The sequence below is a fragment of the Rhyacophila brunnea genome, unplaced genomic scaffold, assembly GCF_057557595.1.
Source record: "Rhyacophila brunnea isolate RB1 unplaced genomic scaffold, BYU_Rbru_1.0 scaffold_17, whole genome shotgun sequence".
In the NCBI taxonomy this organism is placed as follows: Eukaryota; Metazoa; Arthropoda; class Insecta; order Trichoptera; family Rhyacophilidae; genus Rhyacophila; species Rhyacophila brunnea.
The window spans coordinates 11,471,001-11,543,089 of record NW_028232827.1 but is presented as its reverse complement, the minus strand read 5'-3'; the positions used below and the strand labels follow the sequence as shown (position 1 = coordinate 11,543,089).

Here is a 72,089-nt window from a genome sequence, read left to right as displayed (position 1 = left end):
ACGCCGACTTGATATCAACCAAGGCCAACTTTGAGGCATTTGAAAAAATTGCTGCGTTATATGGAGGACGGAATAATTCCAATCCCTCCTCAGATTCATCATTTTCAACTCTTGGCTCCTCTGTTTCAGCAGAGTTTCAGTACAGGGGTATAAAAGACACTTCCTGTCATTAAAGATAAATGACGGCAAAGCAAGTCAAGATTCTTTTTTATTTTCTAAAACTCTGTCTTTAAGCACCAAGGTGCATGGTTACTACATTAGTGACGTGCAGTTTCGTTTCGGGACAAGGAAGTGTGGCAATAAAATCTTTTAATTCTGACACGTTTATGTCGTATGGAAGGCGGCCGTGCACAAATAGCGACTGCATATACATGGCGGTTGGAGATGGGTTAACTCAAATCTTGTACTTTAATACGAGTTCAATTTCGCAATCAAATTTATATTTTATTTTTTTAGTTGAAAAATAAACTTACAAAAAAAAAACTTCATAAAATGTACATTTTTTGTATCCGATTTTTATTAGTACAACGTATTGTTGTTTAATTTAATAAAACGCATTTTTTTGTAGTACTTATTCCACTTTTAATCAATAAATTAGGACTGGTTTCGTCCACCTCAAAGGGATAGTTTCAACTGAAGTACTACAAAAAAAAAATGGGTTTTATTAATTTAAACAACAATACAATGCAGTTCCACCACGAATTGACAGTTAACAAAATAGAAGAAATTAGTACAACGTATTTTATGAATATTTTAGAAGGTGACAAACCTAATTTTGAAAAATGCATAATTTTAATGTACCTACCTACATATTTTGTTTATAATTATTAAAAATATCGTTTTTTTCTAGAAAATATAAATATATAATACTTATATTGGAACTCTTTTATTTTTAATGATCTCAGGTTTAGTATTGTAACAACATCAGAGTTCGATTCGATATCAATTAAAAAAATCAAATCGGTTATGAAAAATATTTTGAAAAGTTTTAACGAATTTTTTAAAGGTAAAAATAAAAACAAAAATAAAAATTCGTGTTTGTGCATATAGAGCAGTTTTGTCTTGATTTTCATTGAAAGAAGAATGGTAAAAGTAGCAGAGGTCGACGCCGTATTTTGTAGCTCAAGAACCTCCGAGATTTACGAGTGTATCCCCACTGATCTGTTCTAGGTAATAGAATATGATAGAACAAAGATCATCCTGACAGTTGCCGATCTCTGTTAGGGGATGACACTATTAGAATATGTAAAAAATCGGTGTGTGTACTTATGTACGCGCAATAGAAGTTATACTTCTTTGGCGTGACAAAACAAAACAAAACTTGTGATAAACTAGATTCTTTGACTAGCTCTCAATTATCTTGTTAAATTACACACTCAAGAAAAAGGACCGCTTATTGGAAGGCCGTTGGTTTATTTCTATACACATTGACTTGTATTACTAAATTATATAATGGTTTCTCGTTGTTTTTATTTTTAAAGTACCAACTGTCACTCTGATTTAATAGTTTGTTTACGTAAGGAATTGCAAATGGCCGACAATAATAAATTCGCTGCCTAGGAAATGGAACAATTCTAAACTATAATATTATACTGTTTAATCGTCACGATTGCAGTATCATACTGTAGCGTAAAGGTAGTGCGTTCGGCTGATAACCGAACAATCGGTGGTTCGAATCGAATCGAGTGCCTTTTTTGCGAAAAAATAAATAATGTGTTACATGTCACCCGCCAAAAATACACTCTGATCTGATTTTCTAAACGCGTCAAAAGAAGTATAACTTCAAAAACCTAATTTTGTAACATCAGAACTTTTAACAGATCAACGAAAGTATTATGAAAAGAGTCTGCATTCAAAATAAGTCGAGAAACACTGGCTTAGCTCATCTTCTACACAAATCCATTGAATCACAGGCAATAATAATTCGCGTTGAATTATTAGCCTATTCGTATAACAACTACTAATCACCCCACACCAAATTTGCCGAAAGCCGCCAAATAAAAAAATGGCTACCAATGAAACAACAATGACTATAATAAAACTAAAAAAAAAACATTATTATATCCAACATAATCACATATGATTGGATTCAATTAGCATTCTTGGAAGGTCGAAGTCTGTGCTACATGAACTCGGATACAACCGCCAGCGCCATGACAAGAATAATGTGATTAAAAGTAAAAAAAAAAAACTACTTAAGTATATATATCACGATTTTTTCATGTCACGTATTTATCGAAAGGTGTGAGAACCTGCTCATCTTTTATTTTACCTTTGTCATACTACCAATTTATATACAGGGCCGAATTTATATTTGAAGGGTTCATTATTATCAGATGCGCGACAAATCGAGATTGGACATGATTTTCATCAACAATCATCTCTACTTGCTTCTATCCATAGTGGCCGCATTCCAGGTTGGTACCCAAAGAATATGACATAGACCATTGCCGACTCAAGTAGAAAGCCGATACATTCACAATGACTGGTCCTACTTTTTCCGCACCTCCCGTTGTTGTCTATGGATGACCTGTCATTATTCTATAGAGTGCTCATACTAACGCATCTGTCGTATTCACACAGGGAATGGTTTGATTTGAATAGATAAGTAACATGATAAATAATACACTAGCATTAACACACCTTCTACAAAAATGTAATGCATAGATCAATGTTACATATTTTTTGGAAATCGATATTACCACCGGTTTTTGTGCGAAGGACTAGTCTGACTTTGACAACTGATTGTATATTGTTTATATTTTTTTTTTTTTTGAATTATTAATAACCATGTCCTTGCTTTTTCGTACAAGGTGGTTGTTAGTAATTTTGAACAATCACAAACACCCAGACTTTGAGAAAAACAGCTAAATATTGTGTTTCTGACTGGGAATCGAACCCAGGAACTCTCGGGTTGAAGGCAAGCGCCCTACGCACTGCACCACGAGGGCCGCCTTATTTATAATTTATTAATATATTTGATTTGAGAATTTTTTTATAATTCAATTTGAAACAAGAAAGGGCGAATCAATATGTCAAGCAATCTGGGATCTGATTTTGACAGCTGAAAAATGGACCACTCGTTGCATGTGCAAAAAGTTATGCTCAGGCTTTATTAATATAAAGATGGCGGTGCATAGACTCATCCAAACCAACTCACCCAGCACAACAATACGTCTTAATTGAGCGTACCACGAGATCCTACATTTTGTGTGAAGCATCTCAGGAGCAGATACCTAAGATTAAGGTCTCCACGCACTCAAGTGTGCGTTGATCGAGTATATAGATATTTTCTAATAAAAAGTGCGCATGGGAGAGTTATTAAATATAGTATCAGGGATCTCGAGCAACCGGGACTCGAGTGGATTGAGGAGAGCGTTTATTTACTGATAAATAAATACAATGACAGGTGGGAGTTAACCGTGCAAAGTAACACGCGGTAAGGTCTGCTCAGTCCGAGGCATTCTAATAGTGAATACTACCGTCCGAGGCGTATTGGTAGAGTGCCATCAACTGTAACTCGCTATTTATTCAAATGAATATTCGATAAATTACGGCAAACTATTATTTATGTAGATCACAATTGGATAATATTCTGACTGTCGCCTTACTGCTAGCTCACAGCGTTTTGCTGACAAGGCTTGGGGTTGTCGACCGTCACCGACGTATGTCACACATACTGACACACTGACGTAGGTGAGAATTGGGTATTTTGCTGATTATCGCGTTGTTATAATCACGGAGCATTTGCTGACATAGACTGGAGTTGTTGACCCCCACATCCATATAAAAAATGAAACTTATTAGTTGAACGTCATACCAAATTAAAATACCAAATAACTACAAATGGTGATCCCGACTGAAAGTGATGAAAAACTACAAAACTCCCCTTCAAATGGATCGCCAAATTATTATGTAATGAATTCAATTATGAACGTCAGATTCCAATCAGTTCCAACACCTTTGTAGCGTGTAATAATTATATCTACTGAGGCTACAAGGTGTTGACTACAGTAGCAACAGGTCGTGTCTTTTATCATAATTGAGTAGCCGAAGTTACGCCAAATTTCAGTCGTCCATGATGTGTTTATTGACCCCCATTTTTTATTCTATCTCTTGCCTGTCAATGGAATGTTTAGAGTAAACCAATTATTTGAAGAGATAACAAATTTTTTAATAAAGTTATTTTATATTTTTCTTCCATTACAACTTACATCATATATATTTTTTTATTATTATTAAATATTGAAAATACACAAGACTCTAAAAATGTTAGATAAGTACTTTATTATAGAAACAACATAATTATTAAAAACTCGGAAACATACTAGAATAAAAAATGAAAATCTAGAATAAAAAGTTGGATTGAATGAGACTCGAACTCACGTCTTTCACTTACCGGATGAGTGCTTTCGCCTCTAAGCTATCGATCCGTATATTCATGCAAATTGTTGTTTATTATGTTTTAACTGAGGTATTTCAAATTACAGCGATCAGGAGGCAATTATTTTCTAATACGTATGTTTCAAAATAGAGATTTTTTATAATATAAAGTTTATTTATACCATATAAATAGTACACCATTACCATAGAAATAGTAAGCTTATGAAAATCTCTGTATTTTACGGAGATAAAACATAACATCGTAAGTTATTGCAATCTAACTAATTATAGGTACCTAAAATTGGTGTCATCACTCTAAAATGAATAAAGAAGTTAGACCTCAAATTGAAAAATAATTAACAAATGGTTATCTCATACTTTTGTATGGTTACCCGAGTGACCCTTTTTTTTCAGGCAAATTGTTTTATTTGAAGACAGCATGCTGGAAAATCCCTTAACTAATAAGTACTCTATGTCTACGTTAATATCTATATCTGCCCATCTCTAATATAAACTCTAATTTTCGTAAATACTGGTTAAGATTTCGTATAATTTTGTGCACTATTGAGGAGATTTATGGAAGACTAATGTTTGCTTTCTAATTGTCTTCTAACATTTCCTTTGACGCAAAAACTTTAGTAATGAGTCAAGTGATATAAACAGAAGTATACCTCAACAGATAGAAAACCATTCTCAACTCCCTAGCTTTTTGTGTATAGGTAAATCGTTCTACAGTGGCAATTTGCAATTTCTAGATGTATTGGCATCATTCGCTATAATGCAATACAACTGCGAATCACTATTGTCTCACCCACGGCACCACTATTATATAAAGCCACCTCCTCAATAATGATCTATGTTACATTTGGGAATTTTGAGATAATCAAATAAAACTATTTTGTTGAGAAGAAATTATTTATAATTAAAAGGCCTCGCCTGAATTCCTCGACGAACCAGCCAATCATCCAGAGACTGAAGATAAAGGAACGGCTCTCGACGATATGTCTGAGAAGAATTCTGCAGTTTTTTGGACATATTGTCAGGCGCGGACCGGACAACCTGGAGAGACTGGTAGTTTTGTGTAGCCTCCAGGGAAGGCAAAGCAGAGGAAGAGCGATGCTGCGCGATGGAGCGACCAAGTGAAAGAGCTGACTGGGGGCACCATCCATTCTGCCCTGAGAGAAGCGGAAGATCGAGAAGGATGGAAAGTCTTGGTCGCTCAAAGGATGGCGAAATTTAAATGTGGTCACGATCCTCATCCACGAGTGCACGACCAAGAAGAGAGAATTCCTTAATCACTTATTTTTATTCCTCTTCCAATTTTCCAAGTCTTTTTGCATCCGCAGAGTTAACAAAAATTCTCGTGTCATCCTCCATTTTGACAGATGCATAGATCATTATTGTAGGGAGGCCAATATAACGGATCAAAAAAAGTGACATAATGTTGCTAGATCAAAAAAATAAATATGCCAATAACAGAGGCAATGTGATATAGATCACTGTTGCATATTTAGTTAAAAACTATCAAAATGTAACATAGATCATTATTGAGGGGTAGGCTTCATAATTATTATGATATATCTATAGCAAAACAGCGACTGCATTCCTTTTTTGAATTTTAATACTAATTCACTATATCACATACTGACCCGAACGACATACGAATTTTTTTCCCCACCAAAAATCGTCCGATTTCTGTTACTATTTTAAATAAAAGGATTCCCATGGCTCACACGTATCGAATGCAAAGGGACATTAAATATAATTGGGCTGAATATATTTTTTTCTACGTATATTTTAGACAGTGATTATGGGCAATCTCAGTGAATTTTAAGTAACAGACAGATAATACAAGGTCATATTAGGATATATTTAAGGTTTTAAAACTTTTGATAATATAGGTGGAAAATAAAAATCACTCTAAGATTTCTAAACTTTCTGACAAAGTGAACTCTCCTGCGCTTCAAAGTAAGCTATTGTAATTCATGTTATTATTTTTTCGAAGAGTTTAATAATTATTAATTGAAATTATAGTGTTTCGCTGGAGATTATTATGTAAACAAAAATTGCTTTAAGACTACATTGTTTGCACAAATTAAAAATTTTATCAGCAAAGTAAAACGAAGGCATGTGAGTTGCTGACCCCTGAGTGTCAAATGAATAGTGGGGGGTGCGCGCAAGTTACACACACAATGGCCATAAATTACGCGATAAATCGCCCGCCACATTGCTAGACCGAGCTGGCCGCTAAGCTTTCCCCGGCGGCCACCCATCCGACTGTTATTATTACTTTATGGCCATAAACGTCCTGATTGTCTGTGGTATCTGACATGTCAGTAGCTGTTGGATTGTCGGTGTAACAGGTTGACAGAATAAAAACCACGCATTGACAGCTTTATTTAAGCTGGATCGCATACACGAACTCGTTTTTACTACAATACGTCGAATTTGTCAATGACATTCACAAAACACAATATGGACGTAATTAAATGTATTTAGGCGTTCATGCAACAATTTTTGATTGAAATTCATCTGCTGTTGCATGCAATGAATTTGGAAGCACACAACATGAATGTCGCATGTGTGCAGTTCAAAAAATCGCCGCTACCACGCTACAATATAGACTTTATACTATTTTACACCACACCATTCACTTTTAAACCTAGTACACACGATCACCGCGCCACCCCAGGACCTGTCAGTTTCAGATTACGCTAGAGAAAAAATGTCAAATAGCGGCGATCTTAATGAATTTATATTTCAGGTTACGAAATATTCTCCCAATCATTGGAACACCGTGCATTTGTATATTCATAATTGACAATTATTAATGTACCCAATATATCCGCCTTATTATTTTATTACAGGGGATCGCGTCGTGGCTGTGCGCGCAGGAGAGGCTTGCAACATTTAGGGCAGTTATGATTTATGGCTATCTTGGCGTCGAATCGAATTTTAGTGAGAATTACAACAAATATTCCGTGAGTCTTCACGCACGTCGGTCTTTGATGACGGACATGATCACAAAGAGGAGCTTTCTACGTCTTGGCGCCACTACACTAAATGTCAACCAAGAGAGCGATTTTTGAGCTCTTATTGCATAAACCATCTGAATCCGTCGCCAAGGACGGCACTCATTTACTCTTTAGTAATGTGTGGGACGTATATATACAATTTGAATCTCGAGAGAAACGACGCATGTGTGTGTCTGCCTTGTACTAACGTAAATGGTAAGCATATTTGTCTTAAGGCCTACCCTTTTATACCACTATAAGGGTTGACTATTAAAAATTTGGGGTATAAAGAATATGAAAAATTATTGATGAAATTTGTAGAAAAGGTATTTGTATCAGAAATTAAACAAAATTAAATAAAGCATGTCATGTAAGTAGGAGAAGAACACAATATCAGATTGCAGACACACGGAATTGCAAGCGACGTCACACATCACGTCATCATTGAATAAAATAATTCTAATTAGTGATTCTAATCGGATACAATTGGAATCAAATAATATCCTGCGTCGTTGTACGTCTACGCATGTCGACTACAATACCGTGTATCTGCAGCTTTATAAGAAACATAATAAAAAGCCATCAAACGACTAACTGAGAAATGAAATTCTCTTGCTTGCTATTATGACATTTAAATTGCAATAGAATGTAACAAAATTGGCTTTTTTGGCCACCACAGCTCTTCCCTTTCAGTACACATTTCAAGACTCCAGATAATGTAGTTATTATTATATGATTCATAGCGACAACATAATATATGTAGGTAGGTAATCAACCACATATATTTTACAAATGTAAAGTGAAAATCACACAATAAAATCATTCCAGAAATCCAATCAAATCATCGATTTCATAAGATTACCTGAAGATTATATTTTCAGGCTCTATAATAAAATCGAATGTATTTGCAATTATTATTAAAAGTCCACAAACTACACACAGTGTACACACTCGCCGTTGGTGTATCGCAGTGTTTTGAATAAATCAGCGAATCCAATTTAATTGTGCATGGCAGGATTTTCTAGCGCACCTCTTAAGTTACTTCGGCGAAATATAAAAGGAAATGATCGAGTAACCGCTTTATCATTTTAATAGCTTTGTACAAGGAAATAATATTTTATTTCCATCATATTCACAGCTTTCAGATTTCATTAAATATAGTAATTTTAATATCAAGCTTTTTTATTTGTTACCTCCTACAGGGACTATTGTATATTTAAAACGTCAATTGATATTAATATAATATTTATATATTTAGAAATTATTAACGGTATCAAAAATAGTAACAACAAATACCAACACAAGCTCAGCGAACCGATTGAACGTGTGACGTATTTAGATTATGATTTCTCAAAGTGAACTTAGCTGTTTCTCTATGGATGCTGGAAGAATTTGAAGGAAAGGGGGGTATTAACAATTCCACGGACGACAAGAGCAGTAAGAAAAAAGGGTTGTATACCCTTTATAAAGACGCCGGACATGACATTCGGCGAGTAGACGCCCTAAAACCCGCTGGATAGACGAGCTCATAAAGTTCGGTGGATGTACGTGGCAGCAAAGAACTAGGGACGGAGAAGAGTGGAGAGAGTTAGGGGAGGCCTTCATCCAGCAGTCAATCAACCCCGGCTAATGATGATGGTGATAAGGATCAGTGACGTCCCGTGGGGGTAGGCAGATTGAGCGTCACTTGGGGGCGGCAGTTACTCGAAGGGTGGCAAATCGAGGAAAATCGTTTGGAATATAATAGAAATAGCTACATAAACTTCGTAATAACGAAAATATCTTTCCATTAAAAAAATCAGCTCAATGGTTTTGTCGGGTTTGCGATACCTAGTTTACTTCCGTTGCCCTTCGATGTCTTTATTTGTCTGATATTTTGTTAGTAATATATCCATACAACACATTTCTTAGATATTGGACTCATGAAAGGATGATAAAAATAATGTACTTATAAAAAAATGTGGCGGCATTTTGGCGCTGTTTAGAGGCGGCATTTTATCTAGGGACGTCACTGATGGTGATAAAGAGCTGCAGAATTATAATTTATTTTAGAAGAAGAATAAATAAAAGGCACACGGAAAATTAATATTGCAATCCAAAACGGCTGATTTTGGTTTTGGTTGCAAAAGCAGATAGGTACAAATATTTTATTTTTGATTATGAATATTTTTTTATTGAATTTTCATCGTAATGCGTTAATAAAAATTCTAATAACTATCCGTCATAATAAAACTCTGTTAGTTAGCTTCCGTTTTGTGGAATTCCATTTGCTTCACTTATAATATAATATTAGGATCAAAAATTAGTTTAGTAGAGACCGGGACGCGCCAAGTGTGGTTGCCGCCCTCAGGAATAAACAAAAATGACGGACACAAAATAGTTGAAATAATCATTTAATTATATATATTACTAGGCGGTTCTCATGGTGCGGTGTGTATGTCGCTGGCCTTTCATCCGGGAGTTCTCGGTTCGATCCGGTGAGGACACAATATATATATGTGATTAATTAATATAACGTTTTGAATTATAATGCAAAACATCCTAAATCGATAAATATATATCGATGGAGTATGGTAGCACAATTATTTAAGTACTTATAAAAGAATATTTAAAGTGTGAAAGAAAATTGTTTAATTTGATGTTCATTTTATGTACTTAATTAAATCACATTTTTTTAAAAATAATGTCATCAAAAATATTTTTTCTGACTTTTGCCACCCCCTGAATCCTGTCACCCTTGTGTTTCGAATCTCCTAACACCCTAGCTTGGCACCCCCCCCCCCCCACCCTGAATAGAGATTAGTCACTACTATAATTCCACCGGCATGTAAATAAAATTGTATTACTTATAAAGCATCACCAAATTTCTATAAGATGATTAATAGAAGGTAAATATATAATGTTCACAAAAGGATTATTCAGTTATGTGAGTCGTAAATGGTATTAAATGAGCTGTAATTGCATTATAATTGAAAGGGTATTCTATGCGAATGATATTTTAAATAGCCATCTAAGAGTATCGATTTAAAACTTCGTGAACTCAACACTTGTTCGTTGCTCACGATTTATGGTAATATTTCAATGAAAAAATTGGCCACCAATTCATACAATCGGCCATCAGCTTGAAACAGTTTCTGCAAAAGGGAGACGTGAATTTTTCTAATATGAAAAATAATATGATATAATATGTATAACATAATATTATTAAAGTTTTATACATATTATAAACATACGTATTATAATTATAGTAAATACTGTGGGCAAATATAGTATATTTGGCAAGATTTCCTATTAACTAATGAAAAATTTAATTGGTATAGTGGAAATTTTAAATTTTGTTTTTAATATTTCGTAAAAGTGAAATAATACATAGGTACTTGTTATAAAATAATTTGTAAATATATTAACACGTAAACAGGCCGATTTTTTGTTAGATGGTAATTCGTAGATATATACTGACAAAAAAAATGAATAAAAATATATCTGATATTATGAATTGTATAATTTTTCTGAACCAATAATACCATCACAAGCCTGCAGTCAGGTACAATCACTTCGATGTAATTGCATAATATTATGCTGCTGTGGTGCATTTGAATTTTTTTGTAGTAGTTTGTTTATCTTGCCCACTCCACATGCAAATATAACTAAGCTCGGACAAAAAACTAAATGAATATTTATCATAAGCGGATAGAGAAACTATATTTAAAAAATCAGACATTCAGGGCACTCAAGTTGTTCCATAGGTTTTAATATTCGTAGAAATCAATAAATAAACAAAAAATACGTTTTAAAAATGGCATTTTCTGAGATAAGAGAAGAAATTCTCACACAAACGTAGACTGTATAAAAGTATTATAACAGTTCATAGATGGACGGTTCAATTGTTTATTATTTGGTTTTTAAAAATCTTGTATAATATGAGTCAATATAAAAAAATAATGCGTTTTGAATTTGGAATAGCTACATACTTATAAATATTGGAAAATATCCCTAACACATTTAATACATTTTATGACATGCCTTCGAGCATCATTTCCCATACAGTTCGGTTTGAACAGATACAGCCGGCCGTGGGAATAAATAATTTGTCGTAATCTGTGTAGCTCAATAATTGTTATATAGTTTATTAGTGATCCAATAAACCAAAATGACACCGCCAAATAGCGTATTTTCATTCTATACTAACCCGTCTTCTTAAAATATTTGCTAACCGCCTTGGAAAAGAGATAACCCCACTTCAACCTCTCCTGTCCAGTTTAGAAGAATCAGTATTCTTTAAATTAAGTACTAATAGTACTAATGATACTGATAATACAGTTCACAAGAGTCAAGTAATAATATGGCAAGTAATGTAAGCCATTCAAGTCAGAAATAATCATACCCTGAAGTCGAATTGGCCATCTTCAGAAAACTCGTGACGTTATGGGTTGATGATATTGATTGACGTTTTCTCTAAACTGAATGAAACTTAATTTCGTGCGATTTTTATAATTGCAATATTACACCGGAATACCTGATTTTATTTTTATGGACGACGATGAATCAAAGTCACAATAATTGTCGCTATCCATTAAGCTAATACAGCATAAAAATACAAACACATTGTTAGAAATAGTTGTCGCATAATCAGTAGTATTTTCATGTTTTAAATAGATAAATGGATGGCTGAAAGTTTCCCAGAAAAGACATTGAGCCATCCATCAAGCTGATCAGGATTTATCCAAACCCAGATAGAGGATATTATAATATATAGTATCCCTACATATGCATACTATACTTACCTACATGAAAAATCTGAATAGTAACTCGCAATCGATATAATTATGTTACTTATAAATATAGCAGCAATTCACGGCACCTATTTCTCTAAGCTCATTGTTCCTGTGTATAAGTAACTCCAGAAATCCTTTGTTGTTTAGTCCAGTTGTAATAGGTACTAACAATAAAGTCTTATGACGTATGTAATTTCCATCAGTCAACCATTTTTATCACTGTGGAAAATAGTTCATACCGTATATTATGAGTGATTACATGGAACTAATCTTCACTAAGTACATACATTTCTTCATTCGAGATTACTAGTTGTTGAATCAATTACCTTCACGAATATATACTCTGAGATAATCTTAAAATGGTGACACATAATGACCAAAAACCATAATCTAATTATTAGAAGCTTTTCTGTCAATATTGCCTGATAGATTTTACAGATTTTACAACTAACTAACTTTTGATTTGAACTCAATTTGACTCATGAAACAAAACTGGGTTTAATAAACCAAATCATAGATAGAAAAATATTTGAATAGGAAAATTCCTAATAAAATGTACATAACAAAAAAGGAGAAGTATATAGGTTACTTTCAATTAATACCCCATGTGTACAGGCAGTGCTCGTGGTGGACAATTAATAGTTAAATCATTTATTAAAGATACGTCATTTACTTGAAAACAATGGTGTCTCGATTGAATAAATTTAGAAAGTTAGACGTTGATTGAAAACAAATATTTGATAATAATACCTACCAACTTACCTATTCATGATTTTAAATGGTTCCTGCGCATCTATTCTATACAAAAGGCAGTTATCGGCTGCTGTCGGTGGCTATCAAGAATAGTTTGTATTGAGGCGGATAATTGTCACAATAATTTAACCGTCTGAACAGAAATGGCTATGTTTTAACAACACATTTACTGGCTGTGTTAACTTTTAGAGCGAGACAGTTTTGACAGTTAAAATGGCTAACTTATTGTAATAAGTATAATACCTCAATACATAAATACGATAAACCAACCTCGATAGCCGCCGATAGCAGCCTTGTGTATAAAATCAATGCGCTGAACTTACTATGCTAGTATGATTTTCTTTACACATTATTAAAATCCAAATACTTACATAAGTACTTACTTCATCCAGTTACGCATCAGTATTGGAGTATAGGGTAAGTAAGAGGTTGCGGCATTATTCTCGGTGCATCGCTAAATCTCACACCTTCCGCCATGCGCACCGACCTGCAACACGTTTGTAATGCGGTCGTACCAATGTATCCCTAAGGTTCGGTGGAGACATCGATCCTCAAAGCTCAAAAGCCGAGAGCTTTGAGCTTAGTAAGGTGCCACGTCTCACAGCCATATAGAAGCATATTATAGGTATAGGCAACACGCACGCGTTGAACAAACGATATCGGCTCCTCAAGGAATACAGCCTTGACCTCCATGCGACTCCAAGTTGGCTGAATGCAGACGTAGCCACACACATAATATATACCGTAATTAATATAACCTGTTTTTAAAATCGTTTAATTGACCGCGTCATCGTACAATTGATTATTGAAAATTTTATTCGGATCTTTTATGCCAGAATACACAGAGATAATAAGAAGTGCGTTACCCTCTGGTCGTAGTATGGGATAAAGTTAAACATGTGTTGGAGAATATTTTTTTTCAATATTTTACGTCTGTATAAACGCAAAGCGTAATACTAGTCATCATGGCCCCCACATCTCGAAGCGGGCCCACCTACCTATCTCTAATTAGTAATTATAAAGGCAGTGTGATGTTCTACAGTAGCGTTTTCCAGATGGTGTACGCGGTAAAATTAATGTGTATAATATTTTAATACATCCATTTGAACTATGGAGGTGTCGAGTACCTATCGATACACAATTTTAAATTGTATCGGACAACCACATAATTTTAAATAATAACATTATCGAAGAAAAATATCGCCGCAAGTGACTTTTTTACTATTAGAGCAAATTTGTGATGTGTGTTTATCTCACTTATCTGGTCGACTCGCCACGCCGGGCCCCCAGGCTAGAGTCCTGTCGATGTATCTATAGCCTAAGATCCTGTCAGCCTTGTGGGGGCCATGCTAGTCATATTTGAGAACACTGAAGAGGCTCTGTATGTCTCATATTAATAGTTTGCCTCTCATCAAGACGTCAAACACCAAAAGTTTTGGTAAAAGTCATGGTCTATGAATACTGGTTTTCATATTTATATCTTATAAATCTGTTCTGTATTTTATGCATTTTTTTGAATATTTGCGTGATGGTCTCGGCCAATTTTTAGTCGTACCATTTATGTAAATAAGTAACACATCTTAATTGTTTTAACCATTGAACAAACATATAATGGGAAGTGGGGTTTCTTCTGTGTGAGGCTGAAACAACGTTTAATTATCGAGTGTGTAGACATATGGGATACTATTAGACATATAGGTACGTAATAGTTACATACACCTGTATTATTATATTATACATTACAACTTGATACGTAAACGAAACGCGCATTCATTATCGGTACCTAATATTTGAGCACATTCTGGAAGCTTAGTATTTCTTGGATATTTTATAGCCTGACCGTCTGAGATAATCGGTTTTGAAATAAATCGAAGATATCGAAATACTATTAGGTACTTAGAAATTAATTCGTGTATCTTATTTTTATTTCTTTTACACTATTTATGTACTTACTTATAATAAAATTTATGAAATTGTGTTATATTCAATATTTTACTTAGAGTTAAAAATGATTTTCTCAATTTTATGCTATTTCTATAAATTCAATTTTTATTCATTATGCTGACATATTGTGACAAAATCTATGATGCATAAAAAAAGCAGAATTATTTACACACATTGCTATTAACATCTTAATTCCATAAAAACGCGGCTTTAAAACTTAAAAAAGATTTACACTGCAGCCACAAAAATCATAAAGCAAATCTCGCTTCAAATACACGCTATATGGCGACTAACTTAATATTATTATATTCATTAATCTGTTCTGTTGTAACCATCTTCCTGTTGGATATACATTTTAGTCGCATCTGTCCATGTAATATTATTGCCACACATCAATCTAGCCTCTTTGTTCGTCGGGCTTCAATAATTATTATTTTTTGCCAGTAAACAAACGTGCGCATTAATATTAAGTCTTAGTATTAAATTTGAATACCGATGAAGCCGTTCACAGAGATGGATGGGGTCAAGAACTTGCCTGTCTTTAAAATGTTAAGAAACTTAAAATTACTGTCTATTGAAGTAATATAATAGATATCCGTCTTGTCAATAGTGTGAAACATATTCAGTTTTTTTTGTTCGAAAGAAGATTAGCATGTTCCAACTTTTAACGTGATGTGATAATTATTGTAATATGACAAAAGAAACCTCACATAATGGCGTTGTAATATTAACATAATAGTCATATAATCGATGTTTTTACTAACCGTACGAGGAGCGTTCATTACTTTATCTACCTCAGCAAGAAAGTGATGACAGATCAAAACGATTTTTAGGCGTTTTTTTTAATATAATCCCTGACGGTTTAAAACACTTTGTTCATGTCTCATACAATAACGTTAATCCTTTTAAATAAAATGGGTGATAGTTGTGCGGAAGTTTTGGTCATAATTGAGTTGGTGAAACTAGTCAACACAGATATTCAACAAGCTATTTTCATGCGATCTTCCCATTTGGAGTAAGACACCGCAAATTTGTGGCGACTAGGTCTGACGGTCCGATGAGATCTACATTTAAGTAGACATCTTAAGACATTCCCATTTTTTTTTTAAAATATTATTTTTAAAATATAACAAATCCACAAATAAACCCACCTAATATATACATATATTATGGAAACTTTGCTGGCTGCAATAACTTATCACTATTCAATTTTTAAACATATTTTTGTATTCAAAATGTAATTGTTAACTGTAACTTAATAAATAAAATAAAAATAAATATACACACGTATACATACATAGAGTATAGAATAGAGCACAGTTGCAGAGCCTACCTATCTTGAATGATCAACTCAGCTTTCCAGACAGCCCATTGCTATATCCTATATTATGATGGTTTAAATACGAGCTATATGTTTAATGGTATTGATACGCAACATTTATATGTATGTATCTGGATGTAGGTGTATATTAGGTGGGTTTATTTGTAGAGTTGTTATATTTAAAAAAAAATATTATTTGTTTAACTAATAACTTTTAAAGACTGAATGATATCATATATATATTATATATCTCATTAGTTAACTCCATTAATCCCCAATACGTTACCATTATTCCCAGAATGGTCGATTTTACACATCTTGAGTGTAGTATTTTTATTGTTTATTATTGCTATTAGGTTTTGAAGATTTATGTAGGGGTTTTTTAAAACACTTGAACTATTCATAATTTGTTTGTTATATATTTTTTTTTGTAATCTTTGACTGATTAGGTAGGTGATTTACCTACTTTATTGTATTGATTTGTTATATAAGTAAGAGTGAATTGTATTCGTTGTCAATGTGTATTTGCCTTTTGGCGAGTACACAGTGCCTGAAGATACCGAAAGGCGAAACCCGGGTCGCAAAAAAACGACTCAAATGGAATAGAACAAAACTTAAATCCATTAGAAGTATAATATAACGTTTAAAAAATCGTACCGATTCACCTCTGAAGATTTGAATAGTACCTAATTGACTTATTGATTGGGTTTATTGACAGTTAAGGTCAATGATTCAACAAAAGATTATCTTGTTATTGGTTGAATTGTGAGGGTGATCATTGACTTGAATAAACGTCTAGTTAGATGGTACGTTGGCCATTGCGATGCTTCAATGATTGTGGCTGATGGTTATCAGCTGTGGTCTCAGTTTCGAATGACAAAACAATAATTGTTTCACAAGAGATATTGTATTCTTTATTTAGTAATGGTTTGGATTAGTATTGTCGTGCGTCGGTGGCTAAATCCGAATCATCAGTTTTGTGTATAGAATAGATACGTTGATAGTCTTAACCTTAATATGGGACATGAGTGAAAAAAACAAGGTGCAAGTTTTCGAGACTAATTAATAATTATCTAGATTCTAGATTGAAGATCTTATAAATAATATAAAACCTTATGTAATGTTTAGTCAAGTTTACCCTACGATTTGCACAATACATTATTTATACATAATACTTTTATGTAGTCCATACCAGTAGCGATGAGTGGAGGTAGGCTGTTAAGATCCAACATAAATAGTGCACACTAAACTTTGTCAGTCATACTTGTCTTATTTGTTTTCATTGAACTAATAATAGGTACAATAATTTTCAGATGTTGCAGGTTAATTTTTAAAATTCAATGAAACCCTACCTAAACCAATCCATAATAGTTTAGGTGTGCTTCGGGTGATCCGACAAAATAGAGCACGTCATACTTATTTGTTTTTGTTGAATTAAGAATGCATCATACAGATAGTGTGGATTAGTTTTTTTTAATTCATTAATCCCTGCCTAAACCAAACCATAATCGATAAAAAATTCTTCTATATCAATGATACTCAACCTTTTTGGTCTTCGGGTCAAATACATATATTTGTAAAGTAACGCGAGCCGCATCACTACTGATGTGACGAAAAAAATCATGAAACCCCCCCCCCCTTTTTACAAAACATTTTTGAGATTTAAAAAATTATGCGTGTTTTTTAAATTAATCGTGTGCAATAGCAACACTCTTACACCAGATCTGATGTGAACCATAATGACAATCCTCTTCGGGTGTCACTATCTGTGCGTCAAAGTCGTAACGAATCTCAAGATATACGAAATTCCTGATAATAAATGTGTTTTGGGCCGCACATAAAAGCTTAAAGGGCCGCAGGTTGAGTATCGCTGTTTTATATTCATAGGGATTGATTGAAAATATCTAAAATTATGTATGCTTTAATGCAATAATTTTAGATATTTTATAGATAGATGAATATTTTTTGACTATTATCCACTATGGCTTGGATTAAGTAGGATTTACTTGGATTTTAGAATCTAACAAACACACACTACTACACAACTACACATTGTTGTCTTAGTTCAATGAAGACAAATACGTTTGACTGACAAGGTTTAGTGTGCAGTGTGCACTATTTATTTTATGTCGGATCTTAACCGCTTACCTCTACCCTTCGCCATTTGTACCTACTATATCGACTATTTATGGGGATGCGGGGCATCTACAGCATCTATGAACCGCACGTCACTGATATGTATAATATATAAATATAAATTAATTAATAGTTTACTCAAAACTAACCAAAATGGACTTGGTTCACTTGGCTTATGAACCACTCAAATATTTCTCGAAAACTTGCATTTTTTTGTGATTCATTTTCATTCACCCTTTCAATTCTAACAATTTTACAAATAGGTACAAAATAAGTAATAATATAATAAAATAATACTTATTTTGCGACTCAAAAAAATGCAAAACTTTGACAAACCAGTACCGTAAATTCGTGGCGCTTAAAGCTCATTCAAAAGACACCTACCAACATAGATAATTTATTATTTCCTCCACAGGTAAGTACGGAAAAATAATAAATTTAATGTTTCCTATCCACATGGATGGCGTAAGTATCTACATATTTCATATTATCTCATAATTATGGCATTCATAGCTTATTGAGCGCGTAAAACAGTATAATATAATGATATGTCTACTTTATGATAGAAGATCAGACGATTTCATTACTTTCAGATTCTTAGAAATGCCTCATGGTGGACAAGGAGAATAACTCTAAATAAGGGATAAAGATAAACACGTGTCAAGTATACGTCATTCTAAACTTGTCCTTCGTTCTGATAACTGCTCTCGGTTTATGCACTGACTATCATTCAATATTGGTGTATGGTTGGGCTAATTATGGTGGCCCTCATTCTTTTTTTCCCACCTACCTCAAATTCCTAGATATTGTCGCAAGTCAGGACGACCAGCAGTTCCAGTACATCAATCGACCGTGATAAAATAAGGGAGTTAACTGAAGTTACCTCAAGACAGTGGACGCGTCTAGGCTTGTTAAAGCTAAACCGTCGTTAACTGATTAATTCGAATAACTTTGGTCCTAGTTTCTTGAGAAGTTGGGATCCCAGGGATTGGCTGGTTCTTCGAACCGGATTGCAACAGGTTGCAACACATACTATTGTGTCTATAATATTTGTTTCATTTTCATAGGACACTCACACATTCAAACCGCTGAGTCAAAATATGGTAAATTGGAGTATAGCCCACATAAATTCTATTTATTAATCTGTTCTGTGACAATACCTATGCTTTTTCGTATAAGGTGGTTCTGTTAATACACGTGTTATTGTGATTTATGTAAGTTAGTATATTTACATTACGAGTTTTAGGTGGAGTATGTAGAAAATACCGTATTACTGTTATGTTCATCCATTAATTTAATTATTTGTTTAACTGAAATAATTATATCGCACCACCAGTAAGATACTGTCGTAAGTCTGAAATGGGCGTTTTCGAGTTATGGATGTGGTTGGATTCGTATTTTTTTTGCTATTTTAATAAAATACTGTCGTTTGTCAAACTCAAATAGTGTCAGAGAGAAAGCACTTAATACAGTACATTACTTTCCGAAAACTATTAAATCGATAATAAAATAGTGTTGTAACTAAGTTACGACAGTATTTTACAAGAAGCTTTCTAAAAAACTAAAACATTACTTTTCAAAAAAATACTGTTGTAACTCTGTTACTACAGGAAGATCTTGAGATACAGCGTAATTTTCTCACTAGTTGCATGGATATTATTGTTCCAAAGTATTCAAACAAAAAAACTGGAAGCAGTAGAGGCAACAGTTTTTATTATCAACTTCAATTAAATAAATACAAGTAGAATAAAAAAAGTATGCAAAAAATACTTTATCAACACATATGGGGTGAGTGAAAGGTACTGCTCCACTGCGTGGAAAACAAGAGATCTCCTTTCCGGAATCCCAATTCCAGAACAAAGAGGTCACCATGGCAATCACAAAAAAAATTGATGACGATTTAAAAAATGATATAAGAGCTCACATTAAGTCTTTCCCAGTGATCGAGTAACATTATTCGCGTGCACAGACGTCTAGTTTGTTTTTAGATGGTAAATTAACAATTGCTGAAATATAAATGACAGCAATATGCCATTTGGAAAAGAACACTATTATACGCATCCATATTTAATGGCAAATTTAATATTAGCTTCTTTAAGCCTAAAAAAGATTTGTGCGTTGAATGCGACCTATACAATAATTCTTCACCAGAAGAAAAAAACAACTTCAAGAAAAGTATGAGACACAACAACCTGGAAAAATAGAGGCAAAGGATGCAAAGGCCAAAGACGTAGCAGAATCCCGAACTAATGGCCAAAATAGCGTCATTAATGCTGTATATGATTTGCATGAGGATCCAATGAAATTGGTAGCTGTGTACTCGATTACGTGAAAAATATCACCACATTGAGCATTTTATTTTTTACAGAGACAATTGTGCCGGGCAGAATAAAAATAAATACATTGCTGCAATGTATTTATATGCTATCAGGAATTAACAAAAAAATAAAACGATCTCTCATAAGTTTTTGGTCACCGGGCATACCCTAAATGAAGGCGATATTGTCCATTCTACAATTGAGCAGCAGAAGACTAGGGCTCTAAAAAGTGGACCAATATTAGTGCACTGCCAAATGATTACCATTGTACAAACAAGTAAGAAAACAGGACAACCATACATTGTTAAACCCATGGCGACAAATAATTTTCACAACATGAAAAAACTAGCAGATAAAATTGGTAAAAATTACAACACGAATAAAAATGGAGAAAAAGTTTTGTGGCAGAAGATTAAAGTTATAAAAATAGACATAGACTAGCCATACATTATTTTTTTTAAAACTAGTTATCATGAAGAATGTAGGAAATTGAATGTTCGTCAACGGCAAATAGGTAAACCGTTACCAATGGATGGTCTCAATTTATCCAAAGCATATCAAGAGCGGCCAAAAATAATGACAATTAAAAAGAAGGATTTGCTTTCTCTCTGCACTGCTACACATCGTGAATTTTATTATGATTTTTTGGCTTCTCTTCCAAGTGATGTTTAAATATTAAAAATCGTACCTAAAATTTTTATTTGCATATTAAATAAAATAATTAAGTATTTTTTTGTTGTTTTGAACTAATAATTGTATTTTTCTTGTTTTTTCAATAAATCTTTAAAGATTATACCATAACTTAATATTTTGAAAACCTTCCTTTACAGTGCCCAACAAATTAGTCGAAATTATTAGAGTGATGGTAGGGAAATTTACATAGAAAGTATTGAGTTGATTCAAATTTTACCATGAAATTTTCAAATATCCTAATAAAATACTGTCGTAACTCAAAAATTTTCAAATATCTCAATTTAAATATGTTTTAGAGAAAAATGGTGTATACAGTTGAAAATAGATCATGTTTTTCCATAAAAATGAGTAATAATTTTTACATTCAGACTTTTCCTGTATTTACAAAGAATATTTGAAACTTCAAATGGCTCTCCTGCAAAATGCCAATTTTTGGATTACTACAGTATTTTACTGGGGGTGCGATATATTCTGTGTTATTGTATTGTTTAGTATTTCGTGAGGTTTTTAGAGGTCAATATCGTAACTGTGTTGTATGAACAAAGCTGCGAGAGCCTATCGCTTCTTTTCAAGTATTGGACAGTCAGACATGCCACACTGTTTAAGACGTGTTACTATACTATCAGACAGTGGCGAGGGATGGAAGTAGACTGTTTAGATTCGACATAAATAGTGAACAATACACTTTTTCGGTCATACTTATTTCTTTTCATTGAACTAAGAATACAATAATTTGCAGAGGGGGCTGGTTAGTTTTTAAAATTCAATTACCATGCCAAACCAAACCATAATAGTTTGGGTCTAGGACGATTTGGCACCGGACAACTGAACGCCACGGAATTCTAAAATAAATAGACGTTAGGTACTTATAGGTACTTAAAAAAAATATTCAATATTATTATTTATACTTCAATGATTATATTATGATTTAATAGTTGGTAAGAATGTAAATATGCAGACGTAAACATTGATTTAATCATGCATATGTTTAAGTTCCAACGAAAAAAGAGTTTTTTATGCAATATAAAGCCTTAGGCATGGTAATTCTCAATCCGCGATAAAGAATACATTATGTTAAGAGTAAAATGAATTCAAACTACTAAGTACTAGATAGAAACTGATTAAAATACCTCGTCTACACGTGTCTACGACAGTGCGGCGTCCAATTGTCCGGAGGCCAGTCGTCCCATTCCCAATAGTTTAGATATACTATACTTATTAATTGTTTTCGTTGAATTAAGAATACATATTATTACAGATGGTGTTGTTAAATATTTTAAAATTCATAAAGCCGAATCAAATCATAATCGATAAAAAATATTCTTCTATCTATAAAATATTTTTTGACTCTTATCTATTATGACCTAGATTAGACAGGGCTTAACTGAATTTAAAAACCAACAAACACTTCTACACATTATAGTCATAGTTCGATGAAAGCAAATATGTTTGACTGACTAAGTTTAGTGTGCACTATGTATGCCGGATCTTAACAGCATACCTCCATACTTCGCCACTGCCATCAGATGTTCAATAGCCATCGTCCCTTAGTTGGTATCTTTAGCAGTAGGTACTATTGCATACTGACTTGCAGTTATTCATTCTACATACGTTAAGTGCCCACCACCACCCGTCATTTATCTACAATGCGTATCTTCACAATATAAAGCATAGCAATATTGCGTCTCTGTGTTTTGCCTAATGACACAAAAAATAAAATCCACGATGCGCGCAGGTAAAGTACCGCAAGGAAAATAATGACGTACTTACGTAATAATTGATGCATTGTGTTATGTTTTGTTTTTTTCTTTCATATAAAACCGAGCATGTTTTTACAAACTTCATCATATATAAGTATTGCAATTTGCGCCATTGGTAAAAGTTAGATGTATCATTTCGAAGTTTAAGTTGTGTGAGATGACCGACGTTAATAAACTATAGTAAATGTTTCATGACTGTCACGATGTAATTACACCAAAGATATTGAAGAAAGAATAATATATCTATTAATACGTAAATATATTATACTTATATGAAAAATGAAATAAATTAGGGATCGCGCTAAGGGTGGTTACCGCCCAGGTGCCAACACAAAATTACCACCCCTTTCCTCCCCTAATTAAAAAAATATATTTATAAATATACAAGAGATGAAAATAGTTATAGTAAAATTATTATAAGTAATTAAAATTATTTTGTATTTTTTTATTCCGCCGCAGGCGAATTACCGTTATATCCATTAAATTAGATAATTCATTAATACTAATGCCCTTTCAAATACTATTGTAGTTGAATGAATATCTCAATTCCTGGATATATACAATTACGTCTTTGCAGAAACATTTTGTGTTTAAATATATTTTGCATTACTTAACCCATAGCGTACGGGCCGCACAAAATTGTGTTTTTGCTAATTACTTTTCAAATGCAAATTAACACGTTAATTACAAAATAAATTAAAAGGGCCCGTAAGCATTGTGTTAACAAAGTATCACCCTTCAGCAGTATGCAACACACGTAGGTACTTCATATATTTCAATATTAAATTCAGTTTACATATTATGTAATTGTCTAATTGAATGGAATATATTAAAATATTAGTTACCTACATAGGTATTATAAAATGTATTTTCTGGATGTAGGTATCTGTAGTCTAAGATTTTCTGTGTATTTTACCACTCCCTGAATACTACCGCCTGGGTGCTGTGAACCCCTAACAGCTGTTTAGGCGGATGATTGAATAGACATCTATCAAAATTAATTATTAGGCTCATCGAACTGCTTTTTAACATTGTTTGTATATGACGTTTGCACACTCTCATATAATGTGTCAATCTGTTTGTGGACAATTATGATTGTTACATAATGAAATACTTACATCGTAATAATTTTAAAGTAATTAATAACTAGCACTACCATCGTAATTCCCATTTAAATGCCACGGCCTGCATATAATCGGCATTGCAAACAAAGTGGTTCAAATATTGTTTTTTTTATATGTTATAACAAGTTTTAATTACTATCAGAACTCAACGTTTCTATTGTGAATAATACATGATTTGCAACAACAAAAAATCTTACATGAATATAATGTTAGTTTTTTTTTACCTAAGCCAAGAAAGGAATTTTTTTGTTCGTCTTTTGTCCATAAAATTATTTTATATTAATTTAAGTCAGTGTATTGTAATACAGCGAATAATCATGTTTTTTTCTTTCACTTGTTAGAAATTAGCTGACTCGGACATGCAAAATTCACCGATGCTTTAGTATTTTTTTTTGGTTAACAAGCACATGTTATTAAATTACTCTTAGTCATGTTCCTGTCTGCCAAACCTTACTCACATCAGAAGCTGGACAGTATCATGCGTAAGTATTTGCAGAGATTTTTTTTTTGTATATATGCCATATCCTCACTTTTTAAATATATAATTAATTATATTAAGTGTTTCTTAGTTTGAATATATTTTTACATCAATATATTATATTTCAAAAGAAAAGAAAAATTTCCACACAAAGAAATGCGATGCAATGAAAAATCTGTCCGCTGAAGAGCTTGAAGGGTTGAATTTCCCTTCCACAAAAATAAACCTTTTGATACCTCTACTGTTTAATTAATGTTGAATGATTTTGTAGCTTATGTCGATATTTGGTGCACAGTAGTTCGTGTAGTACCCGACTAACCAATTACATTAAAATAACATGACTGGTTTGTTGGAACTGTTTTATGCCCTCTATTTAAAAGCCCTGTCGAATCGATAGCGTCATCTGCGTCAATGAAAATCGCCGCTATTATTACAAGAAATGTCGCTTCGCAGCTGTAGTCCATGGCATATATCTACCATCTTGAGGAGTCAGGATCGGCGTTGGATTTTTTCAAGGACAGCAATAACTTTTTTATAATGCAGTGTTAATACAAGGTTTCAATAATAATAATTGTAGAGCATATAAAAAAACACGAAATATTATTTTTGACTTGAAAATACACTAACTAAATATTTAAAAATATATGTCTAGAATAAATGATGTCATAGATATTTTGTTACTTTTAGAACCCCCTAACTCACATTTTCAAAAAATATTTTACGTAAGTGTCTAAAACTACTTCAAATTTTTTTCACCCTTCGATTTGTTAAAAATATATTTTTGAAATTTAACGTCATCTCATTGACGATTAGTAATATTGTGGGTTCGGTGCGTACTGGGTCGGCGACCCGGAACTTTTTTCCAGGACGGAACGCGCCCAGCACAATAATATTGTTGAATTACGTAAAAATAAGAAAATTATGTCGATGGTATTTTTAACATGAAAAATAAATACATAAATTTATTTACATCCAGTAACCTGTGCAAAAATGTGAATGAAGGGATTAGTCGGTCCTAAGTGATATTAAGAAAACCCATTACCCGTTTTTCGCGGTTAAATCCGATATTTTGTCAGTCGAGATTCTTCAAAACAGTTACCCGGCACTACTTTATTTAGCAGTACATCCCTATAGCTTGTAGACTTCTTTATAAGCCTATATATTTATGATAGTGTCTTATTTTAGAATTGATCCCCCTCCTAAATTCAATGGCATATGACATAGTGATATCTAGGGCCGTCAAAAATATCGATATATACTCTCGATACGATACTGATATTGGGTATAGACACTTTTTCTATCGAGATGACGGCCCTAGTGATAGCTCAACAAATCACTAACCCACTACATAACTTAAGTGCAATATGGTTTCGATAAGAAGATAAATTACGAGGTTTGAAAGAAAACACAGACAGTACAGTTTATTAGATAGATTTATTTTATGAAATTGACTAGATTTTGTTAAGGAATCTATTACCAATAAAATTAACATAGATTATAATTGGAAATCATCAAAATATAATATTTAAATATAAACTAATTCATATTTTAGTCTTCATTTTAGCCTTCAAACATTAAATCGTTGTCTGTATACAGGCTAGTTCGAAATAGAACACTTGTACCAAATTTCAGTAGAAAAAATAAAAGTATTCTTTAAAATTTTATTATACAATAAAGTACGAGCATTTAATCACAGTTACGAGTTACAGACCTTTCACTGCTTTTCAATAATGCAAAAGAGATTAAGTCGACATCGTGATTCGACTTTCTTTTGTGATTTATTGTATACTTCTTTCGGACTTTTTTTTACAGTAACAAAAGTAAGTATGTAGGGCAGCGATCTACTTTTGAATATTCAATTTCATACGTGTTCCTTTTTTAAATGTTTTTGAATTGTTCCATTTCAATAAGATAGTAGCTTTTGAGTTATAAAGATTTTTTTACCATTACAATAAAAAGAATATATTGAATAGGAAAATACAATTATTCAGTAGTTATAAGAAATACAAAAAAAAATATCTTTAAACGAAGTATCCACAATTTTAATATGCATTTAACAATTTAAATTGTTTGTTAATAATCAAAGTATTTTCAGTTTTGCATGGTTCTAATTATGTACCTATACATAAGAAAACTGTTTGAACACGAAAAAGGGATATAATTCTGGTTAATTAATTTTGGATAACTTTGTAGCTGAATTTTCATGTATCATGTATTCATGAAATTTATTAAATCATTTTCCTAATGAATACTTCTTGATATATTATGACAACGATAAAAAATATGACAAAATTTAGTTTGTACGTTAGTATCTATGTTTTACAAAATATGGTAGATATGCTTAACAATGACTAATTTATTGTATTCGTTTATGTTAATATCTTAATATGATGGGTACATTTTCAAAAAACGTGGTCAAAATCCAACAAACAAAAATGATTTATGAGTTCCAAATCCCTAAAAAATAATCAAAAAAAATGATTAAAAACGTAATAACTCTCATAATCTAACAAATTAAAATGATAGAAACGAATGCTGATATTATGCTCAATTATATTGATTATAATAAATTAGTGATTTATCGGCATACAAAAATGTGCATATATGAAAATATACCTAATACAATACTAAAAAAAGCCAACCAACCATTTTTGGTCGAAACACAAACGTGATTTACTATACATATTGAGTTGTGGACATATCGGTTATTGGGAATAGATGCCTATATAATACTATATAGTGGAAATTATAAAAAAAAATACTTAAAAATTAGAGTTTGTGATATCACAATATTTTTAATTTCTCAAGATTCGAGAATTCAACAATATTAATATTTGTTTTCTCGAGAAGTTTATTGATTTTTCTAAGTTTATATTTACTTCTACATGCTGAAAATCACGGATAAATTTAAGAAATTCCGTTCATAATCAACCAACGAGCAGTTTTCTTTTTCCGTTTCAAGAGTATTCCCTTTGTTACTTTTTCCTTGTAACGGATTCTCGAGAATCTCGTTGAAGATTAATTTCACGAGAATTTTTGAAGCCAGATTTCTAGAGCGCAACCTCTATGTATAATATTATGTTTTCATTTATAATAAATTATTGCTAATAGGTACTCATAATATATTTTATATTGTGTCGTTTGATCAGCCAATGTTTTATTTAAAACAACATATTTTCAAATTAAAATTGTTTAAAAAATATCTCAATAATACACTTTAATATTATATTATTATTAAAACCTTAACTAAATTTATGGTACAAATGTTATAATATGATTAAAATGCTATTGTTCAAATTTCACCCAGAACCTTATTAATATTAACAATCAATCTGTTAGCAAATCGCTTGAGTCCATTGTCCTTCACTGTGATCTCGGTGTACCTGTGACAGTCAACCAGAGCTGGTCTGCACGTGGCTTTGTAGTGATGCAAGAGCGCCACGGCAGGAGCTACTGCACGTGCACGTTCGGCGCCCATCAATGCACTCAACGCATAGTGATTGAATACTGTCAAAGCTCTTGACGTGGAGACGAAACTCTTGCTGTACTGAGGCGCTGGGCTTATGAACTCAGATCTATACACATGCCTCAGGGTGTGCGGAAAAACTTGACCACTTTCACCAAACTTATCCCAACTATTTTCACTTTGTCTATACACATCTTTAAAATTACTATTCTGATCCATTTCACTACGTATTCTTGCAGAATCTGTTGTATATTCAAAATCTATGTTATTTAGTTTATTATTTACTTTGGTAGTTTTTGAATATTTATCAGTGTTTTCTGCGGTGAACGAGTCAAAGAAAAACGCATTGCTGACAGCTAACGACGCGGCTCCTGGCGTATCATTTTCTAAACTCTTTAAATCTACTAAAAGTTCTTGCCAAGTTTCCACTCTTCTAGGAACTATTACTTCATCGACGTCTAACGGTATCACGTAGCGCGATTCGCGTAAATTTCTATAAAGGCAGTCGTTGTAAGCGAGAAGATGGTCGCGACGTCGTTGCCAAAGAGTTGAAGCTAATTTTCTTGGCGCTGGATGAACTGATGCTACTCCAGTTTCTACATAATAATCCAAAACTCTACTAACTAATTTAGGTATAGATCCAATATAAACATCGACCTTTTCGGCGCCTAATATTTTTAAAAGTTCAAACCATTCAATAAGCCTAATCGAGATGTCATTTTTAAAATACATGTCTTTTACGCATACTGTAAAGTTTCTCATGAATGGACCACTATGATGTTGTTTCACTGATAAACTGTTTAATGCTCTTTCACAAGGGTTTGTAACGATTGATGTGATGAGCTGACCGTTATCACTGTTTCTTGAAGAATCCAACGCGCAGGATATTAGTAATGGCGTGGCTGACCCAAGAGAACCAGGATCCCATTCGCTCCACCATATTTGAATCACTGTAGCTTCAATGATTTCAACGTCTTCGTTTGGTAATATGTTGTAAGCTTCACTACGCCACGTCTGACAGAAAAGTGGAGGTAGCTCGTCGGCCGATGTACCTGAAACAAAAATTAATAATTAATATTAATGAATTTACATTCAATTCAATTTAATTTGTTACACATATGAACCAGAATTAACTATATTCTGCCTGGAAATTTGTCATTTGTGATCGCGCATATTTCCTTAAGGGGGGACATGCTCGTCGTAGGTCAAAATTGAGTTTTTATTGTATTTTAAAACCATGATCCTGGACACTCCTTAAAGGTTGTAGATAATCTATTTATATAATTTTTAAGCCTTATTATCCCTCATATTTATTTTAAACATTTTATGACTGCATAAAGTATTTTTGTTACATAAAATAGTATTCTTTTAAACCTCTCGCTCTAATGTTTTAGAATATAGTCATATTTCGGTACATAACTGTGCAGTGGTGTTAAGATTTTTTACATTTATTAATTTTTAAACGCATTTATAAAACTATTAGTATAATTTATGACGAGATAATTTTAGTAAAATATTTACGATAAAAAAATATATTGATAATCTCTGTGATCCCAAATTTGACAAGAATTAGGCATTTTATTATTCAAAAAATCGGCAAGATTAACACATTTGAAGATGATTCTAAAGATATTTATTATAGGCTATGTCTTTGACCATTCAAGTGTGATAAACATCTTATGAATAATGTTTGCTTTATAATAATTATTGACCTAAGAATAAGGTAGTGTTTTTTTGAAATACGCCATTTCTTTTGTCATTCCCCAGTGGTTAAGCTACAACGTACGGCCGTAGCCATAAATTGACAAACTATAATATAAGTAGGGAGTAAAATGATATTAACGCGCGTGTTTGAACATGTACCGTTTAAAAATTTAAAAAAAAAATCGGTTAGGTACATGTTCAAACACGCGCGTTAACATAATTTCACTCTTAAATTTATTACGGTTATTATTATACTCTTATTTTACTTTAAGCGAGAGGTTTAAAAGAATACTATTTTATGTAACAAAAATACTTTATGTAGTCATCAAATGTTTGAAATAACTATAAAGGATAATAAGGCTACAAAATTATATAAATAGATTATCTACAACGTTTAAGGAGTGTCGAGGATCATGGTTTGAAAATACAATAAAAACTCAATTTTGACCTACGACGAGCATGTGGGCCGTTAAGCCGGGTCGCAATAAATGACTCAAATGGGATAATACAAAGTTTAAATCAATTATGATGCTCATAGTAATTTATTTATTAAGTAAGTCCCCTACTTTAAAGAAATGTTTTAGACATATTATATGTTATGACATACGAATATATTACGACACACCTAGCATATATCTATGACACACCTGTGTCGGTGAATTGTTGTAGGTTTAAAGTGGGTTAAAAAAACAGTGTAAACTTACAAAAATAATTCCAATGTGAAAGAATAGGTTTGCGTTCTTGTCGGTTTACAGGAAGCCAGCGGCAAACAAATTTTGAAAATAACCAATATACCGGATTATTTGTTAGGTTAAGTTAGGTTAGGTTAGGTTAATTCATGAATGTTACGTAATTGGTTACGAAAATTAACACGGTTCCCGCCTGGCTTCCTGTAAACCGACTTGTACCAAAAACACTATTAATAATCAGTGTTATTACAGATATAAATAAATATAAATATATTTTTAGTACCTACTAAATATTCAAATTTCTTAAAATTAATCAGACCCTGATTTTTTAAAGTTTATAGACGTGAACACTCGTGTATCATTTTATCTTATTAAAGAGATCTTTTATTCCCCATAAAAGATGTGTTGAAGATTCGAGTCAGTCATCTTTAACACAATGAGAACCTTTTGACCCCTCATATCGAAATCTGACAATTCTACCGCCTCTTCTGTCAAAATGTCAAAACACTTTACACCGACAGTAGGTAGATGAATGTAATTGACACACATTGTTGTTGGTTTATAATACACACAAAAAGTGTTGGCATTGAAATTATCTATATATAGATAATATCTATATATATATATATATTATTTTTATCAGAAATTATATCCGTTTTTTTAATATAATGCTAGTCGAAAAGAGTTAGGATAAAAAAAAATGTTTATTCTGAGTAAGTGCTAATACACAGTTTCGTCCGGTCCATAAGTTACAAGCGGCCAAAATTTATAGAGAGACTAGATTTATGTCAAATATTAAAATTTACAACTTTAAAATTAAATTATTGTAACAATTATAATACATATATACACGCATATGATAAACTACCGTCGATAGCGGCCGATAGCAGTCTTGTGTATATAAGATGCGTTAATATATTCTACGTCATAAAAAATACTGTTGCCTTAGATTAAGCGGAGTGTCATATGATAGCCTGATTAAGATCGGGTGTAGTTCGGTGAGGTCATTAACTTCAATATTCTACGATATTAAATTTGACCCCGTGAAAAGAAATGTTGCTGATCACTGATATAACTGGTCTTAGCTTCAAATACGAAATTACATAAATATAAATAAGGTGTCAATCAAAAGTATGTTTTCATCACTACTGCTGTAAATTATAAATATATATATATAATATAGTATCTTATTAATGACGTATACGTCCTATTGAAAATTTTGAAATTGAACTGCCATCGTATCTTATGATAAAATGCCTTATCTATTACATACAGCGCAATAATTTCGTGTCAAATTAAGTATGTCTATGTATAAAGTTATTATTGCCACTCACGTTTTTCATATAGATCAGGTGTGGCCAAGTGTGGTCGATCGGAATGTAATTTTCAAAATTATACATCCCTGGATTTTTGAATGCTGTGTGATTTACGATTTTAACTGTTTGACAGACAGAACATAGTATTGGGCGATTTAAATTTAAGACTTAATAAAGAAATAGTTTTAGACTTATAAAAGTCAATATTTGTTTGCAATTGTTTATCAAACATATTCATAAAAACAACCTCAATCACTTTCCAAATAATATAATATGTAATACAGATAAATATTTATATAAATATTTTATTTTACTTTATAAATAGATGCTATATAAATCCATAACGTTATAACGAGTCTATTTTTTTTAAATCTAATAAATTATATAGTATGTATATATTGTAACTATCTTCATTATGTTACTTTACAATGAATGGCAGAAAACTATATGTCGTGATTTTGTTTCGAGGTGATGGTGTAATAATTCTTAACGTATATTTCATTTTAGGTCGGAACTCCCGAAGGATTTTATTAAAAATCTGTGTTTTTAACATTAATTGACAAATCACATATAGGTATATGACAGTTAAACACAATTAACTTTATTTTATTGAAACAGGCTTGATGATATTACACGTACTCTCTCTCAAAAACGTACCGAAAATCAAGGCTAAGTTACATTTTAAATTGTTTGCTTGTTAATACAACTCATTAATTGTCCGCTGTTTGACCGCTTTTGCGTCGTCATTTTCACTGCAAATTTGAAACAAAAATTAAACTGGCTGACTTTTAATCAATTAACCACAATCATACTAATATATCAGTTAATTTTCTTATTATGATGATAACACTGCATTTGTTTCAATTTCAAAGCAGATTTTAATATTTTCATTAAATGCATACGCGACCAGACTAGATCATCTTAAAACACATAAACATACATACTCTTTACATGTTCGCGCCTTGATACTTGAAAAATATAAAAAATATACTCACAGGAAAGAAACCAAATCAATTCAATGTATGTTTGTTTAAAAATTTTGTTTTTATAAACACGTACAATTACACATGTATTATTCACATAATGAGATTGGTTGCCTATTAAATCACACCCATTAGGTATTTTACTTCCCATTAATTCTGTATTCCCTGAAATGAATGCATACTGATGAAACCCTATACTACGAGTAACGTGTTGTTTTCTCATTTATTATGTGAATTTGGTTTATAGATCGTGAATATGTGTTTATACAAAACATCAATTTGAAAAATACGTTGACCATCCCTGATTCCGATGATAGTAATATCATTAATAGAATGTGTGTATGTACACAAAAGATTGAATTACTTCAGCTGACCGGTTAAATTGATTATTTTTGATGGAATAATCATCACGATTGTAAACAACATCATTAATAATGTTTAAAAAAAGATAATATTAACAGACAAACTTAGTGCTAGAAGTTAAAGTTCTCGTCAAGAACTGAAGTCACTACGTATACATCTAATGGATATGTCTACGGGTTTATTATTTTTATCATATCTGAAGTAGAAGAAATGTATAAAAAATTATTTTAATTCCCACCCCCTCTCTACTCAGTTTTAATTTTAATTTAGCAGCTGTCTTTTTCTAATAGTTTTTACATATTTTTTTATGCACTTGCTTCAAAATAATAATAAGATGTTGCCTGTGTATTCTGCAGTTAATTGGTGACATAGTAAAATGGAAAAAAGCTATGATGTGGAAGAGGAAGGTTACCTTTACGATATTCCAACAAAGTGAAAGACGCTTAATAATAGAAGAATTTTATTCAGGGTTCATTGGAAAAATATAACCAAGAGTCATGATTTTTAACAGTGAAAGACACGAAAATATATTAAATTATATAGGACCTATGGTCACAAATAGAAATCCGGTAGGTTTTAATACCAATACAGTAAAGTTTGACGCAGGGTTTTGAATGTGTGAGTGTCCTACGAAAATGAACCACGCATTACAGACGTGCAATATTGTCTGTAATACACCAATATTAAATTAGCGTCAATGCATAAGCCGAGAGCAGTAGTCAGTGTATTCGAAGTATGACGTATTCTTCCTTACTTGAGATCAGTTGCCTGCTTCTTTTTACCCGTTAGGAATTTAAGATCCCATTATTTCTGAGATCCTTGGCTACGGTATATATACGTAGTCAGACTCGCGCCAAGGTCCCCAAGGAACATGGTTGTCCTCATGCAAAATCCCAAAAGATGCTCTGATGATAAGATGATGATGAATAAAGATGATAGGTTTATATAAATAATAATCCCTTAATCCGTCAAATATGTTTAAAAAAACCCCTTCTTGTTTGAGACCTTTGTTTAAAACATTGTTTTTCAATTTGCGAAAAGTTTAAAAGACAATCCATCACAATGAGTAGATAAACAGCTAAAATAATAATACGTATCGGCATTATTATTTAGTTGAAAAATACTGTAAAATTTGTGAAGCAAACATATTGAACATAAAGAAAATGGCAGCAAATGCGTATGCCATAAAATCAGAATGCCAACTGAGTAATATTAATATTGGTGGAGTTTACCAACTTATCCATACTTTATGCGTTTGATAAATAATTTCATACATCATAACGGAATAATGACGTATAAGGTTCCTTCTATTTATAGTCCAAATTCTTTGATTTGGGTTCGTGTTCTGAATCAGGAGACATATTGTTTACAAAATAGCATGCCAAATTCAACCCGACTCACACCTTGTAATTTATTTATAAATCGAGATTAAAACAATATGTCTTTGCTCTACGGTAGCTGGGACATTTTGAAATTTTATCGGTACACAAAAGTGTCACCAATTATGTCCGAATTGAAATTGTAATATTATTGCTATCGCTTCAAATCTTCCACACCGATTCTGTCATCACTCCAGGAAGTGAATGACGGGTCATTTTCTTCGCCGGTCGACTATCTATTCAACACTCCATCCGGCCATTATTTAAATCGTCCAATGATAGGTGAGTCATTCTTGGAATTACAGCGCCATTTACACGGATTAGAATAAAATAATTATACCCATCATTATACATTTGAAATCTTCTCATAACAATTTGTCACATTGTCTATGTTTTATATTAAAAAAAAAACTAGCAACACTGTCTTATCCTCTAGGTAATTTATGACATTTTGTGTTTATCTTGTTTTTGTGTCAGCCAAGCAGTTTATCATTAACTACGATTATCTCGGGATTTTGTTTCTTTATATTATAGACTAGAGATATATATCTGTGGTCTTTGGTCTACACATCTAATATTTACCTAGATTAAATACAAATAAAAATGCATTTTATAAATATAATTTAGATAATTTGGTTTGTCGAAAAGGAAATGCTCACAAAATATAATAAAATTGTATACCTATCTCGTAATGAATTATATATTAAATTAATCAAAAACTACAGATAAATAATATGTATGGTGAGATTGCTCACAGACTAAAATAGCAGGTACATAGAAAAGAGGGAGGGGTCCATTTTGAAAAAAAAATGAATATTCTATTTTTTTTAAATTGATTTTTAAGTCGGTGGAACGGGACAGGGTTAACAAATTCTAGCAAGTGCCATTTACCCCACCCGCGGAATTGCGCACTTTTCCTGGTACATTCACAATACTCAGATACTGCGCACTTTGAATCTAGCGATAAATATTTGGCCTACAGGTATAACTAAGGGTATTCGCCTATAAGTAATTGCAAGCTGTCGAATTCACAAGTTAATTAAAAGATTTGTTAGTGTCCGTTTGTGTTATCCGCGCTTTATTGACTCTTAGACATGTCGCACCAGAATATTAAAGTAAGAATTGCATGCCATAGATAGTTGCACCAATTTATGAGTGCAAGTTCCATATACCTTGTATATCGTAGAATGCCGAGAGAAGCCAATCCGCTGAAAAGGTTGTTCGACAGCCAAATCATCCGAGGCACGATCATCAGTCATGAAAGCCTAACGAAGAAAAAGAAGAAAAAATATTCCATTTACCTAATTGAGTTGTACCTATTTCTTTTAGTTTCTGAGGAGGGGGGGGGGTCCAGACCCGAAAACCTCTCCTTTGTATGCTCACCTACAAATAGGCATGGAGCTCATTCGTATATTCAAATGAGACTTTCACACCATTGGCTTCTTCAACGAGCCCGATACACCGAAAAACTAAAGCCTAATAGTTAGTACTATAATATTTGAAATCAAGATTTTGGCTCTATAATAATTATGTTCGGTATATTATAACAAACATTAATTAATAATTGTTGGTTGCTAGGTATAAATTATCTTAATTTTTTGGTATGGCAATTCTAACAAATTAACGACATGAAGTTAGTAACATAAGACGATCTGTCATTGCGATCTCGAGCGCTTTCGCGGTGAGTAGGTACCTATGTATGTAAGAATGCAATGGCCGGGAGATGCAAACCCGCGAAATAAATTCAAAACAGGCCTACAACATGACCATATTTGCACGATTTAATTAACGTAATGGCGGACCGTGTGGACGCCGGACCATGCTTTAAGGCGCGAAACGTGTTGTGCCAACATCGTGTCTGTAAATCTTCGCGAAATGAGAGTTAACTATTTCAAATGATGCTGTTGGGTGCTAGTGTGAATGCAAAGACATGTTTTGCAATTCCATTTTCAAACGCGTTAATTGACACAACAGAAAAATATATGGCTGTTCACAAGTGATTTCTTATTTTCAAAATGCAGTAAAGTAAATTAGTCCGTGATTGTCCGCTACTAGCAGAATATTATTCTTTTGTTACAATCTTGTTACAATCATGTCTATAGAACTGGATTTGCCAAAAGGGCACAAGGTAACCAAATTGCTTGAGTCTCAAACTCAAAAAGATGTTAAATTACAATACAAAATATTTTTCTTTTTGTTCTATAGAATATTTTTTATGAAAAAAAATGTTCAAACTCGTCAATCTCTCTCCCTAAAATTAAAATGTAAAAAACTCTTTATTTTTTGAAATATAAAAAAGCGAGGATCAATCAATATAGCATATTATTCTCCATAATTCTTTCTTACAATATATATCTCTAAAATGAAAATTAAGTCTTTTGAAAGAGCTGTTTTAGCCAAATTTGAAAACAGACCCGTCTATTTGTAATGCATTTGATATAGTTACGTAATTAAAAAAATAAGAAAGCAATAAGTACCTACATAAAAGTACTACGTATAAAGTTTTAAAGAAATGTTAATAGTATCGACCGAGGGCACTTGATGGAATTTGAATTTAAATTCTAATGGATTTAAGTTTTATACTATTCCAACTCAAATAGAATAATACAAAATAGAATTTTAAAGAAATAATTTTTACTACTTAGTATCTACCTTTAACAGTGTATTGAAAATACCTGTTTTTTTAAAGAGAAAAGTACGAGCTCAATCGCCTTAATCATGGAGTCAAGCTGAAATTTTCTTGAAATATTTGCAGTTTCGGCAGATGCGAATGACAACGATTAATAGTGATTCCACTGTTGTCGCAGTCAAATCAAATCGCCTGAATAGGTACATCTTCCATAGTAGCGGAGAAGTATCTTTATATAATCCATACAACGTGACTGTAATTCTTCTATCCTTTAAATATATTGTTGGCAGTGACGTCCCATAAGGGTAGACACAAATAATGCTTTACTTAGGGGTGACACATTTTAAAGGGCGGCAAATGAAGGAACGAATACGAATATTACAACTTTTAAGAGCAGTGGTGGTTTTCTATGAAGTATGCGATGCGGTCGATTTGTTAGAAAGTGTAGACATCTTAGTTTAAAAAATAATAGATACAAACAATAAAAATCCTGATGACCTATCTTATTATTCTTATGTTGTATTATAATACCTAATGAAGGTTTATTTTAAAGAAAAAAACTCAAAAGGGGGCCTCTTAACATGTCAGCGCCACAGACGCCATTAAACTACCGTTGTGTAAAAATATGTTTCGTTGAAATGCTCTAATCATCAGTAGATGACGATATATTATGATGTAGTTCCCCAACAAATTTGCATAAAATAAGAGACTACAAATTAAAGTGGATGGAATATCTGCCTAAGGGCGCCTCCTTGGCGTGACGTCCCTACACTGATTGTTCGCATTCATAAATGTCTTATCTGAGGCGCTTAGGGTAGCTAATCTAAATCGGTTCAAGACTTAGGTTAATAGTGTAGGTACCTATTGGAGTTCTCAAAGGGTTGACTGTAAGAATTCACTTTGTCTATGGAGGTATCTAGATTGGACATCGCGATGTGATGGACCGTGTTGTCGGCTGAGCACATTGTGTACTAAGAGAAAACTGCCATGAAAATGGGATACAGCTCGATTCCCAAAACTTGGTAGACTTAACAGTAGATACAGAAAACATTTTAACAATAACACAACAGATAAGTTCAAAAATTATTAAAATCGCAACGTAGTATGAAAATGTAAGAACACAAAAAAATGGATACGGAGGGAGACAAAAACACGCGATATGATAGACTGTTAGAGGTTAGTAGATTACCAAGATGATATAATGCCGGAATGTCACAGGGCGAGTAGACAACCGCTCAATAAATGTAGGTATAGTGTCATTAAAAGACGAACGCATAATTTTCAGAAAATGTACCTAAGTGGCAGCGGAGAACCATGAATCGAGAAGCCACGAAGGAGTTAAGGGAGAAATTCGTCCAACAAAGGTTCGAACCCTTCATCCTCGTATTCACTAGGGGACAAAATGTCCCAAACACGACGCGCAACATAGAGTCTACGTGACGCTGCAGCATTGCGCACTTTCCCCAAACGTTGCACGCAACATAGTGCGACATTTTTTTCTACGTGATGCGGGACATCGCGAGCGAGCGCACAGGCCGCGCGTCAGTCCCGCGTCAGGTGTTGACTAGTGTAGGTGGATGCACAACGTGTCGCTCGACATGACAGCAGTGTGAAAATAAATATGTCGGTACGCAGCACTGACCAACACAACCTCCTTCCTTGGGCAACATCTCTGCGACAGTTGATGTGAGTCTTGATACGTACAAGCAAAATACTGCGTAACATTGTACCCGAGACATCAACGTAGATATTGAGCATCATGACCCGCGACATGTTGCTCCATTTGCCTCCTAGTCTCTGACGAGATTTTCCAATGATGATTACATGCAGCGGCGATTTTATTTGACGTAGTTAACGCAATCGATTCATTAAAAGATTTAAAAGAGGCTCGTGAAACAGTTCCAATCGGTCATACTTAAAATTATAAGTACCATAATCGTAAAAATATCTGTATTTCTCACAGATTGAGTATACAATAAAATAAACTATTTGTATATTCAACGAATAAGATACAAGATTTAAGAATGTAACATTCTATATATTGAATATATTACATAATTTGAAAACATCTCTAGAAATAATCATTTTGTAGAAAAAAATATACAAAACATACGTTAATATTATTATGTGCCATCACTGTCATCTTCGATAATAATTATTTTTAGTTACGGTATGTGACACTAGGAGAGAGATGCCTAGATTGATATATTTACGAGGTAGGTACGTTGGTAGTTTGAATTTATTGCTTTTATTTTCTTTTTATCGTGGGGGCCTCAACATCACTCATTGCCCATAAATTCATCATTGATGACATGGCTTTAAAATTAGCTTGTTTTAAAAATCGTTTGAACAACAGAGAACAACTCTATGAAATATTTTGCCAGAGTCAAGGCTAACGTCTGAATGGGGCAAGTTATAGACAGATGAAGATGACATTGAAAAAGTGGTCTAGTACTTGAGCGAATTAAATCATTGTTTATAATTATAAGAAAATAAAGCTTTTGGGTAGTACAAAACAGTGTCATAAATATTTCGGCTACCTTGAATCATTGTTTGTATAGTAGAGAAATGTTGCGATAGTCTATATTTTCTTATTTCAAATATCACCGACATTGAAAATGTATTTGGACAAGCAACAACGTGTTTACCTACTGTTTTTACCATCATATTATATTTGTTTTTCATTAGTATTGTTTGTTAAATAATAAATCAACAGCTATGGTTCGTAAAATTCTCGAAACTACTGCTCCGGTTCGGAAATAATTATGAAAATCATTATATCAATTTACATTCTTCTATAAAGTTTAATAATAATCTTGACAATATATTGTATATATCTATTTGTGTCCACAATAAAACGATTTTGTGTTGTTTTGTTACAACTTTTTCAGGCGATATTAAGGGGGGACATGCTCGTCGAAGGTCAAAATTGAGTTTTTATTGTATATTCAAACCATGATCCTGGACACTCCTTAAACGTTGTAGATGATATATTTATATAATTTTGAAGCCTTATTATCCTTTATAGTTATTTTAAACATTTGATGACTGCATGAAGTATTTTTGTTACATAAAATAGTATTCTTTTAAACCTGTCGCTCTAATGTTTTAGAATATAGTCATATTTCGGTACATAACTGTGCAGTGGTGTTAAGATTTTTTACATTTATTAATTTTTAAGCGCATTTATAAAACTATTAGCATAATTTATTACGAGATAATTTTTATAAAATATTCACGATAAAAAATTATATTGATAATCTCTGTGATCCCAAATTTGACAAGAATTAGGCATTTTATTATTCAAAAAATCGGCAAGATTAACACATTTCAAGATAATTCTAAAGATACCTATTATAAGCTATGTCTTTGACTATTTAAGTGTGATAAACATTTTATGAATAATGATTGCTTTATAATAATTATTGACCTAAGAATAAGGTAGTGTTTTTTTGAAATACGCCATTTCTTTTGTCATTCCCTAGTGGTTAAGCTACAACATACGGCCGTAGCCATAAATTGACAAACTATAATTAAAGAAGGGAGTAAAATGATATTGACGCGCGTGTTTGAACATGTACCGTTTAAAAAAAAATAAAAAAAAATTCGGTTAGATACATGTTCAAACACGCGCGTTAACATAATTTTACTCCCTATTTTAATTATAGTTTGTCATTTTATGGCTACGGCCGTATGTTGTAGCTTAACTACTAGGGAATGACAAAAGAAATGGCGTATTTCAAAAAAACATTCCCTTCTTCTTAGGTCAATAATTATTATAAAGCAATCATTATTCATAAGATGTTTATCACACTTGAATAGTCAAAGACATAGCTTATAATAAATATCTTTAGAATCATCTTCAAATGTGTTAATCTTGCCGATTTTTTGAATAATAAAATGCCTAATTCTTGTCAAATTTGGGATCACAGAGATTATCAAAATAATTTTTTATCGTGAATATTTTACAAAAATTATCTCGTAATAAATTATACTAATGGTTTTATAAATGCGTTTAAAAATTAATAAATGTAAAAAATCTTAACACCACTGCACAGTTCTGTACCGAAATATGACTATATTCTAAAACATTAGAGCGAGAGGTTTAAAAGAATACTATTTTATGTAACAAAAATACTTCATGCAGTCATCAAATGTTTAAAATAACTATAAAGGATAATAAGGCTTCAAAATTATATAAATAGATTATCTACAATGTTTAAGGAGTGTCCAGGATCATGGTTTGAAAATACAATAAAAACTCAATTTTGACCTTCGACGAGCATGTCCCCCCTTAATCTGATTATTAATACTTTTGTACCATTCCATAGTATTTAGGTTTTGTATTCCAGGGTTTGCTTTTCCACATCTTCAATGTCTGTGGATATTGTATGATATTACTAATTTAGCTAATTAACACATGGAAAATAATACATCATTTTAAAGAACACAACAGTGACGTCCTGTGGGGCTAGAAAAGCCATGCACTGCTTATATGCGGCAGATGAAGGAAGGAACGATATATAATGCTTGCGGGCAGTTTTAATTAATTTTGTAATTAACGTGCTATTTGTATTTGCACATCAACTAGCAAAAACACAATTTTGTGCGCCCCGCAAACATTGAATCATAATTTTTGAAAGAATATTTCTTCAAAATTAGTTATTTTTCACCTGCGGCGCTGAAAAATATTGCCTGCCTAAATCTTTAGCAGTAGTACGTATCAGACTGTTATTACATTTACATGTAAGATTTCTTTTTCTATACAATTATTTTTTGCTTTTTTTTTCTCTACCTTGTTTTTTCTCTTGTTCTCTCTAACATATCGAAAGTCATTTTTCTTCAGATTTCATGTTTTGGTAATTTCGATTTACAAGTATGATAACGTATCTATTTCATTTGTTTAATATCCAAATATACAAGTGGAAGGGAGATAGAATCATGTAAACATTGTAAACTAACATAACGTATCTCCGTAGTGTCGTATATTATCTATGGTAGTGTCTCGACAGCCAGTCGAACATCACGTATGTCATAAGTTTGCAAGCTATAATGTCAGTGAGTTAGCTGCGTTTGACTCGATAATAACACGTAACTCATACGCTTGATAGTTCTAATAACACGTAAGTCCTGTAGATACATTGAAATTTAAAAATTATTAAATATTTTGTTTAAAGTATAATTCAGAGTAGTGAAAGATTATTCTACAACAAAAAAAATATAGGCATTTGATTCAGTAAGTTGAAATATTTAGTGTTAACTGCCTCCTGAACACTTAGGTTAGACTGAATTACGATATGTTAGAATTAAGCCGACGTTATTATTACTGATACACATCTTCAATAATTGAACAACATGAAGGATCTGAGGCCGTTGGTAAGGATTCTTGTTGCCGAAAACATGTGTCATTTGTTTATAAGACATAGCTCATGTATTCTGGAAGAGTTATCCAAGAAGAATCGTCTATAGAAGCGCATAGGTATGGACATTCGTAGTGCCTAGTCTGCTCACGTGTTTGCTGGGAATTTATCGCCGTCAGGTTTGCGGTGTCTATTTAAAGATCGCGCACGAGTTGCCCTTTCGGTTCCCGCGAAAAAGACCAAGCGACGCGCACTCTGGCCGAAGACACGCCGCGCCGGGTCGGGCGTCGGCCGACAAACAATCAACTCGGAGATGCAAATTCACAGAGTTCTCGGTGTCACGGTGCGGATTCACGATCAATAAATATTTAACCAAAAAAATGGCGCGAACGTGCGAAGAATACCTACTAATTAATGGATGAAAAAAAAAACAAGTATTTATTGCTTACGTTGGTATACTTTTTTTATCTGTCCCAGTTAAGCCTGTCGGGCATTTTTATTTCAATTGACAACTTACAGACAGGGTTCAATTATTCGTGTCGATACTTACAGGGAAACTTTACTTAAAATTAAATTAAACGCTTAGATTATACGTTTTATAAGTTTGCGCTTTTTACTACACTGATACGCCTCTTTGCCTGATTGCCTTGCGTACAATTAGATCAAATGATATTCCCTTGTATTAATATGTGTAGTAATAAATAATATATAAATACATAGATAATTATATATTATGTAAAAAATATATTTTTAGAATTTATTACATCATTTTCATCCTAGAGCCGGAGTGCGACGTTATGAAACGTATACTCTACTATATTAAATTAGCCCCTAAAATGGGTTTATAGGATGGTCACAATAATGTCGTACAAAATAATCATTATTATAAACCACTTCTTTTATTCAACAAATAATTCACAAGATTTGCAAATTTAACATTCCATAATATATTGAACATACATACAACATACAAAACTCCTCAGATATTTACCCACTTAAAAAAATATGTAGTACCTACTAGTTTAAATTATTATAAAAGTAGGAGGTCTGTAGCTTAATTGGTTAAAGCATATTGGCGTGATACCAGTGGATATACGGGTTCAAATCCCGTCACGCGTCGTATTTTATTCAAATGTGATTTTTTCTAGTGGGTATAATTAATATAATATTATCTGGGGTGTTTTCAAAATTATGTATGTTCAATAATTAGAATATTACATTCTTAAATCTTGTGAATTTTTCGTTGAATAAAAGAAATAGTTATTTAAAAATTATTAGCAAGTTGAAGTAAGTTACAACAAAAAATCTTGGAGTGATCCGTGACGTCGGTTCGTAATTAAAGTAATACCTACTTTGATTTAAAATACAAAAGCCGATCGTGCCTATATGCGTGAGCGCGATACCCGACAGATGTCGGTTCGATTCCTGCGGGGTGTCTTAGATCTGTTCTATTGGTTATAATATATTTTCTCAGAAGTATTTTCAAAATTATGTATGTTCAATATGATACATATTTAATTACTGAAGGTTGACAAAAGAAACGTCTGCATATCTGTACTAGACAAAATAACGTAAAATGGTGGGGTCACATTTTAAATTTAATTAATCGTTACACAGATGAGAGCGTGGTAATGCAGAAACTGGTCAAAAAAGGACTGGTAGCTGGAATAAAGTCAATCATTCATGGATGAACGACACCTGTTTTCTCAAAGCTTCTCGTGACAAATCATCTCGAGCGTTACATTTTTTTTTTAAATAAGCGATCATGTTCAGTTTAAAAAAATATCCCGATCATAATAAAGCATCGATTTAAAACTCTTACCGATGCATTCTAATGACGTTGACACTACATTTTTTTTAAATTGTTTTGATTAAAATAAACTATATAGGTACCCATTTTGGATATAAATAAAATCAATTTATATCTTCATCTTCTTCTTATTATTGTGTCATCTTCTAGCGGAGGTCGGCCACCATCAAGGTGATCATAGCTATGGAGATAAACAACTCAACCCATGTCAGCATATTGATCGGCGATATTAAATATCCATTTCCCGTAGTGTCCAATTATGGCAAACTCAGTTAATAGCTGACTGCAATTATTATTTCCGCGATATCCATTTTTACACGTAGTCAACTATATCCGATGACGCAAACTCAATAATTATATTAATAATTATTTCCTAAATATTCTTTTCAAGATATTATTTTGATTGTGAGTACGTCAATAAATAGCTGATCATAATTCATTGGACATGTCACTCGAATATAAGTTCCCGATATGTTAGCATCTCAGTCTTTGTATCGGATTCGATTCGAGATTCGGACCTCGGAACAATATCATAAGTATTGTAACATACTCTTGTACCGACTGTTTACGCTGCGAATAAAATTCGCTCCCCCATCCATCGGAGCAACCACCAAATCACGACTAAAGCCGCGTTGACACGGTCCAAGTACGATCCAAGTAGACTTGGATAGGAATAATTAGTATGAAGATGTCTCATCCAAGTGACAGCTTCATACTATTTATTCCTATCCAAGTGACAGCTCCATACTATTTATTCCTATCCAAGTTAACTTGGATGAGTAGGACGCGGTCCAAGTAGCTTGGATAGGAATAATAATTAGTATGAAGATGTCACATACGAGTGCACTTGGATAGGAATAAATAGTATGAAGCTGTCACTTGGATGAGACATCTTCATACTAATTATTCCTATCCAAGTCTACTTGGATCGTACTTGGACCATGTCAACGCGGCTTTACTCATCCACAACACCACGACTCCCACATAGCTGTGTCATCTGCCACCTGGAACAGTTCAGTGGAACGGCACTCGTACCGATCACAGAGATTTTTAAGCCACGAAATGCAGCGTCGTCTTCTGCTACGCTTACCATTGATCTTTCCTTGAATGACAAGTTGGGGAGTACTGTACCTTTGTCCTCTCATAATGTGGCCAAGGTACTATAGTTTCTTGGTTTTGATACTACGCAGAACTTTTCGGTCCTTTTTCATTTGATTGAGAACTTCAACATTAAATTTGTCACCCGGTCAGTCTAAGGAATTTTGAGGATGCGTCTATACAGTCACATCTCAAAAGCTTCACCTCTCCTTGACATCTCCTGGTTTAGCGTCCATACTTCCATACCATAGAAAAAAATGAGAGAACATAACAACATACCATACGCAGTCTCAGACCTAGGTGAAGGTCTCGATTACTAAAGAGGCGTCTCATTTTGAGAAAGGCACTCCTTGCGATCTCAATTATTCTATTTTTTATCTACTGAGACTGTTCCCATTTCATTGACCCATGTACCTAAATAATATATAATGGGTCACACCTTCAATTGTCTCGCTGTTAATGTCAAAACTTGTGTTGGTGTCGCTATTTTTGATACTAGTGATAGTTTTGTTTTCTTGAGGTACATTTTTAAACCATAAGAATTGCTGACTTCATTAACACTTTCTACCAGTTGATGCTATCTTGATAAGTTGTTAATGTGAATGAATTGTTATAACGTCAATATAAACAGTAAAAAAAAATAACGTACCATTGGTGACTGCAAGTACCCTAACATAAGGCTGCTGCGGTAGACGGTCATCATAATAAGCGGAGTATAGCGAGACCCCAGCGTCACGTACGTCCTTCCAGCCACCATCCTGAAAAAAACATGAAGGCGCATTAGTTCGCTATTAATAGGGCAATCAACTCACAAAATTGGCCGCATGGAACCAACTGGTATTACCTACTAAAATAACTCATACATTATTGTCCTTCGTCGATAGTGCTAATTTTGAACACATCAATCTGATGAGATAGTTATTCAGAAAGAAACCTGTCCACATTCAACTCGAGTTTATTCAATACTATTAGTCAATTTTTATATTTCAATGTGAAAGTAGAGGATGTATGTTTTATAGACTTAGCGTGGATTGATTCTTTCATGGAAAGAAGAAATAATAAAACAGCATTTTGTAAATATAAACTGAACATTTTTTTTCTAGATGCCTTTATGGATACCTCGCATTTACTATCGAGGTTTCTTTCAGAACTTTGACACCCAAACTACTCTACTTGATGCTAGCCACATTGGTCAGAGCTCGAAGTGAACCGGAGCGCCGGTCCGGTTCATAAAATCCCTAAAACTATCGCTCCGTCTCGTGGAAAAATTAATTTGACCGTCTGAGCTAGATAGGCCATATAACAAAAAATCTAACACTTTTTTTGTAATCTATACAATCAATATTATATCGACTGTGTTTAGGAAAAAGGGCGTAACCCTCGATTTTTCTAAAAGTGCTTTTATTAGAAATTAACAATGTATACAACTAAATACACGTTCTATAAAAAGGAAGAAAGCCGCAAATGCCGAATTATTATCTAAATTCAGGTTTTAATTGAGATTAATTAATTTTTAATTTATGGAAAAACGCATTTATCCGCAATTTTAATGATTTTTCTGTAATAACTTCTTTAATTATTATTAGATCGAAATTATATTACACCAAATCATCAATCATCATGCACCCAATGTCTATGCCTATTTTTTAAAAAAATATTAAATTAAAAACTCTCAAAAAACGTTTTTTGCCTCTACTGTAAAATTTGTTCAGTGAGGGTTACGTCCTTTTTCCTAAACACGGTCGATATTAAATTGTGAGGGCTACGGTTCGTAAAATTTTCCATTTAGAGTACTAGTATTAGTTATATTTCTCCAAACCTTACATTTTTTAAAAGATCATAATTATTATTAAAACTGCATACATTTATGACCGTAATATGGACTGGATCTATTTTGAATATGAAATAATTGTTTTTTTTTTAATTTCCGGACCGGTTTCCTTCTGCATAAAGCTAACCAGTTGAATGTTATTATTATATATAGACGCTCACATAAGGGGGAAGGTCCTGACTCCACCCAGGAATGAAAAAAATACAAAATATTCATCAGGTCCTCATGAGTGAGAATCTTATGATTTTGCTGTCGAACTGCTTTATCTATATATTATATTTTTAGGTATTCTACGATACCCAAGGTTGTCTCAGTGAAAGACCCGTGACACTCATGTACTGGTGTCTGAGACATTCAGTGTTTACTTTAATTTTATGACGTGGCATATCTAAAAGACAAAACAGCGCAGAGAACATAAACGGACACTTACGATCCTAATAATAATTAAGACCGTTAGACCACGCGCATTCGATAGCCACTTATAAATGCGACAGATCAGGATAATTCGTAGTTTGTTTAGCACCCAAAGTTATAGCTGCAAGCTAGGTATTCATAGCTAGACTCAAAATGCAGAGTTTCTGGGTCTGGGTAAAAATGTGGGATCCGTTGTTGAAGCGATGAGAAGCTGTAAGTGGTGGGTGGGGTAAATTCGGAAGTCAGTGGCACTTTTATTTAGTCTCAAATTAAAAATTAATAATAAATGATTATGAATATTTTTTGTGATATACTTACCCCTAATAGGTACTATTTTTGTGCGCACCTGATTATAATATAAACAGTACATTTTTTAGTTAAATGTAGTTATTTTATGTGTCTACCTACTAAGCATTGTTATTCTTAAAATGACATGGTATAATAATATACTATTTAGTTTCTAATATAATGTTAGAATGTAATTTTTTACGTATGTATTATTTTACAAGTATAGGTTTGGCGCTTGCCCAAGCGTTGACATTATTTTTTAAAACTTTTAGGAAATTAAGTATTATGACGTCTTGTAAGTTGACATCGATTCACCGAGAATTTTATTGACCACGTGAAAAGCTTGCCGCATTAATATTAATATTTTTTTGTTTACCTTGATCTTTGATGCAATATTCAAGAAGGAAATGTCACTGTTGTGGGTAAATCATTTAACGGGCTATAAACTTAAATTATTCAAAATTTTAAAGGGAAGGTACACTTCAAATCAGTAATATTAAACGTTATAATTTTGCAATTTTTTGAAATTATGTTTAAATGTTAATTAATATCTACTTGGCTCATTAAGTATTGAATTTTGTTTTTATTAATACAATATTTTTTATCTTGATTTATATATCTATCTATCTGTAACGCATTACAAAAAACATTTGTAAATATGTAGGAGCGAGAAAAACTGTAAAAAGACGTATCAAAAGTGGAAGGTGAGAGAATACACATAAACGAAAATTTCAAAGTTGAAAAATAAGCTGACACGCAAATAAAAAAAACATTTATTTTAATCGGGCCGTGAAAGAAAACAAATGATTGGATACTCTCATAATAGTTTGACAGATGATTACAGTGCAGTATTTGAATATCGCCACATCAAATAATGTTGACAGGTGGCATTACCCTCTGGTATTTTTTTGAGTAATAATATGTTAATCTGTTTTATATGTATACCTACCTGTCAACTTTTTTTTGTTTCCAGACCAACTGCCAAAGCAACGCTACAAATGATAATTATTATCCTTTCCTTGTAATCATTTTAAATAAGATTCACGGGTGTCTATTTTATAATCGTAAAAACCCCATTACGGCTACTAAACATATGGTTATAATATCTAATCGAACTATCAAATAAATAACTACAGATCCATATTTGCGAAAATGGATTATAAAAAAAAGTATCGTAAAAAAGGTGTTCTGACGCAGTGATTCTCAAATGTTTTTAAGGTGACATAATAAAAGTGTATCTAATAGGTACTGCTACCATCATGAGCATTTCACACACAATCTTCATACACCAGTGGCGAAGGGTGACTTTTGAAAAGAGGTAGATCTGATAAAAAGAACACATTTGTCAGGTATACTTACGAGAAATAAGAAGATAATACGATATTACTATTAATGAATAGGTACTCACTAATGACAACGACACACTAATTTATTGAAACTTCAAAAACTCACTGACGACATAAAATTAAGCAATCAGTTTAAATTACGTATTTTTTCAAAACATTTATAGGTACACATCAAAAATCGTTAGATAAAAATTCTTTTTATTTTTAAAAACAGTCTATATTTATTAATATTCGATTAAACACCATAGATTTTTTTTCGGTTTTAGACTTTGCGATCGGAGCTTACCTTAGTTCATACAATTCGATAGACTGGGCGGGGCTACGTGACGTAAAGTGCATATGAAAAAAAATTAAGAATTATTTGAAACATAATTCGACCTTAATTTACGTCAAGACAGATGACGCGCTGTGGTATATTTTTTAAAACCTTTGCAGATTGTTTTGTAATTATCTTTATAATACATTCCTACACATACGGCATCTCTCGTTGGCAAAATAAATTATCTTATAGAATATATAATCAAGTGATTATATAAATAAGTCAATATGCAATTAAAAATACTTTTCTTAAGAAGGTAGGCTTCTTCGCCACTGTCATACACATACTATAGGGTATACAGTTTAAACAAAACAGTGAATACATATTTAAAACAATGGTCAACCCGTACCGCATACAAAAATGAACTAATTTATTTCAATAAACAAATCAAAAAATACTATCTCAATAAACGTGGTTACTGCATAATAGGTATATCAGTATTTTATATTTTCTATAATTTATTAAAATTAATGTATTTTTACATAGTCTTTCCCATATGCATATCGTGTCCGGAAGCTTGTACGTATATAGTTCGCGCTATCACACTTCACCGTCAAATGTTGTATCGGAAATATATGGCCGTATATTAAAGACCGTCTAACCTCTTTGGATCGTATAGTACTGAGATAAAATTCATGTTTAAATAAAACACGGTTCTTGTCGGTTTACACTTTACAAGAAGCCAGCAGCAAACAAATTTTGAAAATAGCCGATATACTGACTTATTTGTTAGGTTAAGTTATGTTTTCATTCTTGAATAATTTATGAATTTTGCCAAAATCAGCTATGGAAATTGAATTAATGTTTATATTGAATCTGATAAAATTGGAGACCACATTGTATACGGTCGTCTCTTTCCGATAAGAAAGCTCACGGCGAACTGTACCATGGTGAAATGTTTTACGTACAATTTACATATAACCTGTGTTTATAATTCCATATTTTAGAAGAGTTGTGAAAAGGTTGAGAACGCACATTCTAATGCCATGGTGGTGTCATTACAAACAGTGATGGAAACATCGTAACAGATATCAAACGTGTAATTTTAAATTTGATGACATGGATTACTCGGTAGATTACAGACACACTCTGTGCCGGAGGGCGCGCATAGCCCAACTCGGGCGTAATGATCAGGTGTCCCAAATAAAGCAAATTGGACGTAAATGTTTTATGGTTCTGAATAAAGTAAAATAGAATTCGTGATGTATCACAGAACTTATCAGCAATTACAACAGTGGCGTATAAGAAGTTACGACACTATGAATGAAGATATCAAATATATGCATCATAATACGATGTATTTCTGTTACAGGACATGATGCAATGAATTTACCAATCTGATCATTGTCTGTCGCTGTTATGAACAGTGATGATGTACTCAAATATGTATCTGAGATTTTTGATCAACAAAGTTCTTTTTCTGCCATATTCTGATACCATAAAGCAGCACCGTAAGATCCATTCAGCTTTCAGTTTTAATGTTAATGTGTTTTCCATTTTGCGGGATTTTTCGTTGCTAACCTAGAATTCGATCCGGTATATAGAGTTCTTCGCAAGTACTAGCAAAAAATCGACACCGGTCAACATTCTTGGATGTGTTTTATGTGGTTTGTTTATGAGCTGCTGCATCATCCTGACACAGTCTTTGTAGAGTCTCCTGATTGTGTTGATGTTCATGTTATCGCTGAACTTATTAATTTGTGTCAACCGGCACTTTGTTGATTTTCCAACACTCAACTTCAATGTATCCACTTCTGAAATCTATTCAATTTAAATCTAGTATATTCTTATAGAAATTGGCATTTTCAGAGATATATAATTTTAAAAATCGTGTTTCCTATCAATAACACTATAGTATATTCTTTATACCTTTCCACTAATCAATTGCAAAGATTAATTGTCCGTATACTCGATATGATAGATACACTATAAGCATCTGTCAAACTATTATGAAAGTATCATATATATTGTTTTCATTCACGACCCGATTAAAATAAGCAATTCTTTTATTTGCGTGTCAGTTTATTTTTCAAATTTATAATTTGCATTTACGTGTATGTTTTCTATTATTTTATCTCTTATAATACGTCTATAATTACTTATAATATTCTTTCTTCGAAAATACATAATTTGGAAACACTTCTATAAATATATAAATATGTAGCGCCAGACAGGACTTGATCCTGCATCTGTCGGATTTCGGTTAATGTGTTTTACCAATATAGTATTTTTTCTAAAAGGTATGTTTCGGGGTATTTTCAAATTACGTTTATCGATATTACATGTTGTTTTCGTCTGATATTATGTTTATCCACAATTATGTATGTTATGCTTTGATATTTTAATACGATGTAGAGTCATGGACCCTGAAGAGAGCGGAAGGCAATTGATGCCTTCGAAATGTGGCGCCGAATGTTTCGAATTTCTTGGACAGAGCACAGGATGAACAAGTCAATCATCCAGAGACTACAGATAAAGGAACGGCTCTCGTCAATATGTTTTAGACGAATTCTGCAGTTTTTTTGGGACATATTGTCCGGCACCGATCAGCGGTGCCAGTGTGTATGTATCGGTGGCGAAGGGTGGAGGTAGGCGGTTAAGATCCGATATAAATAGTGCACATTAATCTTTGTCAGTCATACATATTTGTTTTTATTGAACTAAGACTACAATTTATACATGATGTTAGTTAATTTTTAAAAATCAATTAAGTCCTGCATACCCAAACCACAATAGTTTTGGCATGCTTTCGGCGATTCGAAAAAATTGTGCACACTTTTTCATTCATACTAATTTGTTTCCGTTGTAGATATAAAATATTATCCTATCTATAAAATATCCAAAATTATGTATGATTAATGGCATAAATTTAGATATTTTATAGATATACGAGTATTTTTTGACAATTTATTTATTGTGGCTTGGTTTTAATTGAATTAACCAAGATCTGTAAATTGTAGTCTGACTTCAATGAAAACAAATACGTATGTCTGGCAAAGTTTGATTTTTTATTTGATTTATGTCGAATCTTAACAGCCTTCTTCCACCCTTCGTCACTGGCATGTATGTACCAGTTTCTGTTTTTCTTTCCATAGAACGTCACTGACTACAATCTAAAAATGCCTGGCTAACAATTGTATAATATTGTACTCTGTCTGTCTATGGACTGCCATTAAAACTAATAGGCTCTACTGCCGTAATCGAATATTTTTGGTAAGCAAAATTATCGCATAAAGGTCACTTCGATTATCGCATTATATAAAAAAGTGTTCACAGTAAGGTATTTGCTAAGCGATATAAGTACTAAATTTAAGTTGGACATTGATAGGCCTGGTATTTTGCCGTGCGCCGTGACTAGTTTAGAGCTCCAAACTAACGTGTGGAAGGCACCGAGATTAATTCTAAACAAAATTGTTTCAGATTTTTTAAAAGTGGCTTTACGTGTATATTTCGATTATTTTAGTGCACTTATTATTTGAGTACATACTTAATCTAATGTACCTAAACAATATATTTTACTAAATACATAGGTAACTATTTAATTAGGTATCAGTGGTGAAGGGATGTAGGCTGTGGAGATCAGAGAAAAGGAGCAAACTTATCATTAAACTGCATTAGCTCTCCATATTTTATTTATTATTTTCGCCAATTGATGTCACTACAGGTAGGTATAATTATAAATAAGAAGATAATACGATATTACTACTGATGAACAGGTACACACTTATGACAACGACACATTACATCGATTGAATTTCAATAGCTTGCTGACGACATAAAATTGAATGATGGGGTTTAAATTATTTATACTTACACATCAAAAATTATTTAAACTTTTATTTTTAAAAAGAATCTATATTTATATGTGATTAAATTGTCTTACAGCTCACAATAATATTATGCGCAAAGGTTTTAGGTTTCGCTTCTTGAACCTCCCGTTTTGCATACATTACGGTAGGGCTGAGGTCCGTGATGTAATGTCCATACAAAAAAATCTGCCATTCATCGCACAATAATCAGATACATACAATAGTTTAACGGCCCACATGCTCAGCGTAGGTCAAAATTGAGTTTTTATTGTATTTTCAAACCATGATCCTGGACATTTTTTAAACGTTGTAGATAATCTATTTATATAATTTTGAAGCCTTATTATCCTTTATATTTATTTTAAACATTTCATGACTGCATAAAATATTTTTATTACATAAAATAATATTCTTTTAAACCTCTCGCTCTAATTATCGTGAATATTTTACTAAAATTATCTCGTCATAAATTATACTAATGGTTTTATAAATGCGTTTAAAAATTAATAAATGTAAAAAATCTTAACACCACTGCACAGTTATGTACCGAAATATGACTATATTCTAAAACATTAGAGCGAGAGGTTTAAAAGAATACTATTTTATGTAATAAAAATACTTTGTGCAGTCATCAAATGTTTAAAATAAATATAAAGGATAATAAGGCTTCAAAATTATATAAATAGATTATCTACAACGTTTAAGGAATGTCCAGGATCATGGTTTGAAAATGCAATAAAAGCTCCATTTTGACCTACGCCGAGCATGACCCCCCTTAAAAGAGATGGCGCTGTTGCATTTTTTAAATCTTTGACAGATGGTTCTGTATTTTTTTTTTGTAATTACGACAACTGTCACTTTTATTTTGATTTAACCGCTAGACAATCAATCCTCTCATTTGATTCGTTATCCGTTGACTGACTAACGCATAAATACTTATTCTGTACTAATAATACTATGCTTTTGGAACAAATTATTCAACATAATCATAATACGTACTTCGATATCTATTTATCTATCAGAATGATTTTATAATATATCAATGCATACCCCATGTATCATGAATGATTCTTATTTTTAAATCTTTTTTAATTCAAGATGTTACAGCAAAATAGTTTTCATGCAATGATGAGTTTGGAAAACGTACATCATTCCAAATATGGCGATTGCCAAAAATAGATAAATAATTATACATAAAAAGCATTAATTGTGTGTTATTTGGTATTCAATTAAAGCCAAGGCATTATATTATTGTGCCGGATTTAAATTAAGTTTATGGTAATTTTAGAATTAGATCGTCCAAATAATTAAAAGCGAAATTTGTATTGCGATAAGACAACAAAAAATAACAATTTATTATGAAACAATTAGTTTTTCATGGTCACTAAGCAAGCATCCATAACCGCCAAAATATTTGAATTGAAGGTCTTTTCATATGTTTAATCCAATATGTAAAACAAACAAATGTTGCTAGATGAATAAAATTAATTATAATGAAGTATTATTAAGTGTTTATCGTATAACTGGAAAAAAATCTTGTATGTGGCCATATACTAGTACGGCAGTGTAAGCATCTGTCAAACTATTATGAGAGTATCATATCATTTGTTGGACTTGATTAAAAAAAAACGATTCTTTCAATTATTTTTCAAATTTAGAATATCCATTTACGTGTATGTTTTCACTCATCTTACCCCATTTAATACGTCTTCTTCCTGTCATGCTCTCTCCTACATATTTACATAAAATATTTTCTCTTATGCGTTACAGACAGACAGATATGTAGCAATCATACCACTCAGCATTACAAGGGTGACATACTTTAATATGTATGTTTTATTGTCAAAACAAAACAACGTAGCGGAAACGAAGTCAGTATTTCTTCAATCATAATAGTAGGGTCTATTATGATTTGTTTAGTTGCCTTTATCTTGTAATGAATGAACTGCATTTGTATAAAAAGCAAGGACAATCCATAAATCCTTACTCTCACATTGAGTCAGGCCACTCGGTCACTAGACACACCGTCATCCCACTCGAGTCCAGTCTTTCGGTTATACGAATATCTCGTTACATCACCAGTCAATTCAACAATGTAATCAATCTCATCAGTACATCCTGATCCGCGATCATAACATCACTCTTGTCATCTTTATCATTGTATTCATTTATTCTTGTATCGATAAATAAAATCTCTCCTCATAAAATCCAAGCAACGACGAACTTAGTCATTCCATAATGATATATTATACAACGATACATTAAAACAAATAATATTGTAATAATGAAAACAAAATTCGATACTTACAACTTAAGTAGGTATTAAATATGATTTAAAAGATGCAACATTCAATAGCTATTTAAAAGTTTTAATATTGTTTAAAAAAATAATCCATTTTTAAATACATTATATCGATTGTCATTTTATAGTAGACTAGCTGAGCCAGCTGGCTCTCGCCAGTCTGTCTCGCTAGGTCTTGCAGACAGCTTTTCATCATAGTGACTTGGTGTTGGATTTTAATATAATAATTGTAAAGTGTGTATAGACGGCGCCATAGTTTTCCCTTCGGGATGGATTTTCATTCACGTCAGACAATTGAAAATTTATCTGATTTGTCAGTTTTACGATATGCATGTCGTCACTGCAAATACAAATTTGGAGTCATGTGCGTAGTCTATTCCGGAGTCTGGCCTTCTCAATATCATCTGACACCATTTCAGGCTGCTAAGCCTAGCAAAACAGCTGGCAATCGCCGATTGCTACCACTGTCATTTTAATTTTAATACAATATATGTGCATTTAAATATGATAAATAGTTATACATCTCAACCGTGATTATCATAAATAGCGATCCAATATAACGCGAATATTAATCTCTTTCGGGTCCCATTTACATAATAGAAAAAGTTTAGCAGCATAAAAAATAAATTTAAATTTTATTTGGTTTCATTGTCTATAAAAAATAAATGCTTGGAGCCACAGAATAATATTTTAAAAATCATATTTTGTTTTAAAAATTAACCTTAAACAATATAGTTTCCCGGTGCGGGACATTCATATCGAGACAAATGTTGATAAATAATGAAGTAGGTAATACATATTATATCTGATAAGAATAGGAATTTATAAGACCTAAAGATGTGGAATCAGCTTAAAAAGGCCTTCATCCAGCAGTGGATTGATACAGGTTGATGACGATAATGACGATATAAATGGGTAGGTATATAAAATCACAAATTTAAATTAAAATATTGCAGTTTATATGACCAAGAAGAGTAGAATTAGGTTGGGATAACCTTCATCCAGCAGTGGATTAATCTTGGTTGATGATGATAATGACGATATTATGAATGTGAAAATATAATATCAGCAATTTTGATAAATACAGCAATTCATATGACAGAAAGGAGTAGAATCAAGCTAGGGAGGTCTTTATTAAGCAGTGGATTGGTTTAGGTCAATGATGATGATGATGACGATATGAATATGTAGATAAATATAATATCACCGATTTTGATAAATACAGCAATTCATATGACAGAAAGGAGTAGAATCTGGCTAGGGAGGTCTTTATTAAGCAGTGGATTGGTTCAGGTCAATGATGATGATAATGATAATGACCATATGAATATGTAGATAAATATAATATCACCGATTTTGATAAATACAGCAATGCATATGACAGAAAGGAAGAGAATTAGGCTAAGGGGGTCTTTATTAAGCAGTGGATTGGTTCAGGTATATGATAATGATGATGATGATGATGACTATATGAATGTGTAGATACATATAATATCACAGATTTTGATAAATACATACATTCATATGACAAAAGGAGTAGAATCAGGGTAGGGAGGTCTTTATTAAGCAGTGGATGGATCCTGGTTGATGATGATGATGACGATATGAATATTTAAATAAATATAATATCACCGATTTTGATAAATACAGAAATTCATATGACAGAAAGGAGTAGAATCTGGCTAGGGAGGTCTTTATTAAGCAGTGGATTGGTTCAGGTCAATGATGATGATGATGATGACGATATGAATATATAGATAAATATAATATCACCGATTTTGATAAATACAGAAATTCATATGACAGAAAGGAGGAGAATTAGGCTAAGGGGGTCTTTATTAAGCAGTGGATTGGTTCAGGTATATGATAATGATGATGATGACGATATGAATGTGTAGATACATATAATATCACAGATTTTGATAAATACATACATTCATATGACAAAAGGAGTAGAATCAGGCTAGGGAGGTCTTTATTAAGCAGTGGATGGATCCTGGTTGATGATGATAATGACGATATGAATATGTTTTTAAATATAATATCACCGATTTTGATAAATACAGCAATTCATATGATAGAAAGGAGTAGAACCGGGCTAGGGAGGCCATTATCCAGCAGTGGATTGGTTCAGGTCGATGATATTATAAGAATGATAGAAATAGGTATAATATCGCAAATTCGTTAAACCGATAGTAGTAGAATCAGGTTGCGGAACCCTTCATCCAGTAGTGGATTGATCCTAGTTGATGATGATGATGATGATTATGATGACGATATGAATATGTAGATAAATAACATTAGAAATTCAATACTGTCAAGAATACAATCAACGTAGAGAGGCCTTCATCCAGCAGTGGATTTATTGAGGCTCGTGATAATAATGGCATTATATATAGATAGGTAGATTATAATATTATATCACTGATTTTGATAAATATAACAATTCATGTGTAAGTAAGGAGTAGAATAAGGCTTAGGAGGCCTTCATCCAGCAGTGTATAGGTCAAGATTGATGATGATAGAGACGAAAAAAATAGGTAGATATTATACAATATCACACATTTTGATAACTATAACAATTCGTATTAATTTCTTTCATTGTTTGCAATGGCAACTTTTTTAGTATGGAAATTAGTAGCCTAGGTAATTATTCAATAACAAAAATAGTGGGTGAACAGCCACAAAGTATTTAAAAAAATCAAATTTGGAATGTCACGTTATCTATGATATGACGGACAGTGGCGGACACACCTGTCAGATTTTTATTTACGCAGTAAATTGTAGCAAGATTATGGTTTTTTCACCGGAAAAAAGTGCGCCAATGCCTACATTACGATATTTGAATAAAAATAATCGAATCCGTTTGTCAAATAAAGGATTAGAAGGTCTTAAGCGACGAAGACGTCATTCTGCTGTATGTTAAAAGAAGTATGGCGAATTGTATACGCTGTATGAGAAAATATCAGTTATAAACGTCAAGTACCTGTGAAATCATTGAAAATTTGTGAAATGTGGTCAATTCAAACGGTAGATGAATCGGTAGCGCACATTTTGAAGTGAAGATGTAAAAATAACAATAAAATGTCGCTTAAATGAGCCGTTAGTGAATTTTCCAAAATCTCTTAGGATAATAATATATAGGAGATAACTGATTTTGAAAACAAATGAATGCTGTTGTCATTTGTATTACATACCTACAAAGTTATCTAAAGAATGGATGGGGGAGCCACTGTCAAAAACTACCCAATCAAAACTCGCAACTGGATAGAAACTGACATTCGAATGACGTTTTCAAAATGGTATACATATTATGGTAGTTCGTAGTTCCATTTTGACCGTTATTTAAATAAGTTTGTAGGACTGTTCTCACTAACGTGGTGTAGGCAAGCTACATTTCAATCACATATGCACAAATTAGTCCCCTCCGTCTCTGATTAAGTAAACCGTAAGCATATCTTGATGAAAGTAAAGTTAGTTTAAATCTTAAAATAATTTTAGAAAGACGGAATTTATTAATGACCATAACCGTTTGTTTCCATGAGATGTGGAGAGCCGGATTATTTAGAGCAATTAAAAGCTTTCACTGTTTTTGTATTCTAGTATATACTTATAGTGATTCTGCACAAAAACGATAATTCCAAAGAAATACGATATGATAAACAAACTTATAATCAATCAATGGGGGAACACGATGAATAGAGAGGAACAACCAATGCAACATTTTTTGATAAATTTTCATAAGCATTTTTCGAGACCTAAACAAATGAACGATACACGTGAAAAAGTTCTAGCTCTATGAACGATATAACGGGATACCACTGTATATTCCTCCAGGCAAACCAAAAATATTTTACAGGGACTACGCAGTATTAGGTTTCGGCTACCTAATGTAAATTACACAGCACTTGCGCAAGTGGGACTAATCCGATATTTTATTACAATGCTGTGTTTACATTCGAAGATTTTTATATTATGTATATATTTTTGCCTTTGGTTGTCATGATTTATTGGGCAACATTCTTATGCCGAGTCATATTAAAAAGAACATAAAATAACGAAAATTTTATTGCCGTGACCATTTACATTTACACAAAGTGCTAGTTTTTTTGTTTGGCAGGTTATTAGCATTTGAACTGGATAATAAGAAGTTCAAAGTTTTTCTTTACAAAGACTAATAAAAATAACCGATTTCACACATTGGTATAAGGTACTTATATGTATTCAAAAACTTACAACTATATGCTAAAAGGTTTATCTTTATTGATATATGAAATGTAATATTTACTAGGATCCATAATATAATAATGTTTATATTATGATTTCGTAGAAGGATACACTGAAAATTGTTCAAATATGGTGGTCATGAATGTTTATTATTTTGTTGGAATTTCGCTACAAAGATACTCACAACTTTACTGTTAAAATAAGGTTTATAAAGAATAATATTTTGTAATAATAGCTTAGGTTGGTGAAATTCTTGTGCGAGATAGCGCTTTCATATGACATCCCATAAGTTTGATGCGAAGAAATAGTTGAAAGTGAAAAAAAATCATAACATCGACCACGCAAATAATTATTAGAAGCAAATAATATGTAGATTTTTTTTTTCGTAACAATGTGTTTTTAACGCGATGAGGTTGTTAGCCCCACGCCCAACCCCCTTTTCGGAGGGCCATTTCTTCCTTATCCGTTAGCCCTGACTACACCTTCCACCAGGGTTGACTGCAACCGGCAAAGAGGGTGATGTCCAGCAATCCAATAGGACGTAGAAGAAGAGGGAGGCCAAATATTCACTGGTTGCATGGAGCTGCCAGTGACTGCCGTATTCTGGGTGTACCAAATTGGAAAGCGGCTACACTGGATAGGGATAGGTGGAGGGAGCTGTTGGAGGAGGCCGGGACCCACACCGGGTGGTCGCGCCCCTGATGATGATGAATATGTAAATATTTTAACTATATGAGTGTGTAAATAAAAAATAACCAAGTGTTTTTGTGTTTTATTTTTAATCTAAAATTTAAGTTTATAAGGGCCGGAATGCTGTGTGATCGTCGAAATGAACAATTTGCGGTATCTCTGTAAAACTTATATGTCATTATGATACCTCTTTTATCATCTTAAAAATAATACTAATACCATAAAAGAGTATTGTTGTAAAGGTCGTCGTGTTTAAATTGAGAGTAAAGCCATATTTGGTAGATCAGATAGCATTTTTTCTAATTATTATTTTGTCAACACACGCAGTATATTTTCATTTTTTTTAATTTAACAGATTATAAAATCTAATGGATTTAAATTTTTTACTATTTCATTTTATTCGTTTTTTGCGACCCAGGTTTCCGCCTTTCAGCTTCTTCAGGCAATGCGCACACACAAAAAACATAGCTTATAAGTATGTTTGTTTAGCTACTATAATTTCTTTAAAACCTGACATTCTTACCAATAATTATGGATTATTAATACATATTGTAATTTATTATTAGAAGGCACTGATATTATTGTTATTTCTCATTAGTAAACTCCATTAAATTCCCAATGCGTTACGATTTTATGCCTATTTATTGTATTATTAGTGAATAGTTATTTAATGATCTATTATTTAGGGTTTTGACGATTTATACATCTATTTAATGTAGGTATTATTAGCAATTATTACAAATACTTCAACTATTCATAATTTGATTGTTGTATTTTTTAATTGTGAACCTTGACTTGATAGGTAGGCGATTAAGTTTTTGCCTATTTTACTGTATTAGTTTAATATATAAGTTAGAATTAATTGTTTTCGTTATCAGTGTGTATCTGCCATTGATGAGTGCGCATTTGCCTGACGATGCCAAAAGGTGAAACGTGGATCACAAAAAATAGACTTAAATTGAATATTACAAAACTTTAATCCATTAGAATTTAAATTCCATCAAGTACCCTCGGTCGATAATATTAACAAATAATGGTCAAATATATTCGACAAATTATTGAATGGGGTTAGTACCTAATCGACTTATGCTATTATAAAATCATATTTTACAATAGAAATGTATAGTTTATTTTAATATTTGGTTAAGGTTCAATAATTTTATTGTGAGTCATCATTTATTTTATCATCTTGATTAAGTGGAAACATTCTTTTCAATTTGTTCAAAATTCAAACTATTGATCAATAAAAGTCGACGCGTGGGAACGCGGCAAATGAGTTCATGAACGTCCCAATTCAAAAATGCTACATTTAAAAAAAGTCTCATTACATAATGTAAATAATGTAACAAAGGATACTCAGAGTTAATGGATAGAAAGCTGTTTGTTGGTTTTAGATTAGTTGTTTAAATAATTGTTTTCGCACACGAGTCCTCTTCAACATTTTTGTCTTATTTCTGCAAGCAATGCAGCCCGAAGCAGCATGATCATTAGCCATTATGTTAGAACGACGGCTCCTCGAAGATTATAATCAGCGCTGAGTTATACTTATTCTACCTTTGAATAGACACAAAGCTTGCAAATAATGCCGACTGAAATACCCGGGTATGTGAGCACTGCGAGGTATTATGCACTTATGAATAGAAATATAATAGGAAAGGAATTACATTATGATAGTTATCTGTTCTTCAAGCTGAATCCACAGAACTTGTGCTATGCGTAAGTATTATTATGCTTCATATACATACGTATCATAATGTATCATTATACATTTTTCAAAAAATGAAAACAAAAGTTCCAATTTTAAAAAGTCGATGACAGATGAAAAAAAACAAATGACAATATGTGCACTAAAAATAGCTGTGATTAATTAAATTATACGTGTATATAATTTATTACGGTGCTTCATTAAAGTAATGGAAAACATTTTATAAAGCATGTAAAATATTTATTAAAGGTTTTGAAGATATTGTGGCCATTTGGATAAATTCATCGATTATTATTAATTGTGGATATAATACTTTTGCATACGTAAGTCATTTTCTTTGGCAGTGATATAAAAATAGCGATAGGATTATTTATCAACTTTATAGGGAGATTTTATGCGACCCTTTTCTGTTATTTTACATGAGACACGTTCTTAAATTTTAGATACCATCACACAGTGTCGAAAGGTGGAGGTAGGCTGTTCATATCCGCCATAAATAGTGCACACACTTTGTCAGTCATACGTATTTGTTTTCATTGAAAAAAAACTACAATTTACAGATAGTGTCGGTTGGTTTTTAAAATTCAATTAAACCTTGCAAAAACCAAGCTACAATAGATAATAGTCAAAAAATACTCGTCTATCTTTAAATATCTAAAATTATATTATATATAATTTTGGATATTTTATAGTTAGAATATTATTTGTTTTGTTAAGGCAGGGCTTAATGAATTTAAAAAAATAACCAACATATATTGTAATAATATGTATTCTTAATCCAACGAAAACAAATATAAGTATGAATGAAAAGGTGTTCACAATTTTTTCGTATCGCCCAAAGTATACCAAATCTATTATGTTTTTTAAAACCACCAACATCATCAGTAAATTGTAGTCTTAAATCAATAAAAACAAATACGTATGACTAACAAAGTTTATTGTCCACTATTTATGGCAGATCTTAACAGCCTTCTTCCACCCTTTGCTACTACCGGACATCACAGTGACAAAGTTCCTAGTAATTAACAAGAATTTAGATTTTTTTTATACATTTTTGGATAGGCTTTCCATCTTGTACCAATGTAATATTTTAATGTATCTAATGAAAATCAAAAATAGATACGAATCTGCTTGCTCTTCTTCGTTAAAGTTTTATAGTGGTTTGAATTAGTATTTTTATGCATTTCATGACTATTTTGATTTTTTATTGTGTTTTACTGTCCCACAAGATCTTATTGGCTACGTGTTAGAACTGTGAACTGACGAGCTCCTCCTATTTTTAACCGCACTTCGATTGAAGCGCCTTCCGGTTAGCGACGAGTTGTCCACGTGTTAAAACTGTGAACTAACAAGCTCCTCCTGCTTTTAACCGCACTAGCGACTTTCGGTTATTGCTGAGATCTTCTTGTCAGACAGTATTATGTATTATATCGCATTGACCAATAGCTGTGAAGATACCATTTGTAAAAAGGCGCTAAAGATGTTGGGCTTCGTCTTGCGTACTTCCCGGGTCTTTTCGGATGTTGCGGTACTAAAAATTCTATATAACTCCTTAGTTAGAAGCAGACTTGGGAGTGGGTCTATCGTTTGGGCCCCGCATCAGCTGAAGTACGGCCGGTGAAGAGAGTCCAAAAGAAATTTTTGAGACTCCTTTTCTTTCTGTATGGATATTATCCGTGGCTCTATCCGACTGAAATTTTCTTAGGAATGCTTACATCCTGTAGCTTAAAATTTAGAAGGGATCTTTATTTAGCTACATATTTTTTCAGACTTAAAAAAAAAACTCACAGTAAATGTGAACTCTGCTATCCTTGGTGGTGTTGGCTTGTGTGTCTCTGATAATTACCTTAGGAATCGAGGGCATCCGTTGTTTGTTCTCCCACGGTGCAGAACTAACCTGCCATTAGTAATGCCAATTGGGAGGGCAATAACTATGTTTAATGAAATCGCTTCGGATATTGATATATTCCACTTACGTGAGGGTGAATTTAGATGGACGTTGTTTTATAAGTTTTTAAGATAGGGTCTATCAAAGTTCACTCTGTGTGCTTTCATTTACTTTTATTTTATTATTTTGTTATTTTTGGTATTTTATTTCTTTTCTTATTTTATTTCTTATTTTATTACTTATTGTATTATTAACTCACACTTCTCTGTATTTCTATTTTAAAAATTTTTTAACACTTATTTTATGTCATGTCGTGAACGCTTTGAATTTATAATTTGTTATGTTCATTATATGATATGTAAAATAAATAAATTTGATTTGATTTGATGATACTCTTGTCTTAATAAATAAATAAATATATAAGTATATAAGAACGCTGGATTAACAGGCTAACAAAATCACACCATATAATAGTGGTATATTAAAAAATGAAACACGAATTTAATAATAATTTGAAATATTTTTCAAATTAAAAAGTGCGATAGGATTCGTCTGAGTTAATCAAATCCCCTGATTGTATTAAACTAAAACGTGAATATAAAAACACGACTTCTTTCCAAACTAACAATCTAAATTAATCACTGCCTGTTATATTTGAAATTGAGCTTGTAAGTTTTTCACGCGATTTGACTACCATTTTTTTAGCTCCTTGCCACTAATTAAATGGTGAGTTACCCGTAGAGGTCGCTTTGGTGAGATACACAACCTGCTTTATAATGATCCGAATTTTTTTCTTTTTTTCTAGTGCCTTCTCTATCAAAGACTGACAGTCATCAGAACGATCGTTTACTATATTGACTGGAAAAGTTCTGTGAAGCTGCATTTGTACCAATCAATAATGCGCCATCTTTCTCTGCCACTTATACCAAACTATTATTCAGTGGTGAATAGTAGAGGTAGGCTGTTAAGATCCGACATAAACAGTGCACACTAAACTTTGTCAGTCAAACGTATTTGTTTTCATTGAACTAAGTGTTTGTAACTTTTTGAAATTCAATTAGGCCCTGCCTAATCCAAGCCATATTAGTAAAAATATTCATTTACCTATAAAATATCTAAAATTATGTCATTACAACATACACAATTATATTTTATATTCATTTAATTTAATTTAATAATTTCGTGAGTCCCAGGTTCGAATCCTGGGTCTGGCAAATATACATATTGTTTTTTAATGTGTGTTTGGTATCAGAGTATGTACTTAATAGGTTGAGCAAGTGGCTAACACCTATTTTTCGTAAAAAAAATCTGTTAATGCAAACCTCCACTCTGTATGTAAGTATACAATAGTCATCATTTTTTATATTTGTTTTCTCTACTGGAGTGACAATGATCTAAAGTGATTTAAAATTATAAAAACGATTAAAAGATACGAAAAATTCAATTGTATGCAGAGACCAGGATGTCGGTAAGCTAATAGACTAAATGAAATTTTCACTTATTGAATCGATGGGTACTGCGATCTCAGAATAAGTTAAATCAAAACTAACGCACATTTAACCCATTGTAAATGCGTTATTGTCGTATATATTGGGATCTTTATTTACATTAAAAGAATGTTCATTTATTACACATACATTCATACAATATCTATTTCAATTTTAACAATGTTTATTTCTAGTAAGATGACGGCCGTTTTTTAAATTTTCACACGAATGGTGACGTAATAAATAGTTACACAAAAAATACTTTTTTTGATTGAAAACGTCTATCTGGAACTCGGACCATTGTATGAATTTCAAAGAGCGGCCTTTTTATGTAGAATAATACATCTTTCGTAGGCTCGATAGAGTTAGATACGTGTTGTGAAGTTGTTTAGCATGGTTTATGAAACTTTTATTTATTGTGGAACCTGTTTACCAACTTTTAAAACAACATTTCAATGGTAATGATCATTCAAAATCTATCGTCATATTATATATAAAATTTGTAAGGGGTATTTTCCGATGTTTATATGTAACCATTCCAAATTCAAAACACATTATTTTGATATGCACTCATTTTATACAAGATTTAAAAAAGACAAACGAAGGTCGCAAATACTGTCACTTGCATAATAACCACTCATTTTAAGGAAGATTATAAAAAACAAACGAATATCCCTGTCATCTGTCACTTTCATACAAAATAAGTTTACATGACATTTTTTTTCTCTAATATTAGAAAGTGTCATTTATTTACATTTATTACATGTTATTAATTACTACAAATTGCTAAAACTCATCCGAACAACTTAGGTACTTTGAGAATTTTTAAATTTATTTTCTCTTACTTATGATAAATTTTCATTATTTTTTTTCTTTTTCCCAGGTTTAGTTAGATCTTAGAATTATAATTGCTTGTTTAACAAAATTTCAAGTGGAGTGGGTAAGCTAAATAAGCTACTTCATAAAAATTCAAATACACTACTACATCATATGAAATTATATCTAAGTGATTGGACCCACCTGTGGGTATGTGATGGTATTATTGGTTCAGTAGAATAACTTGGGTGCCTTTTTGTGAAATTTTTAAATGTATCTTATCTGTTGACTTATAATACATTTTTATTCAGATTTTTTCCCAGTATGGATCTACGGTCCTATTGGTTCAGGATATGTAAGTTATACGTAAAAAAACATACAGGCAGATAATTTGAAAAAAACCTATATTCTGTAGATAGCGTTACCCTAGTTGTATAGGAAAACAACTCAAAATTTCAAGGTTTTTAGTTAATAATGCAATTCGATATTGTAGAGGTCTTTTTTTATACTTCAATAAAAAATCAAAAAATTCTTTAACGGGTCATAAAATCAAATAAACCTTTCTGGAATTTAATTAGTAACGGAAATGTCTGGTTAATTATCTATTAAACTGTAAATTTTCATTGTGAAATGAAAATTTATGCAAAATTTTCAAACGCCATTATCTTAGAACAAGGTATTTTGAATTGTTTCCATATAGAACTAAGATATCCACTGATATAATGTAAGAGTAAGTAGTCAGAACGCTGATCAAAAGACAAATATTTCGGAAGTGCAAATAGACAATAATGCAAATTAATTATTAGTATAGTTTTATAGATATACCTACAGGTCCCGCGTGACACAGTTTAAAATCTCAGGTAGTTCCTATATTGTGATTCAAAAGCTTTTTACAATATTACTTACCTACAGATTTCTTTCAACAGATTCTAAAGAATTATTTGAAAGACCAGAGAGAATTCGATACGAGTAGTGCCAAAGTGATTTATACACGGTGTAGTTTTGTTGCATAGAGTCGCTATTTGTGGTCTCAATGCATCCACTGCAGAGGTGTAATATTCTCTTCTTTTCAATTTGACGAATTGAATATGATCAATCGTCCATAGTAACAAGATGTCTATATTAGGTATGTAGATATAAAATGAATAATACGCAACGAGTCTTAATTATTTTAATCAGATGTCGACATTGAAACATCATTTTTTGATATAGGAAAACTTTATACTATGAATATTATGTATATAATATATATTATAATATTCATATAAAACCATGCGTAGTCACAAAACAAGTGAATTTTTAAAATATATCATTTCAATCAAAAATAATTGAAGCATCTATTTTCAAAAACCTAATTATTTTTGTAATAAGTACACAACGTTTTTGATTGGTTTTAAAGTTAGTTTATTTTTCCATCGTATTATATATTGCCGGTGAATCCTTAATTGTAATGTAAAACTAAAATTGCACAAATTGGTGTTGGTTTGTATCTTTTTGATTTATCGTTAACTGTAACTTATTAAATTTTGAACAATTCTTTTTTAATGCTATTGATAGGTTTTGGAGATTATAGTATAGATATACTACACATTGTGTAAAATTACACACCTTAAAAATATGTTCGTAGCCATTTTTGTTCGATTTTAACCTTGATGACCCCTCAATTGACAGTTAATAGTATTAAAGTTTCGTAAAACGTTATTAATACTTTGTCATGGTGTGGATTCATTCCTTTGTACGATAATGATAATCAAAAGATTTTTTCGACTCGTTTTCTTCAATCCTTATCAACCCAAGTGCTTTTTGAAGGGATTTTTTTTACTTTTTCGGGGGTTCATTTACAATCCGTCAATTGTTGGTAAGTATTAATTTCATGTTCTCACCATTATAACTCATATCATTGGAGTCTTTGTGATATCTCGTCACAGGACGGATGTGATGTTTCATGATGCTGTGTATCGTGCGATGGACCTTTTTGATAGCAGCATAAAAGTAGATTTATTTTATAACAATTTAATATTTATGTATGTTTTAAATGGATTACATTTATAATTGTTTTTATTATTGTATTTTAATAATTACACAAAAACTTACTTTCTCTTCTTCTTTTGTGTTTTATAACGATTGCTATTAATAATTAAGTCTTTTTATTCATTCCATGACTATTTATTTATAACTTTGTATTGTATTTTATCATGTATTATAGCGCATTTGGCAAATTACTGTAATGCCATAATACTCCTTTACAATAAATAAATATTTATTTCCAAAATTATGTATATTCGATAAGAAATAACAGTAAATAAAATTGATAATAATTATATAATTATAAAACAAATCATTAGTAGGTATCTTGTAGGTTCTTTATTGCGGGTTATGGAAACACATAAATTATTATTCTATTTTAGCACTGTAGAACAAGATTGGTGCATATTATGAACTTCAACGCATGGTAAATCGCGAAACTCGTGAGTTAAACCTTTTAGTATAAAGATTATTTTCCGTCTGTTTTTTAAAATAAGTTAATTTCTCATTGGAGGCCTTATGATTGTTATATTCAGTTTATATTTGTCTAGGTACATACTAATACAATATTATATTACCCGGAAAGAATGTCGACAAGAAAAGATTTTTTTAATTTAAAGCCGACCAAAATAATGTATTTGTCAATTAAATACACCAAAGAATGTACATAACCACATATTAAATTTATCAATGTTAAATGATGGGTATGTAATTTCATTTAAGCTTGGTTTTCCTTGTACTGTAATCATGTATTTACGCCCCTTTACCGCAGTAAGACATGACCGACATGTAAGTATGTTATTTATGATGTGATATCATTATTATGCTTAGAATAATATTATGTCGGCATATTTTATGTAACATATGAAAAACGAATAATGATTGTATGTATTTAAGGCATTCATTTCGTCTTATTATATTTGAGTAGGTACTTAGCGAAGAATGAATGTTGAACGAAAGTAAACGATTATAATGAACACCAGCGGTGATTTTTTTAATGCAGATAACGTAATCAATTTACCAGAAGATTAAAAGTGGGTCTTGAAATATTTCAAACGAGTCAAATAAAAGATTAACTTATTCAAAAATATTAAAAAGGTGACGAAATCCCTGCAACTAACATCAAAGAGGCCCATAATATAATCGCTCAAACAAATGCGTACTTGTAGGTACACAAAAAAAAACTAATAATATTATTATGTGTCATCTTTAATAATAATTCATTTTAGTTACATGATATGAATTACGATTTTTATTTTATTTTTTACCGTGGGGGTCAATCCGTCAGGCCTCCGTGTTCCTAAACCCACCTCTGATAAAAATACATAATTTGAAAATACCTCAGAAACATAAGTACCTACGTACTAGAAAAAAATTTGGAAACATATGGCGCCGGATAGGACTCGAACCTGCATCCGTTGGAGTCTGGCTAATGTGCTGTAAGATTTTTCCAAATTATGTGGGTACCCATATTCAATAGAAATTTGCATTCTGAAATCTTGTGAATAAAAAATGGCTCTGAAGATGGGGTTAGGTTTACAAGCTCGTTACACCTTGTAAGATCAATTCAAAACATTGCAGGGTAAACCGATACATAGTTTCAAAAGTAACTTTTTTATTAATTAGTAGGTAAGATACCTTAGTAGGTGATAAAACTTACTTTGATTTTCTTCAGCGGTCGTCTAGGAGGACTGTCGCAAAGAATTGGATACTTCCTATCCAACTCCGCCTGCTTCTCCGGCGAGTACGCCACGATGGTCTTCATAGCCGGCATGGCCATCTGTCTGATCACCGCAGAATGCGCAGTCTGGTCTACGTTGTAGTCTCCAGCCCAGAGGACGGCCCCTCCGCTCTTCGTAACATCCAACTTGATGAGCATCATCAGGCTGAAGACGCACATGGTGGCGCAGAGGATGAGCACCCTCTCCAGGCTCGGCCATCGTCGACCGCTCGTCGGCCACTTCCGATGGGAGCCGTGCAAGTCCATGGTCAGCAGTTTCGGGCAGTCATTCTGTCAAACACTACCCATTGTCGTTGCCAAGATAATACATAGTCAACATTATTATGTATATTTAATAACAACTTTATAATTTAAGGAACTATTTTATTACAAGTATTAATTGATTCGTTTTTTGTTAGACCTTATTTTTAAATAAAGCTCACAAAGGTTATGTATAACTGAATTCAAAATTGGAGAAGCAACAGATAATTTTCAGAAGCGTTTATTATGTAAGCCATTATCAGAATAACAGTCATTTTAATTATAACGTTTTACACATTTACTAATTTCATGTCTTTATTTTATTATATCAACAAACTCACTGAGTATTTTATTGTCTACATTCAAAAATTATAGCGCCATGCGTCAACGAGGTATGTTGTGTTGTGTAATTTATTTTTATATGAATATATTCAATATTATTGTTTAGCACTAAATTGTTCACATATTATTTATATACCTATATGAAATTAAGTAAACGGTACTATGTGTACACACTTAATTATACTTTTCTCCACTATAATGTTATGATTCCAATAAAGCATTAACGTATATTTAAACTTGATAATATAATATATTATTATAATCTTCCGCGATGTATTTGAATATTTTCAAACACGCGTGGTTTACACACGACCGCTCGCGCGACGGAGCCGTTTCACACTGATCGTTTTTTATTTCGCGACCACTCGCGGTGGAAGTTTTCAAGTTTTCAAAAGAAAGTTGTAACCACAGGTTATCTCAAATGCTTGCTGACGCTTTTCTTTATCTCAGCTGTTGATATCATGTTTTGATTTTTATTCCCTGTGAAAACACCGTAAGTGCTTGCAGCAAAGAACAAGACCTATTATAAGAAAATTCCGAATAAAACTTGATAAACTTCTACTTAAGTAATTATTATATGGATTGAATTAATACCGGTTTAAAGATATAGTACTGATAAACAGATTTTAATGACACTCACTTATATTTTAAGATACCGTATTGCACATCAATTTTTACACAGTTTAATATGAACTTCTGGCGTAATATTTTTTTCAAACATTTATGTCTTCGACGGTTCTAAGAAAACTGAACAAAAACCCCCCGGAGACAGGGCCCTGTCAATAACATTCCGGAAAATAACTCATTAGAACGCGGTACAGATACGCGCCTTTTCGGTGACCATTATAGTATTCTTATTAGAACACCTAAGTGGAGGAGAAAAATTACTGTGACATCAACAACTCTGCATTTCGCTCCTATGAATTAACCTTCCGTATAGAAATAAAATTATTTAAATAAAATTTCATCATTAACACAGATCAAAGTAATATAAACAAAAAAGATATTTTACACGAATACAAATTTAAAATTGTATTTAGAGATAGAGGGAGGAGAAATTAATTTTTGAAATATTGAAATCTTCAACAGAAAATGTACACAGTTAATTATTAACATTAAAAAG

The 72,089-nt window shown here is 32.2% G+C and overlaps 1 pseudogene; it reads right to left on the bottom strand.

Annotated features, from left to right (window-relative positions):
* Nucleotides 1-27,991: 27,991 nt before the first annotated feature.
* On the bottom strand, nucleotides 27,992-70,630 carry LOC147073679 (uncharacterized; annotated as a pseudogene).
* Nucleotides 70,631-72,089: the final 1,459 nt, after the last annotated feature.